The sequence below is a fragment of the Coregonus clupeaformis genome, unplaced genomic scaffold, assembly GCF_020615455.1.
Source record: "Coregonus clupeaformis isolate EN_2021a unplaced genomic scaffold, ASM2061545v1 scaf1820, whole genome shotgun sequence".
Lineage (NCBI taxonomy): Eukaryota > Metazoa > Chordata > Actinopteri > Salmoniformes > Salmonidae > Coregonus > Coregonus clupeaformis.
This window is the reverse complement of record NW_025535274.1, coordinates 18,374-90,462: the sequence shown is the minus strand read 5'-3', so window position 1 is coordinate 90,462 and position 72,089 is coordinate 18,374. Positions and strand designations below refer to the sequence as shown.

At 44.9% G+C, this 72,089-nt stretch overlaps 1 long non-coding RNA gene and 1 pseudogene across 1 annotated transcript; both read left to right on the top strand.

The window, feature by feature from the left end:
- The first annotated feature begins 19,901 nt into the window (after positions 1-19,901).
- Positions 19,902-46,395, top strand: LOC123487734 (annotated as a pseudogene).
- On the top strand, positions 34,183-36,401 carry LOC121564180. Its single transcript, XR_006000062.1, has 3 exons — positions 34,183-34,263; positions 35,477-35,583; positions 36,361-36,401. It is a non-coding gene; the product is annotated as an uncharacterized LOC121564180 (long non-coding RNA).
- Positions 46,396-72,089: the final 25,694 nt, after the last annotated feature.

Below are 72,089 nucleotides of genomic sequence, written 5' to 3'. Positions count from 1 at the left end.
CTATATTCAGTAGCCTCCAACTGCTCTTGAACACTAGTAAAACTAAATGCATGCTCTTCAACCCAACGCTGCTTGCACCCGCCCACCCGACTAGAATCACTACTCTCGACGGGTCTGACCTAGAGTATGTGGACAACTACAAATATCTAGGTGTCTGGTTAGACTGTAAACTCTCCTTCCAGACTCACATTAAGAATCTCCAATCCAAAGTTAAATCTAGAATCGGTTTCCTATTTCGCAACAAAGCCTCCTTCACTCATGCTGCCAAACATGCCCTCGTAAAACTGACTATCCTACCGATCCTTGACTTCGGCGATGTCATTTACAAAATAGCCTCCAACACTCTACTCAGCAAATTGGATGTAGTCTATCACAGTGCCATCCGTTTTGTCTCCAAAGCCCCATATACTACCCACCACTGTGACCTGTACGCTCTTGTTGGCTGGTCCTCACTACATATTCGTCGCCAAACCCACTGGCTCCAGGCCATCTATAAATCACTGCTAGGCAAATCCCCGCCTTATCTTAGCTCATTGGTCACCATAGCAACACCCACCCGTAGTCTGCGCTCCAGCAGGTATATCTCACTGGTCATCCCCAAAGCCAACACCTCCTTTGGCCGCCATTTCTTCCAGTTCTCTGCTGCCAATGACTGGAACAAATTGCAAAAATCTCTGAAGCTGGAGACACTTATCTCCCTCACTAACTTTAAGCATCAGTTGTCAGAGCAGCTTACCGATCACTGCACCTGTACACAGCCCATCTGTAATTACCCCACCCAACTACCTCATCCCCATATTGTGATTTATTTTGCTCATTTGTACCCCAGTATCTCTATTTGCACATCATCTCTTGAACATCTATCATTCCAGTGTTAATACTAATTGTAATTATTTTGCACTATAGCCTATTTATTGCCTTACCTCCATAACTTGCTACATTTGCACACACTGTATATATATGTATTTCTGTTGTATTTTTGACTTTGTTTGGTTTTACCCCATATGTAACTCTGTGTTGTTGTTTTTATCGCACTACTTTGCTTTATCTTGGCCAGGTAGCAGTTGTAAATGAGAACTTGTTCTCAACTGGTTTACCTGGTTAAATAAAGGTGAAATAAATAAAAAAATAAAAATATATCGAAAGAACATGTCATAACATGCTAGTTAACAAATCCGTCAAGGTATTATCACGCTTGGTGAAGGTTTTATGTGTTATGTTTGTGTCAAACCGAGTAAAGAACGTGATAAGTCACATCGCTGGAGACTGGGTTTCTGAGGGAATGAAACATTATTTAGTCAAGATAAATTCATAAAGAATCCATCTATTTGAGATTTCTGAATTGGTTTTACATGTTATTGGTTTTTTGGGTACATTGTTTTTAACGATAAAATGGCGGCGCCTCTCGGTCAGCGTCAACGGACTTCAGTGAGAACAGTGTCGGTGCAGAGAGAAAATGTCACGGTCGACCTACTGTTTTGAAGCTGAATGTAATGATTAGCAGTTTTCTACATGTGTACTAATATTCAGACACATTCAGTTGTTTCTATCTTATCTACATTTGATACTATGGTGTGAATGGGAAATAATATTGTTTTTTGCGAGCGAAATCACATTTTATTGGTCATACGCGACAAATACAACGTGTAGACTTTACAGTGAAATGCCTACTTACGAGCCCATTACCAATAATGCATAGTTAAAAAATCAAAGACAAATATTTGATACATTCAAAAGTAAATAGTAGCACGTAAAAAACAACGAGGCTATATACAAGGAGTACCAGTACCGAGTCAATGTTCAGGGGTAATTAAGGTAATACAGTATGAATCTGCAGGGTTAATTGAGGTAATACAGTATGTACATGTAGGTAGGGTGAAAAGTTACTAGGTAATCAGGATATATAATAAACAGAGTAGCAGCAGCGTAAGTGTGTTTGTGGCGTCAATATGCGTGTGTGTGTTGTGTCAGTGTAGTTTGTGTGGAGCAGGAAGTGTGCATAGAGTCAGTGCAAAGCATTTGAGATAAATAATAAAGGGGGTCAATGTAAATAGTCCAGGTAGCCATTTTATTAACTGTTCAGCAGTCTTATGGCTTGGGTTACAAATTGTTCAGGAGCCTTTTGGTCCCAGACTTGTCGCTCCGGTACCGCTTGCCTTGTTGTAGTAGAGACAACAGTCTATGATTTGGTTGGCTGGATTATTTGACAATTTTTAGGGCCATCCTCTAACACCGCCTGGTATAGAGGTCCTGGATGGCAGGGAGTTCGGCTCCAGTGAATTACTTATGGCTTGGGGGTAAAAGCTGTTTAGGAGCCTTTTGGTCCCAGAGAGAGCAGTCTATGACTTGGTTGGCTGGAGTATTACTGGGCCGTACGCACTACCCTCTGTAGCGCCTTGCACTCGAATGCAGAGCAGTTGCCATACCAAGCGGTGATGCAGCCAGTCAAGATGCTCTCAATGGTGCAGCTTTTTGAGGATCTGAGTGCCCATGCCAAAACTTGTCAGCCTCCTGAGGGGGAAGAGGCGTTGTCATGCCCTCTTCACGACTGTTGGTGTGTTTGGACCATGATAGGTCCTTAGTGACGTGGACACTGAGGAACTTGAAGCTCTCGACCCGCTCCACTATACCCCCGTCAATGTGAATGGGGGGGGCGTGTTCTGCCCTCCGTTTCCTGTAGTCCTCCATAAGCTCCTGAGTCTTGCCCATGTTGAGGGAGAGGTTGCTGTCCTGGCACCACACTGCCATGTCTCTGACCTCTCATCGTCGTCGGTGATTAGGCCTACCACTGTCAGCAAACTTAATGATGGTGTTGAAGTCGTGGGTGAACAGGAAGTACAGGAGCACGCGCCCTTGAGAGGCCCCCGTGTTAAAGGTCAGCGTGGAGGATGTGTTGTTGCCTAACCTCACCACCTGGGGGCGGCTCGTCAGGAAGTCCAGGAGCCAGTTGCAGAGGGAGGTGTTCAGTCCCAGGGTCCTTAACTTAGTGATGAGCTTGGAGGGCACTATGGTGTTGAACGCTGAGCTGTAGTCAATGAACAACATTCTTACGTGGGTGTGCCTTTTGTCCAGATAGTGCAATAGAGATTACGTCATCTGTGGGGCTGTTGGGGCTGTAGACTAATTGGAGTGGGTTTCTGGGATGATGGTGTTGATGTGAGCCATGACCAACCTTTCAAAGCATTTCATGGCTGCAGATGTGAGTTCTATGGGGCAGTAGTCATTTAGACAGGTTACCTTGGTGTTCATGGGCACAGGGACTATGGTGGTCTGCTTGAAACATGCAGGTATACAGGCTGGGTCAGGGAGAGGTTGAAAATGTCACTGAAGACACTTGCCAGCTGGACAGCACATGCTCCGAGTACGCATCATGATAATCCGTCTGGCCCGGCGGCCTTGTGAATGTTAACCTGTTTAAAGGTCTGACTGTTTAAAGGCTATGGAGAGCGTGATCATACAGTCGTCCGGAACAGCTGGTGCTTTCACTCATGGTTCAGTGTTGGCTGCCTCGAAGCGAGCATATATAAGGTATTTAGCTTGTCTGGTAGGCTCGCGTCACTGGGCAGCTCTCGGCTGGGTTTCCCTTTGTAATCCATAAAACTAGTGCTGAGCGATTAGTGCGATTTTTAGGTCAGTTTGGTTTCTGTTCGATTATTAAAGAATCACAGATTTTGAGTTTCAATTATTTATTTTTTACATGAAATAAGTAATGAAATAATGACAATGATTCTAGAGCTTTTTAATGGAAATTCCAAAGGCCAAAATAGTGAACATTCAATTGCCAAAACATTGAACATATTCCTTTGTCTCTGTCAGGTCCACATTTGGTAGACATCAATAGAAAAGTAGAAAGTTACTATGAAAAAACTAAATATTTCAGTTGTGTATATTATACTGAACAAAAATATAAACCTAACATGTAAAGTGTTGCTCCCATGTTTCATGAACTGAAATAAAAGATCCCAGACATTTTCCATACGCACAAAATGTTTATGTAGCTCAAATTTGGTACAAATTTGTTTCCATCTCTGTTAGTGAGCATTTCTCTATAGCCAAGATAATCCATCCACCTGACAGGTGTGGCATATCAAGAAGCTGATTAAACAGCATGATCATTACACAGGTGCACCTTGTGCTGGGGACAATAAAAGAGCACTCTAAAATGTGCAGTTTTGTCACAACACAATGCCACAGATGTCTCAAGTTTTGAGGGAGCGTACAATTGGCATGCCGACTGCAGGAATGGTCCACCAGAGCTGTTGCCAGAGAATTTAATGTTTATTTCTCTACCATAAGCCAACCAATGTCGTTTTAGAGAATTTGTCAGTATGTCCAACCGGCCTCACAACCGCAGAGCAAGTTTAAACACACCAGCCAAGGACCTCCACATCCGGCTTCTTCACCTGCGGGATCGTCTGAGACCATCCACCTGGACAGCTGATTAAACTAAGGATTAGGTCTGCATGTACTAAAGCCCTTTTGTGGGAGAAAACTCATTCTGATTTCGCTGGGCCCCAGTGGGTGGTCCTCCCATGTTTTTAAAAATGTATAAACTGCCTTAATTTTGCTGGACCCCAGGACGAGTAGCTGCTTGCAGCAGCTAATGGGGATCCATAATAAATACAAATACAAAATGCACCCCTTCCCAGTCATGTGAAATCCATAGATTAGGGCCTAATGAATTCATTTCAATTGACTGATTTCCTTATATGAACAGTAACTCAGTAAAAACTTTGAAATTGTTGCATGTTGCGTTTATATTTTTGTTCAGTATACTTAGTTTCTATTTGATTACTTGATAGTTTTGTATTCCTTAAGGTCCTCTGCTCAGGCAGTAGCTGTCAGCCAGCCAGACCATCTATCATCATCTGCTTCCCATACTGTACTGTCTTTAATCATCCTAAAAACAGGCGCAATGGATTATGGTCAGTACAGTATGGCCTTTAATTAACCTATTTAGCTAGACTGCCTAAGAGCTGTCTGTCAATCATTTTACTAGTTCTTCAAAGAAAGATAAGGCATTCCTTCACGAACTCTCTCTCCCTCTCGTGATTGTGTTTACATTCCTCTCTCATGCCGTCTGTGTGTATCTAATCTAACGTAGCAGACGTAAAAGTACCCTTCTAGAGATCTGTATCTTTCCGAGTCGGGGGGGGGGGAAACAGGCGCAATGGATTATGGTTATTGTAGTGAATTACCACGTTTCTGCACTGAACTAGGTTGAATATTTGCTTACTGAAAACTACAACTCACTTTAGCCCAGCGTACCACATACTGTAGTTCCTGACTTGATTTCTCTCGTTAATGATTTGATTTCTCTCTAGAAAGACGGAGTGTTGGGCTCACACAAAAAAAACAACTAAATGGAATTCTAGTAATTGAACCGTCGTCAGTTGTTTAATAACACACAAAAAAATATAGAAACACTAAATAATACAATGAAGACAAGGTTATTCAGGAAAATAGTACATAGTGCTGCCTAAAACAAACTGCAACCTTGTACTAAATGGTTTTTGAGTCATTTATGTGAATTTAAGTGCACACACTTTATGTGAATAAATGAATGTTTTGTTGTCAATGATTAGTTACCTGATATATGGAAATTAGATAAATTAACAAAAATTGAATATCTTTTTTGAGAATACAGAAAGTGCCAGAACTGTCAAGACAATAACTTTAGTGTCTGTTTCTCATTATTACTACTGGACGACAAGAATTAGGTCTGACGCCGGTAACATCAACAGTGAGGACAAACCCAGCCTGCCTCTCTCCTTCCACACTGAGTCCAAACCTACAGTCACTGGGTCCTGATTGTGACAGTGGAGCCCAGTTTACACTGCAGGATCCAGAGATGGCATCAGTGAAGCTGGAAGACTGCAGTCAAACACTGGAGCTGAATGTCATCATTAAAGATGAAGAAGTGGAGGATAAGGTTGGGAAATCTGTTTCTCAGAGTAAGAGCAGGTTCTATCTAAGTTTGTTGTTCTATGAACTGAGTCTGTGTAGTTACTAACCCTCGTGATAGTGAGTAGAGGATGATATGGCTCATCATTTTCATGACCTTGTCCCCTTTTTAGTTTTTGACTCCTACCCAGTTTTAAAATAGTTTTATTCCCCTTTTGTAATTGTACAGCCTACTTATTATATGAATCCATATATCTTATGGTACAGCCAGAAGAGGACTTGCCACCCCTCAGAGCCTGGTTCCTCTTTAGGTTTGTTTCCGAGGTTGCTACCTTTCTAGGGAGTTTTTCGTGGCCACTGTGCTTCTACATCTGCATTGCTTGCTCTTTTGGGGTTTTAGGCTGGGTTTCTGTAAAGCACTTTGTGACAACTGCTGATGTAAAAATGGGCTTCGTAAAATAAATTGGATTGACATGTATATTACACCAACTGATTGGTTCTTCTGATGATGTTCACACAGGAGACCATGTTGAGACATTCTCTACACCCAGAGAACAACAGCAGGAAGATCACAGAGCTAAGAGGTCTCACCACTGCCCACATTGTGAGGAGATTTTCCCATTTCTATCAAAGCTAAAAAGACACCAAAAAATACACACAGGAGAGAAACCTTACTACTGCTCTGACAGTGGGGATAGTTTCTCTCAAAAGAGCAGCTTAAAAGCACAACAACAAATACATACAGGAGAGAAGCCTTACTCCTGCTCTGATTATGGGAAGAGTTTCTCCCGATCGGATACCTTAAAATCACATGAACGTATGCATACAGGAGAGAAGCCTTACTACTGCTCTGACTGTGTAAAATGCTTCAAAACATCTACTGAGCTAAAAGTGCATCAGAGAACACACACAGGAGAGAAGCCTTACTTCTGCTCTGACTGTGGGAGGAGTTTCTCCCGATTGGATACCTTAAAAACACATGAACGTATACATACAGGAGAAAACCCTTACTCCTGCTCTGACTGTGTAAAATGCTTCAAAACATCAACTGAGCTAAAAGTTCATCAGAGAACACACACAGGAGAGAAGCCTTACGTCTGCTCTGACTGTGTAAAATGCTTCAAAACATCAACTGAGCTAAAAGTTCATCAGAGATCACACACAGGAGAGAAGCCGTACTCCTGCTCTGACTGTGGGAGGAGTTTCTCCCGATTGGATACCTTAAAAACACACCAACGTATACATACAGGAGAAAACCCTTACTCCTGCTCTGACTGTGTAAAATGCTTCAAAACATCAACTGAGCTAAAAGTGCATCAGAGAACACACACAGGAGAGAAGCCTTACGTCTGCTCTGACTGTGGAAAATGCTTCAAAACATCAACTGAGCTAAAAGTTCATCAGAGAACACACACAGGAGAGAAGCCTTACGTCTGCTTTGACTGTGTAAAATGCTTCAAAACATCAACTGAGCTAAAAGTGCATCAGAGAACACACACAGGAGAGAAGCCTTACGTCTGCTCTGATTGTGTAAAATGCTTCAAAACATCAACTGAGCTAAAAGTGCATCAGAGAGCACACACAGGAGAGAAGTCTTACTTCTGCTCTGACTGTGGGAGGAGTTTCTCCCGATTGGATACCTTAAAATCACATGAACGTATACATACAGGAGAGAAGCCTTTCGTCTGCTCTGACTGTGTAAAATGCTTCACAACATCAACTCAGCTAAAAGTACATCAGAGAGCACACACAGGAGAGAAGCCTTACGTCTGCTCTGACTGTGGAAAAAGTTTCTCCCGATCTAATAACTTAAAATCACATGAACGTATACATACAGGAGAGAAGCCTTACGTCTGCTCTGACTGTGTAAAATGCTTCAAAACATCAACTGAGCTAAAAGTGCATCAGAGAACACACACAGGAGAGAAGCCTTACGTCTGCTCTGACTGTGGAAAAAGTTTATCCCGATCTAATAACTTAAAATCACATGAACGTATACATACAGGAGAAAACCCCTACTCCTGCTCTGACTGTGTAAAATGCTTCAAAACATCAACTCATCTAAAAGTACATCAGAGAGCACACTCAGGAGAGAAGCATTACAACTGTTCTGACTGTGGAAAATGTTTTAAAACATCAACTGAGCTAAAGCTTCATCAGAGAACACACACAGGAGAGAAGCCTTACTTCTGCTCTGACTGTGGGAGGAGTTGCTCCCGATTGGATACCTTAAAAACACATGAACGTATACATACAGGAGAAAACCCTTACTCCTGCTCTGACTGTGTAAAATGCTTCAAAACATCACCTGAGCTAAAAGTGCATCAGAGAACACACACAGGAGAGAAGCCTTACGTCTGCTCTGACTGTGTAAAATGCTTCAAAACTTCAACTGAGCTAAAAGTTCATCAGAGAACACACACAGGAGAGAAGCCTTACTTCTGCTCTGACTGTGGGAGGAGTTTCTCTCACCAGAGCAACTTAAAAACACACCAATGTCTACATCAAGGAGAAAAGCCACATCAGTTCTCTCAGACCTGCTAAGATTAGTCACTCCATCACTTAATTCTCATCTCATAAAATAAGTTGTAATGTTGAAAACAACAAAAATATAAACGCCACATGCAACAATTTCCAAGATTTTGCTGAGTTACAGTTCATATAAGGAAATCAGTCAATTGAAATAAATGAATTAGGCCCTAATCTATGGATTTCACATGACTGGGCAGGGGCGCAGCCATGGGTGGGCCTAGGAGGTCATAGGCCCACCCAATGGGGAGCCTGGCCCAGCCAATAAGAATGAGTTTTTCCCCACAAAAGGTCTTTATTACAGACAGAAATACTACTCAGCACCCCGCCCCCCTTCCCCTCAGACGATCCTGCAGGTGAAGAAGCCGGATGTGGAGGTCCTGGGCTGGCGTGGTTACATGTGGTCTGCGGTTGTGAGGCGGGTTGGACGTACTGCCAAATTCTCTAAAACGATATTGGAGGCGGCTTATGGTAGAGAAATAAACATTGAATTCTCTGGCAACAGCTCTGGTGGATATTCCTGCAGTCATCATGACAATTGCACGCGCCCTCAAAACTTGAGACATCTGTGTTGTGTGGCCTTTTATTGTCCCCAGCACAAGGTGCATCTGTGTAATGATCATGCTGTTTAATCAGCTTCTTGATATACCACACCTGTCAGGTGGATGGATTATCTCGGCAAATGAGAAATGCTCTCTAACAGGGATGGAAACAAACTTGTGCACAACATTTGAGAGAAATAAGCTTTTTGTGCGTATGGAACATTTCTGGAATTTTTTATTTCATTGATTCATGTATTTGGATAACTGTAATGAACTTAATTGATCTGCTAATAAAAAATAAATGTTCTACATGAATTTGTGCTGGTCAACCTTTGTTTTATCGTTTTCTATACAGTAAATATGCTTTTGTTAGATTCATGGAATTCAAAATGTATATGTCTATTTATCTACTAAAAACGTCACTACACCTCCACATCACCATGGGGACAAGCCAATGTGCCAGCCACCAGTATTCTCACTAATGCATATGTAATATTTTAAAAAACTTAGACCCCCAACATAAAGAAATAAAATAAAACTATGTTTCTTTTTTCTAGCTAATCCATTTCACTTTGGTATTCTACATGCAATATTTTACATGTAGGAGTTAGTCCGTAGCAGGTGTGTGGTTGTTGGGAGGAAAATATGGAGGAAGTGCTGTTTGATTCTGATGGCGCGCGGTGGAGGGAAGTTGGTAAGAATGAATGGAACATGGAGCTAAAAGACCAAAAGTTGTAAACGAACATTGTTTCTTGTTGGAGTGCGTCAACAATTATGTATTTTTGGGAGACCCATTTGAGGTCAGGAAGATGGTAAAGGAGGCAGTAGGAAAGGTCAATGGAGCCGACCAGGGAGGCAGCCGCTAGAAGCAGCCTAACGACGACTCAGACCGCAGCTCCAGTCCGTCTGTCTTGCGCTGTGTGACCAGCACGTGGAAGGAGGGAACAGAAAGAGGCCGCTGCTGCCCTCTTGCACGCCACAAAGTCAGGAGAGACTCTTCAACTCGAGCCTTCCTTCTCTAGGACTGCGCAATGTGATTTACATAAATGAGACACACACCAGACACCGGGGCTGGCTGGCCCGCAGGCTCAGCTACGTGCTGTTTTGTCCTGGACGTCCAGAAGGACATGTTCGCCAGCAACCCTTGTCTTCCTGCCCTCAAGTCTCACATCCACTACCTGCTCATCACCTTTATCCTCTTCTGACACAACATCAAGGCTCCCCGCATCGCCGCCGGCAACAACCTCAACATCCCCATATTCAGCACGTTGATACGTAAATTGGGAGGATTCTTCATTTGACGAAAACATCGACGAGACGCCAGACGGAAAGAAGGACGTCTTGTACAGATCTCTATTCTATGTATATTACACGGAGGAGTTGCTGAGGCAGCAGCAGTTCCTGGAGGTCTTCCTGGAGGGCACGCGCTCCCGGTAGCGGCAAGCCCTCCCCGGCACGCGCCGGCATGCTCTCCATCGTGGTGGACGCCCTGTGCAACGGCGTTATCCCCGAAGTGATGGTGGTGCCCGTGGGCATCTCCTATGGCAACTACAACAGTGAGCAGCTGGGGAAGCCCAAGAAGAATGGGAGTCTGTGGGGCGTCGCTCGCAGAGCGTTAACGGATGCTGCGGAAGAACTACGGCTGTGTGAGAGTGGACTTCACCCAGCCGTTCTCTCTGTGTCAATGTCAACTAGCCAACTCCCTCTTTTAACCTACAAATGTCAACTAACTCACATTGTAAGGGAACGATATAGAAAACGATAATTAGTTTTATTAATTTTATATTATTTATATTAGTTAATTACTGGACAAGTCCAGATAGACCTGTTTCAGTCCGTTGTCTTTCGTGTGGTGCCTAATGAACACGTCGCAGTCTTACCCGCTCACAAACAGAAAGGAGATGAAATTCATCTTAAATAAAGTTATTGTATAAGTGGGTCAGACTTGTGGAAATGTAAGATTGTTGAAACACTGTGGGTGAAATGTGTCACACACAAGAGTACTGGGCCTGGTTTCCAAAAGCATCTTAAGGCTAAATTCATTGTTAGAACTTTCATAGGAGCATTGATAAATCTCCAAGCTGTTTTTCAAAACCATTGCTACTTAAGTTGCACTGGAAAACGGGGGAGGCAGTATGAAAATGTATGCACTCACTAACTGTAAGTCGCTCTGGATAAGAGCGTCTGCTTAATGGCTAAAATTTAAAAATGTAAATGAAGTGCCCTGTCAGGGTGAAGGAGACTGAGGTGGCAAGAATAAGGGATGTCCAGCATGTCTCCTATCCGGAGGTGGTGAGAAGAGTTGGCCTTACATTGGCAGTAGAATGGCCTTACTGAAGAGCTCAGTGACTTTCAACGTCGCACCTTTCCAACAAGTCAGTTCATCAAATTTCTGCTTTGCTAGAGCTGCCCCGGTCAACTGTAAGTGCTGTTATTGTGAAGTGGAAACATCTAGGAGCAACAACGGCTCAGCCGCGAATTGGTCGGCCACACAAGCTCACAGAATGGGACTGCTGAAGAGCGTAGCTAAAAATTGTCTGTCATCGGTTGCAGCACTCACTAGCGACTTCCAAACTGCCTCTGGAAGCAACGTCAACACAATAACTGTTCGTCGGGAGCTTCATGAAAAGGGTTTCCATAGCCGAGCAGCCGCACCACACAAGCCTAAAATCCCCATGCGCAATGCCAAGTGTCGGCTGGAGTGGTGTAAAGCTCGCCGCCATTGGACTCTGGAGCAGTGGAAACGCGTTCTCTGGAGTGATGAATCAGACTTCATGCGAGGTCCATACAGAAATGGTTTGTCGACATCGGTGTGGAAGAACTTGACTGGTCTGCACAGAGCCCTGACCTCAACCCCATCAAACACCTCTGGGATGAATTGGAATGCCAACTGCGCGCCAGGCCTAATCACCCAACATCTGTGTCCGACCTCACCAATGCTCTTGTGGCTGAATGGAAACAAGTCCCCACAGCAATGTTCCAACATCTAGTGGAAAGCCTTCCCAGAAGAGTGGAGGCTGTTATAGCAGCAAAGGGGGGAACCAACTCCATATTAATGCCCATGATTTTGGAATGAGGTGTTCGATGAGCAGGTGTCCACATACTTTTGGTCATGTACAACAGAGGCATTACAAGGAATCTTGTCGAGTCGATGATTGTTCCGGCCACACAGGCACCTGAGCCTGTGTAGGGATGTGATTTGGATTATCACTGAAGGAGTGGGGTGGGGAATATATATATATATATATATATATTGTTGTATTGTATATGACATTGCTATTCCCCCCAATGGATATTTGTATTTATTGTTTACTACCAGTACAGTAGGTGGCGGGTGCCGAATACATTACGATGTTACAGGTGTCAAACTTATGGGCATGTGGCAGCAGTGTGTAGGAGGGAGGCTCCAAGGTGTGAGAAGTGTGCAGAAGGGCATGAGACAAAGGAATGTGTAGCGTTGGGAAAAGTAGTGGTATGTGCATGGGGCCGGGGATCAGAAATGTCCTGTGAGAGGCAGGTTGAGGTTTCCAGGGTAAGAGTGATGAAGAAGTTGTCATATGCTGAGGCAGTGAAGGAAGTAGAGGAAGATGGGTCAAGGGGGAGGAGTGGTGAACCAATGCAGGGGGATAGGACAGCAAGTGATATATGTTTCAGTAAGATTGGATTTTTAGCATTTATAGCAATTTACATTTTAGCCATTTAACCGACCCTCTTATCCAGAGCGACTTACAGTTAGTGAGTGAATACAATTTCGTACTGGCCCCCCGTGGGAATCGAACCCACAACCCTGGCGTTGCAAGCGCCATGCTCTACCAACTGAGCTACACGGGGCCCCTATGGTTATTAATTGTACCGCAGGGATGGAACGTAAGTCTAAGAAAATTGAGGTTGTGGTGGCAGCTGCAGAGAGGTATTTGGGTGTAGGAGACTTGACATCAGAAGAGTTACAGGGAGTGTTAAGTGGTGATGTTCCATCCTCTCAGGTTGAGGGCATGAGGTAGGAGTGAATATATTTCAATAGTGGAGTGGGGTGGTGTTAATTATCAGTAATAATTTTGAATTTGTGAGTGTAGTGTTAGATGGTAGGGTATTTCTTTATTTTATTTTTCAAGCAAAATATAAGGGAGTTGTCCACCAGTCTAGCAGGTGGCGGTAATGCAACAAATTGGATGCCAACCGCCGTTAAACCTCATCGAAGAAGAAGAAGAAGACGACAGTAGGTGTTATGGGTGGAAGATGGCACAATGCTGCCATCTGTTGGTAAATGTTAATTACTGCAACTCCAGTGTTTTACCGCAATACCTCGACAGAAGGCATGGATAGCAGCCCGGCCCAGCGCCTCATGGCACGGCGTTTAAAAGCAGCTCTGCCAGTAGCAAGCACTCTCCTTGAGCCATGTGTGGTGACAGATGTGCTGGTGAAGCTACGTCACAGAAGACAGGTCTCCAAGTTCATCTACGACAAATCAGCAAAAGACTTACCTGAGCTCAGGGTGGGTGAAACGGTGCGAATGAAGCCACTACCAGGGGACCGGACGGGCCTCTGGAGACTCGGATCCTGTGTACAGAAAGTGGCACCACGCTCCTACTTGGTCGAAGTGAATGGATCACTGTACCGTCGTAACAGGGTTGACCTTCGGATTGCTGAGCCAGCATCTACTCAGAACTCTGATGGTCATAGGGGTCGCATGACAAAAGACGGAACCCCAGCAAGTCACATGGGGCCTGAGGCACTGGGCGAAGAGCCAGGGGATCACCGGTCGGCCACTCCCTCGCCCATCAATACTCCCCTTAGACAGTCAGGTGACACGCCTGTGCGGGAGCCCGCAGTCCACGCAGACAAGCCCCCTGTCTTTTCACGCTGCGGGCGTCTGTCCCAGCCACCAAAAATACTTAATATGTAGGTTTCTCATTAGGGATTGTTGACAGACAGTGATAAAAGTGAAGAAAGTATCAAAATGTGTTGTGGTTAACTGAATTTTTTTAAATAAAAAATAATACTAAACAGTGGATGTTGGAAATTACTACTAGGTTTGTTTTGTTAGTGAATTGAAAGTTCCTGTCCTATTTTATAAAAGGGAAGATGTTATTGGTGGAAGATGGCACAATGATGCCATCTGTTGGTAAATGTTAATTACTGCAACTCCAGTGTTTTACCGGTGTACTTGAGATACCCGGATGTATTGTAATATACTGAACAAGACTGGTTAATCGCATCAATGCCTCTGTCTCGTCATTTAACATTCAAACAGTAGGTGGCGGCAATAGTCCAACTCGGCCATAAAACCTTGAAGAAGAAGAAGCAGTAGAACTGTGCTGTGAAGACGATCGCTTTTGTGTCCGTTTCAAATGGATTACTACAGGTATGTAATAGCGCGTTTAAACTTTCTAATATCGAAAGATCATGTCATAACATGCTAGTTAACAAATCCGTCAAGGTATTATCACGCTTGGTGAAGGTTTTATGTGTTATGTTTGTGTCAAACCGAGTAAAGAACGTGATAAGTCAAATCGCTGGAGACTGGGTATGTAGGAGTGAATTAATCTTCATTATTTCGTCAAGATAATTTAATAAAGAATCCATTTATTTGAGATTTCTGAATTCGTTTTACATGTTATTGTTTTTTTTGGATACATTGTTTTTAACGGTAAAATGGCGGCGCCTCTCGGTCAGCGTCAACGGACTTCAGCGCAGGCAGTGCGGGTGCATCAGATAGACAATTTCACGGTTGCGCTACTGTTTTCAAGCTGAATGTAATGATTATCAGTTTTCTACATGTGTAGTAATATTCAGACACATTCAGTTGCCTACCACCGTCAGCAAACGTAATAATAATATATCCAAAGCAACTTACAGTTATGCGTGCATACATTCTTATGTATGGGTGGTCGCGGGGATCGAACCCACTACACTGGCGTTAAAAGCACCATGCTCTACCAATTGAGCTACGGAGGACCACATTAATGATGGTGTTGAAGTCGTGGCTGAACAGGAAGTATAGGAGCACGCGCCCCTGAGAGGCCCCGTGTTAAAGGTCAGCATGGAGGATGTGTTGTTGCCTACCCTCACCACCTGGGGGCGGCTCGTCAGGAAGTCCAGGAGCCAGTTGCAGAGGGAGGTAATCAGTCCCAGGGTCCTTAACTTAGTGATGAGCTTGGAGGGCACTATGGTGTTGAACGCTGAGCTGTAGTCAATGAACAACATTCTTACGTAGGTGAACCTTTTGTCCAGATAGTGCAATAGAGCAGGCGCAATGGATTATGGTCATTGTAGTGAATTACCACGTTTCTGCACTGAACTAGGTTGAATATTTGCTTACTGAAAACTACAACTCACTTTAGCCCAGCGTACCACATACTGTAGTTCCTGACTTGATTTCTCTCGTTAATGATTTGATTTCTCTCTAGAAAGACGGCGCGTTGGGCTCACACAAAAAAAAAAAACTAAATGGAATTCTAGTAATTGAACCGTCGTCAGTTGTTTAATAACACAAAAAAATATAGAAACACTGCAACCTTGTACTAAATGGTTTTTGAGTCATTTATGCATTTATGTGAATTTAAGTGCACACACTTTATGTGAATAAATGAATGTTTTGTTGTCAATGATTAGTTACCTGATATATGGAAATTAGATTAACAATAAAAATTGATTATTATTGACAATTATTTTTTGAGAATACAGAAAGTGCCAGAACTGTCAAGACAATAACTTTAGTGTCTGTTTGTCATTATTACTACAGGACAACTATAATTAGGTCTGAGGCCGGTAACATCAACAGTTCAGGACAAACCCAGCCTGCCTCTCTCCTTCCACACTGAGTCCAAACCTACAGTCACTGGGTCCTGATTGTGACAGTGGAGCCCAGTTTGCACTGCAGGATCCAGAGATGGCATCAGTGAAGCTGGAAGAATGCAGTCAAACACTGGAGCTGAATGTCATCATTAAAGATGAAGAAGAGGAGGATAAGGTTGGGAAATCTGTTTCTCATGGTAAGAGCAGGTTCTATCTAAGTTTGTTGTTCTATGAACTGAGTCTGTGTAGTGACTAACCCTTGTGATAGTGAGTAGAGGATGATATGGCTCATCATTTTCATGACTTTTTCCCCTTTTTAGTTTTTGACTCCTACCCAGTTTTAGAATAGTTTTAATCCCCTTTTGTAATTGTACAGCCTACTTATTAAATGAATTCATATGTCTTATGGTACAGCCAGAAGAGGACTTGCCACCCCTCAGAGCCTGGTTCCTCTTTAGGTTTGTTTCCGAGGTTGCTACCTTTCTAGGGAGTTTTTCGTGGCCACTGTGCTTCTACATCTGCATTGCTTGCTCTTTTGGGGTTTTAGGCTGGGTGTCTGTAAAGCACTTTGTGACAACTGCTGATTGTAAAAATGGGCTTTGTAAAATACATTTGATTGACATGTATATCACACCAACTGACTGTTTCTTCTGATGATGTTCACACAGGAGACCACGTTGAGACATTCTCTACATCCAGAGAGCAACAGCAGGAAGATCACAGAGCTAAGAGGTCCCACCACTGCCCACATTGTGAGGAGATTTTCCCATGTCTATCAAAGCTAAAAAGACACCTAAAAATACACACAGGAGAGAAGCTTTACTCCTGCTCTGACTGTGGGAAGAGTTTCTCCCGATTGTATACCTTAAAAACACATGAGCGCATACATACAGGAGAGAAGCCTTTCTACTGCTCTGACTGTGGGGATAGTTTCTCTCAAAAGAGCAGCTTAAAAGCACACCAACAAATACATACAGGAGAGAAGCCTTACTCCTGCTCTGACTGTGGGAAGAGTTTCTCCCGATCGGATACCTTAAAATCACATGAACGTATGCATACAGGAGAGAAGCCTTACTACTGCTCTGACTGTGGAAAAAGTTTCTCCCGATCTGATAACTTAAAATCACATGAACGTATACATACAGGAGAGAAGCCTTTCGTCTGCTCTGACTGTGTAAAATGCTTCAAAACATCAACTGAGCTAAAACTACATCATAGAGCACACACAGGAGAGAATCATTACTACTGTTCTGACTGTGTAAAATGCTTCAAAACATCAACTGAGCTAAAGCTTCATCAGAGAACACACACAGGAGAGAAGCCTTACTCCTGCTCTGACTGTGGGAAGAGTTTCTCCCGATTGGATACCTTAAAAACACATGAACGTATACATACAGGAGAAAACCCTTACTCCTGCTCTGACTGTGTAAAATGCTTCAAAACATCAACTGAGCTAAAAGTACATCAGAGAGCACACACAGGAGAGAAGCCTTACTTCTGCTCTGACTGTGTAAAATGCTTCAAAACATCAACTGAGCTAAAAGTTCATCAGAGATCACACACAGGAGAGAAGCCGTACTCCTGCTCTGACTGTGGGAGGAGTTTCTCTTACAAGAGCAACTTAAAAACACACCAACGTATACATCAAGTAGAAAAGCCACATCAGTTCTCTAAGACCTGCTAAGATTAGTCACTCCATCACTTAATTCTCATCTCATAAAATAAGTTGTAACGTTGAATTGGATCAAATGAAGAAAGCGTAGAACACTATTGTAATCCTATTGTTTCTTACTGTGAGAGAACTGTGCAGAGGAAAGGGAACGTTATAGAATGTTAGCATCTCTTTACTGATCAGTGTGCACCTTGTCAGTTTTGATAGCTTCTACTGTAAAGATATTGAGATGACCTTGGATTTGCCCTTAGTGTTGAATACCCTCTGTGAGGCTTCTCATTTAGAAAACAAACACTATAGTCTGCCAGTTGACTGGGTGGTACTGCTTCCCTCTCAGCCTGGTCTGACTCTGTCTGTGGGGAGAGTTCTAAGTGGGCAGCTTAAAAACACACCAACGTATACACGCAGGAGAGAAGCCGTACTCCTGCTCTGTGGATGGGTGGGCGTGTTAACGCAAACGTCTAGCCAAAGGTTGCGTGTTTGAATCTCATCACGGAGGACTTTAGCATTTTAGCTAATTAGCAACTTTGCAACTACTTACTACTTTTTAGCTATTACTTAGCATGTTAGCTTAGCATGCAACTACTTAGCATGTTAGCTAACCCTTCCCCTAACCCCATTTAACCCTACCGTAAACCCCTAACCTAGCTAACGTTAGCAACAACACATTGGAATCCATAACATATCATACATATTACAAGTTCGTAACATATTGTATGAATAGCAATGCGTAACAGAACATACACATTTTAATTCGTAACATACGATATGTCCTACAAGTCGTATTATACTGAACAAAAATAGAAACGCAACAATTTCCAAGATTTTGCTGAGTTACAGTTCATATAAGGAAATCTGTCAATCGAAATAAATAAATTAGGCCCTGATCTATGGATTTCATATGACTGGCCAGGGGCGCAGCCATGGGTGGGCCTGGGAGGTCATAGGCCCACCCACTTGGCCCAGCCAATCAGAATGAGTTTTTCCCCACAAAAGGTCTTTATTACAGACAGAAATACTACTCAGCACCCCGCCCCCTGCCCTCAGACAATCCTACAGGTGAAGAAGCCGGATGTGGAGGTCCTGGGCTGACGTGGTTACATGTGGTCTGCGGTTGTGAGGCCGGTTGGACGTACTGCCAAATTCTCTAAAACGACGTTGGAGGTGGCTTATGGTAGAGAAATAAATATTGAATTCTCTGGCAACAGCTCTGGTGGACATTCCTGCAGTCATCATGACAATTGCGCAATCCCTCAAAACTTGAGACATCTGTGACATTGTGTTGTGTGGCCTTTTATTGTCCCCAGCACAAGGTGCACCTGTGTAATGATCATGCTGTTTAATCAGCTTCTTGATATACCACACCTGTCAGGTGGATGGATTATCTTGGCAAAGGAGAAATGCTCACTAACAGGGATGGAAACAAACTTGTGCACAACATTTGAGAGAAATAAGCTTTTTGTGTGCATATGGAACATTTCTGGATTTTTTTATTTCAGGGATTTTTTATTTCAGCTCATGAAACATGGGACCAACCCTTTCCATGTTGCGTTTATTTTCGTCATTGATTCATGTATTTGGAGAACTGTAATGAACTTAATTGATCTGCTAATAAAAAACAAATGTTCTACATGAATTTGTGCTGGTCAACCTTAGTTTTTTCGTTTTCTATACAGTAAATATGCTTTTGTTTGATTCATGGAATTCAAAATGTATATGTCTATTTATCTACTAAAAACGTCACTACACCTCTTCACTTTCTTTTCTCTAGCTAATCCATTTCACTTTGGTATTCTACATGCAATATTTTACATGTAGGAGTTAGTCCGTAGCAGGTGTGGGGTTGTTGGGAGGAAAATATGGAGGAAGTGCTGTTTTGATTCTGATGGCGCGCGGTGGAGTGAAGTTGGTAAGAATGAATGGAACATGGAGCTAAAAGGCCAAAAGTTGTAAACGAACATCGTTTCTTGTCGGAGTGTGTCAACAATTATGTATTTTTTGGGAGACCCATTTGAGGTCAGGAAGATGGTAAAGTTGGCAGTAGGAAAGGTATTCAGTCAGAGTGACCAGTAGTGGTTTTGTTTTGATTTCATGCGTCTCAGAAGAGCAGAAGGAGAGTTTTTTTGTGGCTTCGTAAAATGTCGACATCTGAAGTGGAGTGATTTGATTTTCAGAGCAGATTACCGATTAAAAGGTGTTATATCTGGAGTTTCATCGGACATTGAGGTTCATCATCTTAACCGGAAGATTCCTGGAGTGTTTGGAGCACTAAACCGTATAGTAGATGGAAAGAAGGAGGAAAGTCAGTCCGTTTTACTGATGTTTGAAGAACAGTATCTGCCTACTCATGTGAAGCTTGGATACATACGATACGCAGTGAGAGCTGTTGTGAATAAGCCGTTGCAGTGTCGAAATTGATAAAAGTATGGCCATGCATCAAGTGGGTGCCGATGGAATCGATGACTGTGCAGTGTAGCAATTTTGGTGAAAGTCACGTTGACGAATTCCAGGAGCGCCCTGCTAGGGTGAAGGAGTTTGAAGTAACAAGGATCTGGGCTGTACAGCAGTTTCTCCTACAGGGAGGCGTGGGAAGTAGTTGAAGGAGCGAGTGGAGCTGAGGAAGCTATGGTAGCGGATGACCCGCAGCCTGTTGAGATTCAGAATGTCGTTCACCAGTTGAGGGATACTGATACACTGATTGTAAAGAAGGTGAATTTTGTGGCGTTAATTGCGCAGGTGATAATTGTACTGCCCAAATGAACAAGAAGTCTTAAGAAACTGGACAGGTTTTTGACTCTTCAGGAATTAACAGTGGAAGCATTGCAGGGAATCCTGACTGAAGATGTTCCCCCTCTGAGACCCATGAGACTGTGTAGGGATGTGATTTGGATTGGACTGGGACTGAAGGAGTGGGATGGGTTTTTTGATAGATCTATTTTTGTATATTGTTTTTTCAGTCCAATAGATGTCGGTGTTGCACTGTGGTAGTGGGGGAACAGGAAGTTCCGGGCAGGCGTAAAGAAAGCACTATAACTGGACACGTTGATAGTGAATACATTTGACTCCATAGCTTTCATAGGTAAGGTTGTCAACACGACTCGGGTTGTGGAAAGCAGAAATGCCAGGTTGAAGGGATATCTGGGCGACCCGGTTGAAGTCTCCATGAAATAGATAATTAGATGAGGTTGCGTCAGTGAAAATAAGAAATGGGTTTGTTTTGGGGGGGTTTTGTATGTCAGAGGAGCAGAAGGAATGTGCTTTGCACCTGAAAAAAATATTGGTGTGTGTGGATCTGCGAAGCAGGCGCATATCATGGGGGTTATCTCTGGAGTGGCGCTAGAAGTGAGTGCAGAGGATGTAACTGAAGAAGTAGAGGCATTGGTTGGTGCACGCCGACTGACCCCTATGGTGGATGGAGTGAGGAAGCCCAGTGGTTGGTGCACGCCGACTGACCCCCTATGGTGGATGGAGTGAGGAAGCCCAGTGGTTGGTGCACGCCGACTGACCCCTATGGTGGATGGAGTGAGGAAGCCCAGTGGTTGGTGCACGCCGACTGACCCCTATGGTGGATGGAGTGAGGAAGCCCAGTGGTTGGTGCACGCCGACTGACCCCTATGGTGGATGGAGTGAGGAAGCCCAGTGGTTGGTGCACGCCGACTGACCCCCTATGGTGGATGGAGTGAGGAAGCCCAGTGGTTGGTGCACGCCGACTGACCCCTATGGTGGATGGAGTGAGGAAAGCCCAGTGGTTGGTGCACGCCGACTGACCCGTTTGGTGGATGGAGTGAGGAAGCCCAGTGGTTGGTGCACGCCGACTGACCCCCTATGGTGGATGGAGTGAGGAAGCCCAGTGGTTGGTGCACGCCGACTGACCCCCTATGGTGGATGGAGTGAGGAAGCCCAGTGGTTGGTGCACGCCGACTGACCCCTATGGTGGATGGAGTGAGGAAGCCCAGTGGTTGGTGCACGCCGACTGACCCCTATGGTGGATGGAGTGAGGAAGCCCAGTGGTTGGTGCACGCCGACTGACCCCTATGGTGGATGGAGTGAGGAAGCCCAGTGGTTGGTGCACGCCGACTGACCCCTATGGTGGATGGAGTGAGGAAGCCCAGTGGTTGGTGCACGCCGACTGACCCCTATGGTGGATGGAGTGAGGAAGCCCAGTGGTTGGTGCACGCCGACTGACCCCTATGGTGGATGGAGTGAGGAAAGCCCAGTGGTTGGTGCACGCCCGACTGACCCCGTATGGTGGATGGAGTGAGGAAAGCCCAGTGGTTGGTGCACGCCGACTGACCCCTATGGCAGATGGAGTGAGGAAGCCCAGTGGTTGGTGCACGCCGACTGACCCCTATGGTGGATGGAGTGAGGAAAGCCCAGTGGTTGGTGCACGCCGACTGACCCGTTTGGTGGATGGAGTGAGGAAGCCCAGTGGTTGGTGCACGCCGACTGACCCCTATGGTGGATGGAGTGAGGAAGCCCAGTGGTTGGTGCACGCCGACTGACCCCTATGGTGGATGGAGTGAGGAAGCCCAGTGGTTGGTGCACGCCGACTGACCCCCTATGGTGGATGGAGTGAGGAAGCCTAGTGGTTGGTGCACGCCGACTGACCCGTATGGTGGATGGAGTGAGGAAGCCCAGTGGTTGGTGCACGCCGACTGACCCGTTTGGTGGATGGAGTGAGGAAGCCCACACCATATTTTTTTTCTTTGAAGAAGAGTATCTCCCTTCATAGGTATATTTGGGTCATGTGAGATATCCTGTAAGAGCCTTGGTGCCCAAACACTTAGAGTGTGAGAAATGTAAACGATTTCGACATGTGTCAAGTCTATATAGAGGGGAGGAGTATCATGAATTGGGCCAGACAGCCTGCTCCAGGTCAATGGAGCCGACCAGGGAGGCAGCCGCTGGAAGCAGCCTAACGACGACTCAGACCGCAGCTCCAGTCCGTCTGTCTTGCGCTGTGTGACCAGCACGTGGAAGGAGGGAACAGAAAGAGGCCGCTGTAGGTGTTATGGGTGGAAGATGGCACAATGTTGCCATCTGTTGGTAAATGTTAATTACTGCAACTCCAGTGTTTTACCTGTGTACTTGAGATACCCGGATGTATTGCAATATACTGAACAAGACTGGTTACTCGCATCAATGCCTCTGTCTCGTCATTTAACATTCAAACATGGTGTCAGAGTCGGATAACTAACCATGCTTTCCGCAAATTAGAGTCACCTGTTCTGGTTACAAAAAAAAAAAAAAGAAGCTTAGTTGAGTAAAGCTTCGCCGGAATTGTCCTTAGCTAGATTGAGTTTGCTAGTTAGCTTCAGTGTTGTTAGCACCGTTTAGACATGGCAGCGAACATTTCCCCTCCCGCCGTTATGAAGCTCAGCGGAGATTGGAGCACAAACTGGGATACGTTTAGAGGTGAATGGGAGGACTATGCACTAGCAACGGGACTTCGGGAAAAGGACGATGAGGTAGTGGCTGCCACTTTTTGAGGACTATAATGGGAGCTGAATGCCGACACGTATACAAACACAACCTGAACCTAACAGCAGCTCAGCAAGGGAACGCTACAGCTATTCTTGATGCTCTCCAACTTTACTTTAAGCCAGCAAAGAACGTTATCTGGGTCAATATCACCATAAGGTGCCTTTTGAGACTTCCCCATTTCCCCCCCAAAAAGCTGAGATTTTCCATTGAACTTCATATTCATTGTATTAAGTATATGTTATGCTGTTAGAAATGCATATTGGTCAAGCTCCCACACTTTTTATAAATTAACTGCAAGCAGACAATTTACATGCAAACAGCAAAATATGTCCACCCTGTCATGGACAATTTCAAAGCAGAATAAATACATTGTAATTACATAGTGATTATAAAACGTACATTTTCAGAAAACTATTTAGTCACTTTCTCAACAATATATTTTAGTTTATGGGAAAAGTATTTGGATAATAATGAAATTATGGCAAACTATTTGTTTCTCTATAAAATCTGCGAGAGTTGCACTTTCTTTTCTAAATAAAATCTAACAAAAAAGATATCTGGTCAAACTTTCAAACAATACTATTTGGCCCTCATTTGTTTATAAAGGAATCACACAAAAGATTTTGCTAACTTGTGAAAATAATTTGTTTATTTTCATAGAACATGAAAATAACAGGGTGGACAGTGACATGACAGGGTGGACCCTGGGCATGACAGAGTGGACACGTTGTGAAATGTCATTGAATGGCCTCATAAATGCAAGGAACAATGCAAGAAAATGATGTAAAAAAAAATTCCCATGTAGGGGGAAATTACAAGTTGAACTGACTGTTTTTGATCCACTCTACCTGCATGCAGCCACTGAATAAAGATGCCCAAAATGAGACATTAATGTGGCCTTCTAGCGTTAAACTCTGTACATCATTCTGCACAGTGAAAGTCAAACATTCAACTGTAGAACAAGAAGAAAAATGTTTTTTAAGTGGAGAACAGTTGATTTGAAAAAACAGAATATTACAGAAAGATCACTTGGACGCATCTCCAAATAGTCTCTCCCTTTCTGCAGAGACATGGCTCAGTTCTGCAGTTGCTGTTCCACATACTTCCATGCAGACACTTCAATCTGTACAGAGCGCTTGTTCAGAGCCTGTGGTTCTGGTATTCGGCAAAGTACCTGCCAGTCATGGTACCAACAGATGTCGTCCCGAAGACTTGGCCATTTGAACTTGTTTATGCCATGGCGTTGCATACACTTAACTTTCACACTGTGCCCTTCTGCATCCATGATGATACCTGGGTATGCTTCATTGTCATAATTAACGACGCACCACTCTCCAATGTGCTTTACCTCAATCATTTCTGGTCTCCTAGGATTATCTGGTGTCTTTCCACATGCTGGGGACTTGTCAGATGAAACAGGAACATTAGCTAGAGTGACCTCTTGAAGGTTAAAGCAGGGGCAGTCCAAAACACCTTCCTCCCTTTTACACAGACATGAAATGTCTCTGTATTTCATTTGGCCGGGTGTCAGACTGATAGCTTGGTGGATTCTCATAGTGGCTTTTATGGCAGCTATTGCAGGTACCTCAGGCTTTGATTCAATATCCCTCTCTGGGATGAAGAACAGCTCGACAGATGAGTTGGGTGGTGTCTCTGACTGTAGCAAAGCACTGGCCCTGTTTCTGGCTCTGGCTTGACTTTTTGCCTCTCTCCATTTCTTTCTTTTTGCCCTCTTCTCTCTCACTGAGCTCATTGACACCCTTCTTCTTTCCAGTCTCTCTGTCTTTTTTCCATTTGACCCTTTCTTTCTCAAGGTACATTTTTACATTTTACATTTTAGTCATTTAGCAGACGCTCTTATCCAGAGCGACTTACAGGAGCAATTAGGGTTAAGTGCCTTGCTCAAGGGCACATTAACGTCATTTAGCAGACGCTCTTAGCCAGAGCGACTCACAAATTGGTGCGTTCACCCTATAGCCAGTGGGATAACCACTTTACAATTTGGGGGGGGGGGTTAGAAGGAATACTTTATCCTATCCCAGGTATTCCTTAAAGAGGTGGGGTTTCAAATGTCTCCGGAAGGTGGTGAGTGACTCCGCTGTCCTGGCGTCGTGAGGGAGCTTGTTCCACCATTGGGGTGCCAGAGCAGCGAACAGTTTTGACTGGGCTGAGCGGGAGCTATGCTTCCGCAGAGGAAGGGAGCCAGCAGGCCAGAGGTGGATGAACGCAATGCCCTCGTTTGGGTGTAGGGACTGATCAGAGCCTGAAGGTACAGAGGTGCCGTTCCCCTCACTGCTCCATAGGCAAGCACCATGGTCTTGTAGCGGATGCGAGCTTCAACTGGAAGCCAGTGGAGTGTGCGGAGGAGGGGGGTGACGTGAGAGAACTTGGGAAGGTTGAACACCAGACGGGCTGCGGCATTCTGGATGAGTTGAAGGGGTTTAATGGCACAGGCAGGGAGGCCAGCCAACAGCGAGTTGCAGTAGTCCAGACGGGAGATGACAAGTGCCTGGACCAGGACCTGCGCCGCTTCCTGTGTAAGGCAGGGTCGCACTCTCCGAATGTTGTAGAGCATGAACCTGCAGGAGCGGGTCACCGCCTTGATGTTGGCGGAGAACGACAGGGTGTTGTCCAGGGTCACGCCTAGGCTCTTCGCACTCTGGGAGGAGGACACAGCGGAGTTGTCAACCGTGATGGCGAGATCATGGAACGGGCAGTCCTTCCCCGGGAGGAAGAGCAGCTCCGTCTTGCCAGGGTTCAGCTTGAGGTGGTGATCCGTCATCCATACTGATATGTCTGCCAGACATGCAGAGATGCGATTCGCCACCTGGTTATCAGAAGGGGGAAAGGAGAAGATTAGTTGTGTATCGTCAGCGTAGCAATGATAGGAAAGGCCATGTGAGGATATGACAGAGCCAAGTGACTTGGTGTATAGGGAGAAAAGGAGAGGGCCTAGAACCGAGCCCTGGGGGACACCAGTGGTGAGAGCACGTGGTGCGGAGACAGCTTCCCGCCACGCCACTTGGTAGGAGCGACCGGTCAGGTAGGACGCAATCCAGGAGTGAGCCGCGCCGGAGATGCCCAGCTCGGAGAGGGTGGAGAGGAGGATCTGATGGTTCACAGTATCAAAGGCAGCAGACAGGTCTAGAAGGACAAGAGCAGAGGAGAGAGAGTTAGCTTTAGCAGTGCGGAGAGTCTCCGTGACACAGAGAAGAGCAGTCTCAGTTGAATGACCAGTCCTGAAACCTGATTGGTTTGGATCAAGAAGGTCATTCTGAGAGAGATAGCAAGAGAGTTGGCTAAAGACGGCACGCTCAATAGTTTTGGAAAGAAAAGAAAGAAGGGATACTGGTCTGTAGTTGTTGACATCAGTGGGGTCGAGTGTTGGTTTTTTGAGAAGGGGAGCAACTCTCGCTCTCTTGAAGACGGAAGGGACATGGCCAGCGGTCAAGGATGAGTTGATCAGCGAGGTGAGGTAGGGGAGAAGGTCACCGGAGATGGTCTGGAGAAGGGAGGAGGGGATGGGGTCAAGCGGGCAGGTTGTTGGGCGGCCTGCAGTCACAAGTCGCAGGATTTTATCTGGAGAGAGAGGGGAGAAAGAAGTCAAAGCATAGGGTAGGGCAGTGTGAGCAGGACCAGCAGTGTCATTAGACTTAACAAACGAGGATCGGATGTCGTCAACCTTCTTTTCAAAGTGGTTGACGAAGTCATCCACAGAGAGAGAGGAGGGGGGGGTACTTTCTTCTTCTGTCTGGGTCAGCATCACGACGTTCCCGATATCTCCTTGCTATCTCAGCTCCTTTTGATCTCATTCCTTGAAAAAGACGATTCAAAATGTTCCCTTACACACTTTAATTGGCAGTCCCGGTAAACTAGGCTTGCATTATCAAACTAGGTTTGCTGATACCGATATCGCCAAAAAAATTGTCCATATTGTCCATTCTTACTATGTATAGCATGTACTCAGTGGCGGCTCCTGAAAAAATTCTCAGGGGGGGCAATTTTTCTGATGATTTAGGTGACCTACACACATTTTAAAAAAGATATGTCCAGCAACAACATGAAGACAGGGGCAGCATATAAGTCAATACCAGAAGCATTTATTGACTGATCTCAAAAGTGTTGGCTTACAAAAGAAAAATAAGTTATCACAGTAAAAATAATCAAGGGTGTTCTTTCACATTCCTCAACACTGCATGAACAATATGCATTTCCATAAAACACCTCATCTAATTGTGCCACAAAGTTGACAAGTCCAAGAAAAATACCAGGGTTGGTGGAGCCCTCAGTTTCATCTTTGCCTCGCAAAGCTAACTCAAACACTCCGCAAAACTTCACACACTGGATTAGCCGGCTGAGGATGTGGCGGTTCTTGCTAACCTCATCGTTGTGGCGGCGGACAGCTAGCCTGTATCCCTCATACAGTTGAGTGGCAATTTTCAATCTCCCCAAAGCAGACAATCTCAAACAGCTATCCATGTGGGTCTTTGACACCTCATGTTTCTTAATCTTTTCTGAAAGATGGTGCATGTCCGTTACACCAGTCGCTGTCCAAGCGGTGCTGTCTGCCGTGCCGCCTTCAGGGTGAAAGAGTAAGCAGGGGTAGCAGAAGACTGCATTAGCTACATCGCAGCCTGCTAGCCAGGTTTTTCGTTCGTACCAATTTTTGGAAAATCCTCGGGTGTAGGACTTTCCCCCTTTAGTAGAAACCTGTTGAATTATTAAATTTGGTCTGGGAGGTCCTAATTGTTTCATTGCCAATTTATCTTGATTTGTTCGCCGACAAAAAGGAACTTCTTTCAAAGAGACAATCGAGTTGCACTGAACGCTAGCCATCTTGACAGTAGTACGTGAATTGATTGACGCTGCTACCCGCTCTTTTCTTAGTTACGTTCATGGTTATGTTACGTATGACGAAAGCGCGTAAGTGCAAGCCCTCCCGGAACCCATAGAGATTGTATTGAAAGCTCTGATATTTGAAAAAAAAAGATTTTACATGAGAGTCTATGAGAGACTTCTGGGGCGATTTTCAACCTGACTGAAATCGCCCCAAAAGGGGCGGGGCCATTTGAAGCACGACTTTAGCCTGATTGGACATTTAGTGGAAGATCAGACGTCTACATTAGAACACTGATAACTACTGTTGCCGTGATATAATTGATTAGAAAAAAAATCCCTTCCTTTTCCCGTTTGGCAGTGCGTCGCCCATATCGCCCTAATGAACACACCGCCCCTGCATGTACTGTTATAAAATGTGTGTAATAGCTGTTGTAATATGTGTAACATTATCCGTATGTGGCCTAAACTATGCACATGTCCTTCCTGTCATGAACCATGTCCACCCTGTCATGGAAGGCTTGCTGACAGAGTGGACAATGACAGGGTGGACATTTTTGGCTAATGTTAGCATTTAATGAGCACATGGTGGACCTTCACTTAGCAACATACTACAGTTAGCAAGCTGACTGTGTACTGTTTTACAAATATATTTCAAAGTTCTGATAGGTTTTTCTATCAATTGATATTTCACTATGACAGAGTGGACATGTTAAGCTTGACAACATCCAACTACACACATAATATGATGAAAATTATGAAACATAAGTGTAAATACTTACTCTGCAACTAGACACTGCTTCAGCCTTCATTGAAGAAAGACAAAATGCTCGTAGTGATGTCACTGAAAACATCAGTGGGTTTCTTAAAGGGGCAGTTACCCCATAATGACAGGGTGGACAGCAATTTCAGGGACACATGCAAAATGTTCAATATGATTATGAAAATACAATATACATGATCAAAATTACTTGTTTTATCAAATAACTTATTGTGGACAGTAAAACCATGTAATTTTTTTTTTGATTTAGTATCATTTAACCACTTATTACACACACTGTAGTTAGCAGAGCAGTGTGTGGGACATGCCAAAATCACCTACATCCAATGAAAAAAAATTAATAAAATGAAGGAAACACTTTTTTAGAGACTTATCATTCTACTGATATGTGTGCAAATGTTTGGCCACTTATAATAAGACCTCAGACTTTCATTATTCTGCTCCATTTTCATGATGACTGAGTGAGTCTGATGAGGACACCAAAGGCACCTCATAGTGATACTGACTCATCTACGAGCGTTATGTTTTCTGTTGTTGCAAACAGGAGGACGGGGGAGTCCATTGACAGCTTTGTCACTAGGCTAAGGGAAAAGGCAGCTACATGTGACTATGGTGCTTTAAGATATGAACTGATCAGAGACAAGATAGTGCTTGGCATAACTGATGAGGACACCCGCAGACGTTTGCTGAGAGAACGTGACCTGACACTGGTCTTGGCAGTGGAGACATGCCGTGCAGCAGAGCTTACTGATATACAGATAAGGTCCATGGAGCTAGAAAGGCAACATATGGACAATGTCAATGCTACATTCAGGCAGCCAGTAAAGAAATTCCCTTTTGCCACAGCTAATGCTAATACTACAGCCAACTCTGCAGTAGACAACCCCAATGCATGCCGATATTGTGGCATTTCTCATGGACGAGGAAAAGAACACTGCCCAGCCTATGGAAAAATATGCAAATCCTGTGGTACAGCTAATCACTTCGCAAGGGCCTGCATGAAAAGCAAGAGAAAGGAGGGTAAAGTGCACTCCATTGAAATAAACACAGACGAAGGGAACAACAGCACAGAGGATGTATATGCTAGCGAGTGCATAAGGGCAAAAGGAAAAAAATGGCTTGTCACTCTGCTACTTAATAATAAACCACAGCAATGCCAGCTAGATTCAGGGGCCACATGTAACGTTATGAGCCTTAAAGATAAAAGGAGGCTCGCGCCCAGAGACAAACTCACACAGAGTAGCACCAAGCTGAAACTGTATTCAGGCCAGTTCATGACCTCTTTAGGCCTGTTTGTGACAGAGTGTGTTTTACGTGGCCAGAAACACACTCTTGAGTTTGAAATAGTTGAGGCTAGTCAACAGCCATTACTGTCAGGTTCTACATGCGAGCGCCTTGGGCTTATTAACTTCACCATCCCAGCTGATCTTAACATTATAGACAAAGTCCAGGCTGGGCCCCTGAGCAAGGAGACTCTCCTAAGCAAGTACCATGATGTCTTCAACGCACCGGTCGAGTCAGTTCCCGGCGAAGTCCACTTTGAGTTGGATGCAGCAATCCAGCCTGTCCAGTGTGCACCTTGCAATGTACCAGTGGCCATGAAAGCAGCTACGAAGGCTCAGCTTGACAAATACGAAGCAGATGGCCACATCATATCCGTCACCGAGCCTACAGACTGGATAAGTAATATGGTTATCGTCAAGAAACCAGACAAGCTACGGATATGCATTGATCCTAAACACCTCAACCGGCCTCTGAGACGTTCACATTACATTATGCCCACGTTGGAGGATGTTCTTTACAAGCTCCCAAAGGCCAGAGTCTTCACGCTCGTGGACGCCAGAGATGCCTTCCTGCAGTGCAAGCTTGACGAGCCCAGCAGCTACATGACCACCTTTTGGACACCCTGGGGCAGGAAGAGGTGGTTGAAGCTCCCGTTTGGTGTCTCCGTGGCTCCAGAGGTGTATCAGCGGAAACAGCACGAGCTGTTGATGGGACTCAGAGCTCTGCCAGTAGTCACATGGGGCCTGAGGCACTGGGCGAAGGGCCAGGGGATCACCGGTCGGCCACTCCCTAACCCATCAATACTCCCCTTAGACAGTCAGGTGACACGCCTGTGCGGGAGCTCGCAGTCCACGCAGACAAGCCCCCTGTCTTTTCACGCTGCGGACGTCTGTCCCAGCCACCAAAAATACTTAATCTGTAGGTTTCTCATTAGGGATTGTTGACAGACAGTGATAAAAGTGAAGAAAGTATCAAAATGTGTTAAGTGGTTAACTGAATTTTTTTAAATACAAAATAATAAAAAATAATACTAAACAGCTGATGTTGGAAATTACTACTAGGTTTGTTTTGTTAGTGAATTGACAGTTCCTGTCCTATTTTATAAAAGGGAAGATGTTATGGGTGGAAGATGGCACAATGTTGCCATCTGTTGGTAAATGTTAATTACTGCAACTCCAGTGTTTTACCGGTGTACTTGAGATACCCGGATGTGTTGTAATTTAAAAAATATATATATTTAACCAGGTAAGCCAGTTGAGAACAGGTTCTCATTTACAACTGCGACCTGGCCAAGATAAAGCAAAGTAGTGCAATAAAAACAACACAGAGTTACATATGGGGTAAAAAACATAAAGTCAGAAATACAACAGAAAATATATATACAGTGTGTGCAAATGTAGCAAGTTATGGAGGTAAGGCAATAAATAGGCTATAGTGCAGAATAATTACAATAGTATTAACACTGGAATGCTAGATGTGCAAGAGATTATGTGCAAATAGAGATACTGGGGTGCAAAAGAGCAAAATAAATAACAATATAGGGATGAGGTAGTTGGGTGGGCTAATTTCAGATGGGCTGTGTACAGGTGCAGTGATCGGTAAGGTGCTCTGACAACTGATGCTTAAAGTTATTGAGGGAGATAAGAGTCTCCAGCTTCAGAGATTTTTGCAATTCGTTCCAGTCATTGGCAGCAGAGAACTGGAAGGAATGGCGGCCAAAGGAGGTGTTGGCTTTGGGAATGACCAGTGAGATATACCTGCTGGAGCGCAGACTACGGGTGGGTGCTGCTATGGTGACCAATGAGCTAAGATAAGGCGGGGATTTGCCTAGCAGTGATTTATAGATGGCCTGGAGCCAGTGGGTTTGACGACGAACATGTAGTGAGGACCAGCCAACAAGAGCGTACAGGTCACAGTGGTGGGTAGTGTATGGGGCTTTGGAGACAAAACGGATGGCACTGTGATAGACTACATCCAATTTGCTGAGTAGAGTGTTGGAGGCTATTTTGTAAATGACATCGCCGAAGTCAAGGATCGGTAGGATAGTCAGTTTTACGAGGGCATGTTTGGCAGCATGATTGAAGGAGGCTTTGTTGCGAAATAGGAAGCCGATTCTAGATTTAACTTTGGATTGGAGATTCTTTATGTGAGTCTGGAAGTTGAGTTTACAGTCTAACCAGACACCTAGGTATTTGTAGTTGTCCACATACTCTAGGTCAGACCCGTCGAGAGTGGTGATTCTAGTCGGGTGGGCGGGTGCCAGCAGCGTTCGATTGAAAAGCATGCATTTAGTTTTACTAGTGTTTAAGAGCAGTTGGAAGCTACTGAAGGATTGTTGTATGGCATTGAAGCTCGTTTGGAGGTTTGTTAACACAGTGTCCAATGAAGGGCCAGATGTATACAAAATGGTGTCGTCTGCGTAGAGGTGGATCTGAGAGTCACCAGCAGCAAGAGCGACATCATTGATATACACGGAGAAAAGTGTCGGCCCAAGAATTGAACCCTGTGGCACCCCCATAGAGACTGACATAGGTCCAGACAACAGGCCCTCCGATTTGACACACTGAACTCTATCTGAGAAGTAGTTGGTGAACCAGGCGAGGCAGTCGTTTGAGAAACCAAGGCTATTTAGTCTGCCAATAAGAATGCGGTGGTTGACAGAGTCGAAAGCCTTGGCCAGGTCGATGAAGACGGCTGCACAGTACTGTCTATTATCAATCGCGGTTATAATATCGTTTAGGACCTTGAGCGTGGCTGAAGTGCACCCGTGACCAGCTCGGAAACCGGATTGCATAGCGGAGAAGGTACGGTGGTATTCGAAATGGTCGATGATCTGTTTGTTAACTTGGCTTTCGAATACTTTCGAAAGGCAGGGCAGGATGGATATAGGTCTGTAGCAGTTTGGATCTAGAGTGTCACCCCCTTTGAAGAGGGGGATGACCGCGGCAGCTTTCCAATCTCTGGGGATCTCAGACGTTATGAAAGAGAGGTTGAACAGACTAGTAATAGGGGTTGCGACAATTTCGGCGGCTAGTTTTAGAAAGAAAGGGTCCAGATTGTCTAGCCCAGATGATTTGTAGGGGTCCAGATTTTGCAGCTCTTTCAGAACATCAGCTGTCTGAATTTGTGTGAAGGAGAAGCGGGGGGGGGGGGCATGGGCAAGTTGCAGCAGAGGGTGCAGAGTTGGTGGCCGGGTTAGTGGTAGCCAGATGGAAAGCATGGCCAGCCGTAGCAAAATGCTTGTTGAAATTCTCGATTATTGTAGATTTATCGGTGGTGATAGTGTTTCCTAGCCTCAGTGCAGTGGGCAGCTGGGAGGAAATGCTCTTATTCTCCATGGACTTTACAGTGTCCCAAAACTTTTTGGAGTTAGTGCTACAGGATGCAAATTTCAGTTTGAAAAAGTTAGCCTTTGCTTTTCTGACTGCTTGTGTATATTGGTTCCTAACTTCCCTGAAAAGTTGCATATCGCGGGGGCTATTTGATGCTAATGCTGTACGCCACAGGATGTTTTTGTGCTGGTCAAGGGCAGTCAAGTCTGAGGAGAACCAGGGGCTATATCGGTTCTTAGTTCTGTATTTTTTGAATGGGGCATGTTTATTTAAGATTGAGAGGAAATTACTTTTAAGGAACAACCAGGCATCCTCTACTGACGGAATGAGATCTATATCCATCCAGGATACCTGGGCCAGGTCAATTAGGAAGGCCTCCTCGCTAAAGTGTTTTAGGGAGCGTTTGACAGTGATGAGGGGTGGTCGTTTGACCGCGGACCCGTTACGGACGCAGGCAATAAGGCAGTGATCGCTGAGATCCTGGTTGAAGACAGCTGAGGTGTATTTAGAGGGTATGTTAGTCAGGATGATATCTATGAGGGTACCCATGTTTACGGATTTAGGGTTGTACCTGGTAGGTTCGTTGATAATTTGCGTGAGGTTGAGGGCATCTAGCTTGGATTGTAGGATGGCTGGGGTATTAAGCATATCCCAATTTAGGTCACCAAGCAGTACAAACTCTGAGGATAAATGGGGGGCAATCAATTCACATATGGTGTCTAGGGCACAGCTGGGGGCTGAGGGGGGTCTGTACCAAGCGGCAACAGTGAGAGACTTATTTCTGGAAAGGTGGATTTTTAGAAGTAGAAGCTCAAACTGTTTGGGCACAGACCTGGATAGTATGATAGAGCTCTGCAGGCTATCTCTACAGTAGATTGCAACTCCACCCCCTTTGGCAGTTCTATCTAGAAATATACTGAATATACTGAATATACTGAACAAGACTGGTTACTCGCATCAATGCCTCTGCCTCGTCATTTAACATTCAAACAGTAGGTGGCGGCAATAGTCCAACTCGGCCATAAAACCTTGAAGAAGAAGAAGCAGTAGAACTGTGCTGTGAAGACGGTCGCTTTTGTGTCCGTTTCAAATGTATTACTACAGGTATGTAATAGCGCGTTTAAACTTTCTAATATCGAAAGAACATGTCATAACATACTAGTTAACAAATCCGTCAAGGTATTATCACGCTTGGTGAAGGTTTTATGTGTTATGTTTTTGTCAAACCGAGTAAAGAACGTGATAAGTCACATCGCTGGAGACTGGGTTTATGAGGGAATGAAACATTATTTAGTCAAGATAAATTCATAAAGAATCAATTTATTTGAGATTTCTGAATTGGTTTTACATGTTATTGTTTTTTTTTGGATACATTGTTTTTAACGGTAAAATGGCGGCGCCTCTCGGTCAGCGTCAACGGACTTCAGCGCGGGTGCATCAGATAGACAATTTCACGGTTGCACTACTGTTTTCAAGCTGAATGTAATGATTATCAGTTTTCTACATGTGTAGTAATATTCAGACACATTCAGTTGCCTACCACCGTCAGCAAACGTAATAATAATATAATAATATATCCAAAGCAACTTAAAGTAATGCGTGCATACATTCTTATGTATGGGTGGTCGCGGGGATCGAACCCACTACACTGGCGTTAAAAGCACCATGCTCTACCAATTGAGCTACAGAGGACCACATTAATGATGGTGTTGAAGTCGTGGGTGAACAGGAAGTATAGGAGCACGCGCCCCTGAGAGGCCCCTGTGTTAAAGGTCAGCGTGGAGGATGTGTTGTTGCCTACCCTCACCACCTGGGGGCGGCACGTCAGGAAGTCCAGGAGCCAGTTGCAGAGGGAGGTGTTCAGTCCCAGGGTCCTTAACTTACTGATGAGCTTGGAGGGCACTATGGTGTTGAACGCTGAGCTGTAGTCAATGAACAACATTCTTACGTGGGTGTGCCTTTTGTCCAGATAGTGCAATAGAGATTACGTCATCTGTGCGTCTTTTTGGGCTGTAGACTAATTGGAGTGGGTGGTCCTCCCATGTTTTTAAAATTGTATAAACTGCCTTAATTTTGCTGGACCCCAGGAAGAGTAGCTGCTTGCAGCAGCTAATGGGGATCCATAATAAATACAAATACAAAATGCACCCCTTCCCAGTCATGTGAAATCCATAAATTAATTCATTTCAATTGACTGATTTCCTTATATGAACAGTAACTCAGTAAAAACATTGAAATTGTTGCATGTTGCGTTTTATATTTTTGTTCAGTATACTTCGTTTCTATTTGATAACTTGATAGTTTTTTATTCCTTAAGGTCCTCTGCTCAGGCAGTAGCTGTCAGCCAGCCAGACCATCTATCATCATCTGCTTCCCATACTGGACTGTCTTTAATCATCCTAAAAACAGGCGCAATGGATTATGGTCAGTACATTATGGCCTTTAATTAACCTATTTAGCTAGACTGCCTAAGAGCTGTCTGTCAATCATTTTACTAGTTCTTCAAAGAAAGATAAGGCATTCCTTCACGAACTCTCTCTCCCTCTCGTGATTGTGTTTACATTCCTCTCTCATGCCATCTGTGTGTATCTAATCTAACGTAGCAGACGTAAAAGTACCCTTCTAGAGATCTGTATCTTTCCGAGTCGGGGGGCGGGGAAACAGGCGCAATGGATTATGGTCATTGTAGTGAATTACCACGTTTCTGCACTGAACTAGGTTGAATATTTGCTTACTGAAAACTACAACTCACTTTAGCCCAGCGTACCACATACTGTAGTTCCTGACTTGATTTCTCTCGTTAATGATTTGATTTCTCTCTAGAAAGACGGAGTGTTGGGCTCACACAACAAAAAAAACTACATGGAATTCTAGTAATTGAACCGACGTCAGTTGTTTAATAACACAAAAAATATATAGAAACACAAATAATACAATGAAGACAAGGTTATTCAGGAAAATAGAACATAGTGCTGCCTAGAACAAACTGCAACCTTGTACTAAATGGTTTTTGAGTCATTTATGTGAATTTAAGTGCACACACTTTATGTGAATAAATGAATGTTTTGTTGTCAATGATTAGTTACCTGATATATGGAAATTAGATTAACAATAAAAATATAATATATTTTTTGAGAATACAGAAAGTGCCAGAACTGTCAAGACAATAACTTTAGTGTCTGTTTCTCATTATTACTACAGGACGACTATAATTAGGTCTGAGGCCGGTAACATCAACAGTGAGGACAAACCCAGCCTGCCTCTCTCCTTCCACACTGAGTCCAAACCTACAGTCACTGGTTCCTGATTGTGACAGTGGAGCCCAGTTTGCACTGCAGGATCCAGAGATGGCATCAGTGAAGCTGGAAGAATGCAGTCAAACACTGGAGCTGAATGTCATCAACATTAAAGATGAAGAAGAGGAGGATAAGGTTGGGGAATCTGTTTCTCAGAGTAAGAGCAGGTTCTATCTAAGTTTGTTATTCTATGAACTGAGTCTGTGTAGTGACTAACCCTCGTGATAGTGAGTAGAGGATGATATGGCTCATCATTTTCATGACCTTGTCCCCTTTTTAGTTTTTGACTCCTACCCAGTTTTAGAATAGTTTTATTCCCCTTTTGTAATTGTACAGCCTACTTATATGAATTCATATGTCTTATGGTACAGCCAGAAGAGGACTTGCCACCCCTCAGAGCCTGGTTCCTCTTTAGGTTTGTTTCCGAGGTTGCTGCCTTTCTAGGGAGTTTTTCGTGGCCACTGTGCTTCTACATCTGCATTGCTTGCTCTTTTGGGGTTTTAGGCTGGGTTTCTGTAAAGCACTTTGTGACAACTGCTGATGTAAAAATGGGCTTCGTAAAATACATTTGATTGACATGTATATTACACCAACTGACTGGTTCTTCTGATGTTGTTCACACAGGAGACCACGTTGAGACATTCTCTACATCCAGAGAGCAACAGCAGGAAGATCACAGAGCTAAGAGGTCTCACCACTGCCCACATTGTGAGGAGATTTTCCCATTTCTATCAAAGCTAAAAAGACACCTAAAAATACACACAGGAGAGAAGCCTTTACTCCTGCTCTGACTGTGGGGAAGTTTCTCTCAAAGAGCAACTTAAAAAGCACACAGCAAATACATACAGGAGAGAAGCCTACTCCTCTCTGACTGTGGGAAGAGTTTCTCCCGATCAGCTTAAAATCACATGAACGAATACATACAGGAGAGAAGCCTTACTCCTGCTCTGACTGTGTAAAATGCTTCCATCAACAGCTTAAAAATCACATCAGAGAACACATACAGGAGAGAAGCCTTACTACTGCTCTGACTGTGGGAGGAGTTTCTCCCGATTGGATACCTTAAAAACACATGAACGTATACATACAGGAGAGAAGCCTTACTCCTGCTCTGACTGTGTAAAATGCTGTAAAACATCAACTGAGCTAAAAGTTCATCAGAGATCACACACAGGAGAGAAGCCTTACGTCTGCTCTGACTGTGTAAAATGCTTCAAAACATCAACTGAGCTAAAAGTTCATCAGAGATCACACACAGGAGAGAAGCCTTACGTCTGCTCTGACTGTGTAAAATGCTTCAAAACATCAACTGAGCTAAAGCTTCATCAGAGAACACACACAGGAGAGAAGCCTTACTTCTGCTCTGACTGTGGGAGGAGTTTCTCCCGATTGGATACCTTAAAAACACATGAACGTATACATACAGGAGAGAAGCCTTACGCCTGCTCTGACTGTGTAAAATGCTTCACAACATCAACTGAGCTAAAAGTACATCAGAGAGCACACACAGGAGAGAAGCCTTACTTCTGCTCTGACTGTGGGAAGAAGTTTCTCCCGATCTAATAACTTAAAAATCACATGAACGTATACATACAGGAGAGAAGCCTTACGTCTGCTCTGACTGTGTAAAATGCTTCAAAACATCAACTGAGCTAAAAGTGCATCAGAGAACACACACAGGAGAGAAGCCTTACGTCTGCTCTGACTGTGTAAAATGCTTCAAAACATCAACTGAGCTAAAAGTACATCAGAGAGCACACACAGGAGAGAAGTCTTACTTCTGCTCTGACTGTGGGAGGATTCTCATTCCTTAAAATCACAAACTTATGAAGCCTTTCGTCTGCTCTGACTGTGTAAAATGCTTCACAACATCAACTGAGCTAAAAGTACATCAGAGAGCACACACAGGAGAGAAGCCTTACTTCTGCTCTGACTGTGGAAAAAGTTTCTCCCGATCTAATAGCTTAAAATCACATGAACTACATACAGGAGAGAACCCTTACGTCTGCTCTGACTGTGTAAAATGCTTCAAAACATCACCTGAGCTAAAAGTGCATCAGAGAGCACACACAGGAGAGAAGCCTTACGTCTGCTCTGACTGTGTAAAATGCTTCAAAACTTCAACTGAGCTAAAAGTTCATCAGAGAACACACACAGGAGAGAAGCCTTACTTCTGCTCTGACTGTGGGAGGAGTTTCTCTCACCAGAGCAACTTAAAAACACACCAACGTCTACATCAAGGAGAAAAGCCACATCAGTTCTCTCAGACCTGCTAAGATTAGTCACTCCATCACTTAATTCTCATCTCATAAAAGCAGTTGTAACGTTGAAAACAACAAAAATATAAACGCCACATGCAACAATTTCCAAGATTTTGCTGAGTTACAGTTCATATAAGGAAATCAGTCAATTGAAATAAATGAATTAGGCCCTAATCTATGGATTTCACATGACTGGGCAGGGGCGCAGCCATGGGTGGCCTAGGAGGTCATAGCCCACCCTGGGGAGCCTGGCCCAGCCAATCAGAATGAGTTTTTCCCCACAAAAGGTCTTTATTCCAGACAGAAATACTACTCAGCACCCCGCCCCCCTTCCCCTCAGACAATCCTGCAGGTGAAGTAGCCGGATGTGGAGGTCCTGGGCTGGCGTGGTTACATGTGGTCTGCGGTTGTGAGGCGGGTTGGACGTACTGCCAAATTCTCTAAAACGATATTGGAGGCGGCTTATGGTAGAGAAATAAACATTGAATTCTCTGGCAACAGCTCTGGTGGATATTCCTGCAGTCATCATGACAATTGCACGCGCCCTCAAAACTTGAGACATCTGTGACATTGTGTTGTGTGGCCTTTTATTGTCCCCAGCACAAGGTGCATCTGTGTAATGATCATGCTGTTTAATCAGCTTCTTGATATACCACACCTGTCAGGTGGATGGATTATCTTGGCAAAGGAGAAATGCTCTCTAACAGGGATGGAAACAAACTTGTGCACAGCATTTGAGAGAAATATGCTTTTTGTGCGTATGGAACATTTCTGGAATTTTTATTTCATTGATTCATGTATTTGGATAACTGTAATGAACTTAATTGATCTGCTAATAAAAAATAAATGTTCTACATGAATTTGTGCTGGTCAACCTTTGTTTTTTCGTTTTCTATACAGTAAATATGCTTTTGTTAGATTCATGGAATTCAAAATGTATATGTCTATTTATCTACTAAAAACGTCACTACACCTCCACATCACCATGGGGACAAGCCAATGTGCCAGCCACCAGTATTCTCACTAATGCATATGTAATATTTTAAAAAACTTAGACCCCCAACATAAAGAAATAAAATAAAACTATGTTTCTTTTTTCTAGCTAATCCATTTCACTTTGGTATTCTACATGCAATATTTTACATGTAGGAGTTAGTCCGTAGCAGGTGTGTGGTTGTTGGGAGGAAAATATGGAGGAAGTGCTGTTTGATTCTGATGGCGCGCGGTGGAGGGAAGTTGGTAAGAATGAATGGAACATGGAGCTAAAAGACCAAAAGTTGTAAACGAACATTGTTTCTTGTTGGAGTGCGTCAACAATTATGTATTTTTGGGAGACCCATTTGAGGTCAGGAAGATGGTAAAGGAGGCAGTAGGAAAGGTCAATGGAGCCGATCAGGGAGGCAGCCGCTAGAAGCAGCCTAACGACGACTCAGACCGCAGCTCCAGTCCGTCTGTCTTGCGCTGTGGACCAGCACGTGGAAGGAGGGAACAGAAAGAGGCCGCTGCTGCCCTCTTGCACGCCACAAAGTCAGGAGAGACTCTTCAACTCGAGCCTTCCTTCTCTAGGACTGCGCAATGTGATTTACATAAATGAGACACACACCAGACACCGGGGCTGGCTGGCCCTGTCACGGTTTCGGCCGAGGCTGCCTCTCTCCCTTGTTCGGGCAGGCTTCGGCGTTCGTCGTCTCCGAATTCTAGCTGCCACCGATTGATGTTTCATGTTCGTTTGCTTTTGTCTGTTTGTTTCTACACCTGTTTCTGTTTTGTAGTAATTAGTGTCCTATAAGTTTCTCGTTGTGTTTGTCTTGTGTTGTGTGTGATTGTTACCGTCAGTCTGTGTATTGCTCGGTTGAGCGTTATTTTCTCCACTGTTTGCTGGAGCGTTCGTTGCACTTGTGTGTGCACTTATTTCATCCTGACGCACCTGTTTGTGCGCATTGTCTTTTCGCCTTCGTGCGTATTTTGCTGTCAGGCTTATTTCGTCCTGTTGCCTGTGTTTAGGCAGGAATACAGCTTTTTGAATTCAGTCTGCTTCCTGCGTTTGATTCCTACACCACACCTACAACACGACCTGACAGAATCACACACCCTACAGTATGGAATCAGCAGGAGCCGAAGCAGCACATTCAAGACTGGAAACCCAGGTTCGGGAACAGCAAGAGCAGCTCCTGCAGATGGGGGCCGCCCTGCAGGAGGTGATGACCACCCTCCGAGGCTGGGGTCCGCCTCCACCGCCAGCCGCCCTGCCAGCACCATCGGCCAGCCCACCCAGTCCAGCGCCGGAACCTCGCGGAGTCCGACTATCTCTCCCGAGGTCCTACGACGGGACCGCAGCTGGGTGTCAGGGATTCCTGCTCCAGGTAGAGCTGTACCTGGCCACAGTACATCCGGCACCTTCAGGGCATGAGAGCGTGTCCGCCCTGATCTCCTGCCTGGCCGGTAAAGCGTTGGAGTGGGCCAACGGGAGTGGAGGAAGATCGACGCCACGACTATTACATACACCGAGTTCTCCCGCCGCTTTAGGGCGGTGTTCGACTCATCCCCGGAGGGAAAGCGGCGGGGAGCGTCTGGTCTTCCTCAGGCAGGGGAGGAGGAGTGCCCAGGAATTCGCACTCGAATTCCGTACTCTAGCGGCAGATGCAGGGTGGAATGAGCGGGCCCTCATCGATCTATACCGATGTAGCCTCAGAGAGGACGTCCGTCGGGAGCTGGCCTGTAGGGACACCAGTCTCACTTTCGACCAGCTGGTCGACATGTCAATCAGGTTAGATAACCTATTGGCTACCCGCGGGACGTCCTGAGGGGGGTCCGTCCATTCCATCCTCCAGCGCATCCGAGCCGTGTCCTATGGAGCTCGGGGCGCTGGCGCTAGAGATAGGAGGAGTCGGCAGACTAGGGGGTCCATCCACTGCACCAACTGTGGTCGGGGAGGACACACCGCGGCTAGGTGCTGGGGATGGCCTCCTAGGGGAGATGACGACAGGTCCCGCACTGGGGATTCCTTCCAGGTGAGTAGGCGCCCCACTCACCCAGAGCTCTCTGTTGCCCATTTCTGTATGCCTGTATGTTTTCCACAGGTAGCACCTCATGCCCAGCATAAGGCGCTGGTAGATTCAGGCGCAGCTGGGAATTTTATTGATAAAAGTTTTGTTTAGCGTTAGGGATTCCCCTCATTCCTGTTGATGTTCCTTTTCCCGTTCACGCCCTAGATAGTCGTCCGTTGGGTACGGGCTTGATCAGGGAGGTCACGGCGCCACTTAGGATGTGTGCGCAGGGGGATCATCAGGAGATGATTCAGCTGTTCCTGATTGACTCTCCTGCGTATCCGGTGGTGCTGGGCATGCCCTGGTTGAGTACCCATAACCCAGTGATTTCATGGCAGGAGAGGGCTCTGATGGAGTGGTCTGCTCAGTGTGTGGGTAGATGTTTGGGCGTTTCCGTAGGGGGCTACCTCGGTGGAGAGTCCAAACCAGGTGCCCGCATTGCACATTCCACCTGAGTATGGGGATTTGGCTATCGCGTTTAGTAAGGCGAGGGCGACGCGGTTGCCACCCCATAGGCAGGGGGATTGTGCGATAAACCTTCAGGCAGGAGCTGCGCTCCCACGGAGTCATGTGTATCCTCTGTCTCAGGAGGAGAAGAAAGCTATGGAGATTTACATAGACGAATCGCTGAGACAAGGATACATACGGCCGTCCACTTCCCCGCGTCCTCGAGTTTCTTTTTCGTGAAGAAGAAGGATGGTGGTTTGCGTCCGTGCATCGATTACCGTGGTCTCAATCAGATTACGGTGAAGTATAGTTATCCACTCCCGCTGATTGCGACCATGACTGAGTCGTTGCATGGGGCGCGTTTCTTCACGAAATTAGATCTCAGGAGCGCGTACAACTTGGTGCGCATCAAGAAGGATGATGAATGGAAAACAGCCTTTAGTACCACCTCGGGCCATTACGAGTATCTAGTCATGCCATACAGGTTGATGAATGCTACGTCGGTTTTCCAATCATTTGTGGATGAGATCTTCAGGGACATGCAGGGACAGGGAGTCGTTGTGTACATAGATGACATTCTCGTGTACTCACCTACCCGTGTCGAGCATGTGGCCCTGGTGCGCAGAGTGTTGCGGAGGCTGGTGGAGCACGACCTGTATGTGAAGGCAGAGAAGTGTCTGTTTTTCCAGGAGTCTATCTCCTTTTTGGGGTATCAGTTGTCCGCGTCAGGGGTGAAGATGGAGGTAGACCGAGCGTCGGCCGTGCGTAATTGGCAAACACCAACCACTGTGAAAGAGGTGCAGCAGTTTTTGGGGTTTGCGAATTACTACCGGAGGTTTATCCGGGGTTTTGGGCAAGTGGCAGCTCCCATCACGTCTCTCTTGAAGGGGGTTCCGGTGCGTCTGCAGTGGTCAGTCGAGGCGGACAGGGCGTTTGGGAGGCTGAAGGACCTGTTTACCTCGGCTCCGGTGCTGGCGCATCCGGATCCCTCTTTACCATTTCAGGTAGAGGTGGACGCGTCTGAGGCCGGTATTGGCGCCGTGCTTTCACAACGGTCAGGCGCGCCACCTAAACTCCGCCCCTGTGCCTTCTATTCCAAGAAGCTCAGCCCGGCGGAGCGAAATTATGACATAGGGGACAGGGAGCTGTTAGCTGTGGTACAGGCCCTTAAGGTGTGGAGGCACTGGCTTGAGGGGGCTCAACACCCTTTCCTCATTTTGACGGACCACCGTAACCTGGAGTACATCCGGGCAGCGAGGAGGCTGAACCCTCGGCAGGCTAGATGGAGTATGTTTTTGACCCGTTTCTCTTTTAAGATCACCTACATCCCTGGGTCACAAAACGGGAAGGCAGATGCGCTGTCTCGGCTGTATGACGGGGAGGAGAGGTTCGTGGAGCCCACTCCCATACTGCCGGAGTCGTGTCTAGTGGCACCGGTGGTGTGGGAGCTCGATTCTGAGCTCGAGCGGGCATTACGCACCGACCCTAGTCCACCACAATGCCCGGAGGGTCGGAAGTATGTTCCGCTCGAGTGTCGGGATCGATTGATCTATTGGGCTCACACGTCACCCTCCTCTGGACACCCGGGTATCGGCCGGACAGTGCACTGTCTTAGTGCCAAATATTGGTGGCCCACGTTGGCCAGGGATGTGAGGGTTTATGTTTCCTCCTGCTCGGTGTGCGCCCAGTGTAAGGCGCCTAGACATCTGCCTAGGGGTAAGTTACTGCCCCTGCCCGTTCCACAACGACCATGGTCCCACCTCTCGGTGGATTTTATAACTGACCTTCCCCTCTCTCAAGGGAATACTACCATCCTGGTCGTTGTGGACCGGTTCTCTAAGGCCTGTCGTTTGCTCCCCATGCCGGGTCTTCCTACTGCCCTGCAGACCGCCGAAGCTATATTCACCCATGTGTTCCGGCACTACGGGGTGCCCGAGGACATTGTGGCTGACTGAGGTCCCCAATTCACCTCCAGAGTCTGGAGAGCTTTTATGGAGCGGTTGGGGGTCTCGGTGAGCCTCACCTCGGGTTACCACCCGAGAGTAATGGGCAGGTGGAGCAGCGTTAACCAGGATGTGGGTAGGTTTCTCAGAACGTACTGCCGGGATCGGCCGGAGGAGTGGGCGAGATATGTGCCCTGGGCCGAGATGGCACAGAACTCTCTCCGCCACTCCTCCACCCAACTAACCCCTTTTCAGTGTGTTTTGGGGTACCAGCCGGTTCTGGCACCATGGCATGAGAGCCAGATCGAGGCCCCCGCTGTGGATGAGTGGGTGCGGCGCTCGGAGGAGACGTGGGACGCTGCACACGTCCATCTGCAGCGTGCCATACGTCGACAGAAGACGAGCGCCGACCTACACCGCAGTGAGGGGCCAGTGTACGCACCTGGAGATCGAGTCTGGCTCTCTGCCAGAAACCTGCCCCTCCGCCTGCCCTGTCGGAAGCTGGGTCGGCGGTTTGTAGGGCCATTTAAAGTCCTGAGAAGGTTGAACGAGGTATGTTATAGATTACAGTTACCAGTTGAGTATAAGTGTATTAACCCCTCGTTCCATGTGTCCCTTCTCAGGCCGGTGGTAACAGGCCCACTCCAAGAACATGAGATCTTGGAGACCCCCCGGCCCGTTGGACATCGAGGGGTACCGGCGTACACCGTGAGATCCATCTTGGATTCTAGACGTCGGAGAGGGGGTCTTCAGTATCTAGTGGAGTGGGAGGGTACGGTCCGGAGGAGCGGTGCTGGGTGCCGAGGAGAGACATCTTGGACCCGTCGCTCCTGACGGAATTCCATCGGGGGTATCCGACGCGCCCTGCGCCGCGGCCTCCGGGTCGTCCCCAAGGCCGGAGTCGGCGCGCGTCTGGAGCCGCGCGTCAAGGGGGGTACTGTCACGGTTTCGGCCGAGGCTGCCTCTCTCCCTTGTTCGGGCAGGCTTCGGCGTTCGTCGTCTCCGAATTCTAGCTGCCACCGATTGATGTTTCATGTTCGTTTGCTTTTGTCTGTTTGTTTCTACACCTGTTTCTGTTTTGTAGTAATTAGTGTCCTATAAGTTTCTCGTTGTGTTTGTCTTGTGTTGTGTGTGATTGTTACCGTCAGTCTGTGTATTGCTCGGTTGAGCGTTATTTTCTCCACTGTTTGCTGGAGCGTTCGTTGCACTTGTGTGTGCACTTATTTCATCCTGACGCACCTGTTTGTGCGCATTGTCTTTTCGCCTTCGTGCGTATTTTGCTGTCAGGCTTATTTCGTCCTGTTGCCTGTGTTTAGGCAGGAATACAGCTTTTTGGAATTCAGTCTGCTTCCTGCGTTTGATTCCTACACCACACCTACAACACGACCTGACAGGCCCGCAGGCTCAGCTACGTGCTGTTTTGTCCTGGACGTCCAGAAGGACATGTTCGCCAGCAACGTGGTGGACAATATACTCAACAACAGCAGGGTGGAGAGAGCCATTGTGGAGGTGGCCACTGAGTGTGACCCTGTGGCCACCGAGGCCGGGGTTGAACATAAAGCGGTCAGCAAGGTGAGGCGGAAAGCCTTTATTAGGTGGACAGGATGATGCTCTTCAATGGCTTCTTCTGGAGCATCCAGATCCACAAAGGCCAGCTAGAGATGGTGAAGAAAGCTGCTACAGAGAACAACGCTCCCCTTGTCTTCCTGCCCTCAAGTCTCACATCCACTACCTGCTCATCACCTTTATCCTCTTCTGACACAACATCAAGGCTCCCCGCATCGCCGCCGGCAACAACCTCAACATCCCCATATTCAGCACGTTGATACGTAAATTGGGAGGATTCTTCATTTGGCGAAAACATCGACGAGACGCCAGACGGAAAGAAGGACGTCTTGTACAGATCTCTATTCTATGTATATTACACGGAGGAGTTGCTGAGGCAGCAGCAGTTCCTGGAGGTCTTCCTGGAGGGCACGCGCTCCCGGTAGCGGCAAGCCCTCCCCGGCACGCGCCGGCATGCTCTCCATCGTGGTGGACGCCCTGTGCAACGGCGTCATCCCCGAAGTGATGGTGGTGCCCGTGGGCATCTCCTATGGCAACTACAACAGTGAGCAGCTGGGGAAGCCCAAGAAGAATGGGAGTCTGTGGGGCGTCGCTCGCGGAGCGTTAACGGATGCTGCGGAAGAACTACGGCTGTGTGAGAGTGGACTTCACCCAGCCGTTCTCTCTGTGTCAATAGCAACTAGCCAACTCCCTCTTTTAACCTACAAATGTCAACTAACTCACATTGTAAGGGTACGATATAGAAAACCATAATTCGTTTTATTAATTTTATATTATTTATATTAGTTAATTACTGGACAAGTCCAGATAGACCTGTTTCAGTCCGTTGTCTTTCGTGTGGTGCCTAATGAACACGTCCCAGTCTTACCCGCTCACAAACAGAAAGGAGATGAAATTCATCTTAAATAAAGTTATTGTATAAGTGGGTCAGACTTGTGGAAATGTAAGATTGTTGAAACACTGTGGGTGAAATGTGTCACACACAAGAGTACTGGGCCCGGTTTCCAAAAGCATCTTAAGGCTACATTTATTGTTAGAACTTTCATAGGAGCATTGATAAATCTCCAAGCTGTTTCTCAAAACCATTGCTACTTAAGTTGCACTGGAAAACGGGGGGCCAGTATGAAAATGTATGCACTCACTAACTGTAAGTCGCTCTGGATAAGAGCGTCTGCTTAATGGCTAAAATGTAAAAAATTTAAATGAAGTTCCCTGTCAGGGTGAAGGAGACTGAGGTGGCAAGAATAAGGGATGTCCAGCATGTCTCCTATCCGGAGGTGGTGAGAAGAGTTGGCCTTACATTGGCAGTAGAATGGCCTTACTGAAGAGCTCAGTGACTTTCAACGTCGCACCTTTCCAACAAGTCAGTTCATCAAATTTCTGCTTTGCTAGAGCTGCCCCGGTCAACTGTAAGTGCTGTTATTGTGAAGTGGAAACATCTAGGAGCAACAACGGCTCAGCCGCGAATTGGTCGGCCACACAAGCTCACAGAATGGGACTGCTGAAGAGCGTAGCTAAAAATCGTCTGTCATCGGTTGCAGCACTCACTAGCGACTTCCAAACTGCCTCTGGAAGCAACGTCAACACAATAACTGTTCGTCGGGAGCTTCATGAAAAGGGTTTCCATAGCCGAGCAGCCGCACTGCACAAGCCTAAAATCCCCATGCGCAATGCCAAGCGTCGGCTGGAGTGGTGTAAAGCTCGCCGCCATTGGACTCTGGAGCAGTGGAAACGCATTCTCTGGAGTGATGAATCAGACTTCATGCGAGGTCCATACAGAAATGGTTTGTCGACATCGGTGTGGAAGAACTTGACTGGTCTGCACAGAGCCCTGACCTCAACCCCATCAAACACCTCTGGGATGAATTGGAATGCCAACTGCGCGCCAGGCCTAATCACCCAACATCTGTGTCCGACCTCACTAATGCTCTTGTGGCTGAATGGAAACAAGTCCCCACAGCAATGTTCCAACATCTAGTGGAAAGCCTTCCCAGAAGAGTGGAGGCTGTTATAGCAGCAAAGGGGGGACCAACTCCATATTAATGCCCATGATTTTGGAATGAGATGTTCGATGAGCAGGTGTCCACATACTTTTGGTCATGTACAACAGAGGCATTACAAGGAATCTTGTCGAATCGATGATTGTTCTGGCCACACAGGCACCTGAGCCTGTGTAGGGATGTGATTTGGATTATCACTGAAGGAGTGGGGTGGGGAATATATATATATATATTGTTGTATTGTATATGACATTGGTATTCCCCCCAATGGATATTTGTATTTATTGTTTACTACCAGTACAGTAGGTGGCGGGTGCCGAATACATTACGATGTTACAGGTGTCAAACTTATGGGCATGTGGCAGCAGTGTGTAGGAGGGAGGCTCCAAGGTGTGAGAAGTGTGCAGAAGGGCATGAGACAAAGGAATGTGTAGCGTTGGGAAAAGTAGTGGTATGTGCATGGGGCCGGGGATCAGAAATGTCCTGAGAGAGGCAGGTTGAGGTTTCCAGGGTAAGAGTAATGAAGAAGTTGTCATATGCTGAGGCAGTGAAGGAAGTAGAGGAAGATGGGTGGGGAGGAGTGGTGAACCAATGCAGGGGGATAGGACAGCAAGTGATATATGTTTCAGTAAGATTGGATTTTTAGCATTTATAGCAATTTACATTTTAGTCATTTAACCGACCCTCTTATCCAGAGCGACTTACAGTTAGTGAGTGAATACATTTTCATACTGGCCCCCCGTGGGAATCGAACCCACAACCCTGGCGTTGCAAGCGCCATGCTCTACCAACTGAGCTCCACGGGGGCCCTATGGTTATTAATTGTACCGCAGGGATGGAACGTAAGTCTAAGAAAATGGAGGTTGTGGTGGCAGCTGCAGAGAGGTATTTGGGTGTAGGAGACTTGACATCAGAAGAGTTACAGGGAGTGTTAAGTGGTGATGTTCCATCCTCTCAGGTTGAGGGCATGAGGTAGGAGTGAATATATTTAAATAGTGGAGTGGGGTGGTGTTAATTATCAATAATAATTTTGAATTTGTGAGTGTAGTGTTAGATGGTAGGGTATTTTATTTTATTTTTCAAGCAAAATATAAGGGAGTTGTACACTACTCTAGTAGGTGGCGGTAATGCAACAAATTGGATGCCAACCGCCGTTAAACCTCATCGAAGAAGAAGAAGAAGAAGACGACAGTAGGTGTTATGGGTGGAAGATGGCACAATGATCCCATCTGTTGGTAAATGTTAATTACTGCAACTCCAGTGTTTTACCGCAATACCCCGACAGAAGGCATGGATAGCAGCCCGGCCCAGCGCCTCATGGCACGGCGTTTAAAAGCAGCTCTGCCAGTAGCAAGCACTCTCCTGGAGCCATGTGTGGTGACAGACGTGCTGGTGAAGCTACGTCACAGAAGACAGGTGTCCAAGTTCATCTACGACAAATCAGCAAAATACTTACCTGAGCTCAGGGTGGGTGAAACGGTGCGAATGAAGCAACTACCAGGGGACCGGACGGGCCTCTGGAGACTCGGATCCTGTGTACAGAAAGTGGCACCACGCTCCTACTTGGTCGAAGTGAATCGATCACTGTACCGTCGTAACAGGGTTGACCTTCGGATTGCTGAGCCAGCATCTACTCAGAACTCTGATGGTCATAGGGGTCGCATGACAAAAGACGGAACCCCAGCAAGTCACATGGGGCCTGAGGCACTGGGCGAAGAGCCAGGGGATCACCGGTCGGCCACTCCCTCGCCCATCAATACTCTCCTTAGACAGTCAGGTGACACGCCTGTGCGGGAGCCCGCAGTCCACGCCGACAAGCCCCCTGTCTTTTCACGCTGCGGGCGTCTGTCCCAGCCACCAAAAATACTTAATATGTATGTTTGTCATTAGGGATTGTTGACAGACAGTGATAAAAGTGAAGAAAGTATCAAAATGTGTTGTGGTTAACTGAATTTTTTTAAATAAAAAATAATACTAAACAATGGATGTTGGAAATTACTACTAGGTTTGTTTTGTTAGTGAATTGACAGTTCCTGTCCTATAATATAAAAGTGAAGATGTTATTGGTGGAAGATGGCACAATGATGCCATCTGTTGGTAAATGTTAATTACTGCAACTCCAGTGTTTTACCGGTGTACTTGAGATAGCCGGATGGATTGCAATATACTGAACAAGACTGGTTACTCGCATCAATGCCTCTGTCTCGTCATTTAACATTCAAACAGTAGGTGGCGGCAATAGTCCAACTCGGCCATAAAACCTTGAAGAAGAAGAAGCAGTAGAACTGTGCTGTGAAGACGATCGCTTTTGTGTCCGTTTCAAATGGATTACTACAGGTATGTAATAGCGCGTTTAAACTTTCTAATATCGAAAGATCATGTCATAACATAGGTAGCAAATCCGTCAAGGTATTATCACGCTTGGTGAAGGTTTTATGTGTTATGTTTGTGTCAAACCGAGTAAAGAACGTGATAAGTCAAATCGCTGGAGACTGGGTATGTAGGAGTGAATTAATCTTCATTATTTCGTCAAGATAATTTAATAAAGAATCCATTTATTTGAGATTTCTGAATTCGTTTTACATGTTATAGTTTTTTTTGGATACATTGTTTTTAACGGTAAAATGGCGGCGCCTCTCGGTCTGCGTCAACGGACTTCAGCGCAGGCAGTGCGGGTGCATCAGATAGACAATTTCACGGTTGCACTACTGTTTTCAAGCTGAATGTAATGATTATCAGTTTTCTACATGTGTAGTAATATTCAGACACATTCAGTTGCCTACCACCGTCAGCAAACGTAATAATAATATAATAATATATCCAAAGCAATTTACAGTTACGCGTGCATACATTTTTATGTATGGGTGGTCGCGGGGATCGAACCCACTACACTGGCGTTAAAAGCACCATGCTCTACCAATTGAGCTACAGAGGACCACATTAATGATGGTGTTGAAGTCGTGGGTGAACAGGAACAGGAAGTATAGGAGCATGCGCCCCTGAGAGGCCCCGTGTTAAAGGTCAGCGTGGAGGATGTGTTGTTGCCTACCCTCACCACCTGGGGGCGGCTCGTCAGGAAGTCCAGGAGCCAGTTGCAGAGGGAGGTGTTCAGTCCCAGGGTCCTTAACTTAGTGATGAGCTTGGAGGGCACTATGGTGTTGAACGCTGAGCTGTAGTCAATGAACAACATTCTTACGTAGGTGTACCTTTTGTCCAGATAGTGCAATAGAGATAACATCATCTGTGCGTCTTTTTGGGCAGTTGACTAATTGGAGTGGGTGGTCCTCCCATGTTTTTAAAATTGTATAAACTGCCTTAATTTTGCTGGACCCCAGGAAGAGTAGCTGCTTGCAGCGGCTAATGGGGATCCATAATAAATACAAATACAAAATGCACCCCTTCCCAGTCATGTGAAATCCATAGATTAGGGCCTAATGAATTAATTTCAATTGACTGATTTCCTTATATGAACAGTAACTCAGTAAAAACGTTGAAATTGTTGCATGTTGCGTTTATATTTTTGTTCAGTATACTTAGTTTCTATTTGATTACTTGATAGTTTTTTATATTCCTTAAGGTCCTCTGCTCAGGCAGTAGCTGTCAGCCAGCCAGACCATCTATCATCATCTGCTTCCCATACTGTACTGTCTTTAATCATCCTAAAAACAGGCGCAATGGATTATGGTCAGTACAGTATGGCCTTTAATTAACCTATTTAGCTAGACTGCCTAAGAGCTGTCTGTCAATCATTTTACTAGTTCTTCGAAGAAAGATAAGGCATTCCTTCACGAACTGTCTCTCCCTCTCGTGATTGTGTTTACATTCCTCTCTCATGCCGTCTGTGTGTATCTAATCTAACGTAGCAGACGTAAAAGTACCCTTCTAGAGATCTGTATCTTTCCGAGTCGGGGGAAAACAGGCGCAATGGATTATGGTCGTTGTAGTGAATTACCACGTTTCTGCACTGAACTAGGTTGAATATTTGCTTACTGAAAACTACAACTCACTTTAGCCCAGCGTACCACATACTGTAGTTCCTGACTTGATTTCTCTCGTTAATGATTTGATTTCTCTCTATAAAGACGGAGTGTTGGGCTCACACAAAAAAAACGAAATGGAATTCAAGTAATTGAACCGACGTCAGTTGTTTAATAACACAAACAAATACAGAAACACTAAATAATACAATGAAGACAAGGTTATTCAGGAAAATAGAACATAGTGCTGCCTAAAACAAACTGCTACCTTGTACTAAATGGTTTTTGAGTCATTTATGCATTTATGTGAATTTAAGTACACACACTTTATGTGAATAAATGAATGTTTTGTTGTCAATGATTAGTTACCTGATATATGGAAATTAGATTAACAATAAAAATTGAATATCTTTTTTGAGAATACAGAAAGTGCCAGAACTGTCAAGACAATAACTTTAGTGTCTGTTTCTCATTATTACTACAGGACGACTATAATTAGGTCTGACGCCGGTAACATCAACAGTGAGGACAAACCCAGCCTGCCTCTCTCCTTCCACACTGAGTCCAAACCTACAGTCACTGGGTCCTGATTGTGACAGTGGAGCCCAGTTTGCACTGCATGATCCAGAGATGGCATCAGTGAAGCTGGAAGACTGCATTCAAACACTGGAGCTGAATGTCATCATTAAAGATGAAGAAGAGGAGGAGAAGATTGGGAAATCTGTTTCTCAGAGTAAGAGCAGGTTCTATCTAAGTTCGTTGTTCTATGAACTGAGTCTGTGTAGTTACTAACCCTTGTGATAGTGAGTAGAGGATGATATGGCTCATCATTTTCATTACCTTTTAGTTTTTGACTCCTACCCAGTTTTAGAATAGTTTTATTCCCCTTTTGTAATTGTACAGCCTACTTATTATATGAATTCATATGTCTTACGGTACAGCCAGAAGAGGACTTGCCACCCCTCAGAGCCTGGTTCCTCTTTAGGTTTGTTTCTGAGGTTGCTACCTTTCTAGGGAGTTTTTCGTGGCCACTGTGCTTCTACATCTGCATTGCTTGCTCTTTTGGGGTTTTAGGCTGGGTTTCTGTAAAGCCCTTTGTGACAACTGCTGATGTAAACATGGGCTTCGTAAAATACATTTGATTGACATATATAGCGCACCAACTGACTGGTTCTTCTGATGATGTTCACACAGGAGACCATGTTGAGACATTCTCTACATCCAGAGAACAACAGCAGGAAGATCACAGAGCTCAGAGGTCTCACCACTGCCCACATTGTGAGGAGATTTTCCCATGTCTATCAAAGCTAAAAATACACCTAAAAATACACACAGGAGAGAAGCTTTACTACTGCTCTGATTGTGGGAAGAGTTTCTCCCGATTGGATAACTTAAAAACACATGAGCGCATACACACAGGAGAGAAGCCTTACTCCTGCTCTGACTGTGGGGATAGTTTCTCTCAAAAGAGCAGCTTAAAAGCACACCAACAAATACATACAGGAGAGAAGCCTTACTCCTGCTCTGATTGTGGGAAGAGTTTCTCCCGATCGAATACCTTAAAATCACATGAACGTATACATACAGGAGAGAAGCCTTTCGTCTGCTCTGACTGTGTAAAATGCTTCACAACATCAACCCAGCTAAAAGTACATCAGAGAGCACACACAGGAGAGAAGCATTACAACTGTTCTGACTGTGGAAAATGTTTTAAAACATCAAAAGAGCTAAAGCTTCATCAGAGAACACACACAGGAGAGAAGCCTTACTTCTGCTCTGACTGTGGGAGGAGTTTCTCCCGATTGGATACCTTAAAAACACATGAACGTATACATACAGGAGAAAACCCTTACTCCTGCTCTGACTGTGTAAAATGCTTCAAAACATCAACTGAGCTAAAAGTACATCAGAGAGCACACACAGGAGAGAAGCCTTACTCCTGCTCTGACTGTGTAAAATGCTTCAAAACATCAACTGAGCTAAAAGTTCATCAGAGATCACACACAGGAGAGAAGCCGTACTCCTGCTCTGACTGCGGCAAGAGTTTCAATCACCAGAGCAACTTAAAAACACACCAACGTTTACATCAAGCAGAAAAGCCACATCAGTTCTCTCAGACCTGCTAAGATTAGTCACTCCATCACTTAATTCTCATCTCATAAAAGAAGTTGTAACGTTGAATTGGATTAAGAAAGCGTAGAACACTATTGTAATCCTATTGTTTCTCACTGTGAGAGAACTGTGCAGAGGAACGTACCTTTTCTTCATGTTCACCTGTCATTTTATTCTACTGTATGATATTAATACCTTTTTGCCCTTATTTACCCCTGACCCATTTTGAAAACAAACACTATAGTCTGCCAGTTGACTGGGTGGTACTGTTTCCCTCTCAGCCTGGTCTGACTCTGTCTGTGGGGAGAGTTCTAAGTGGGCAGCCCGCGGAAGAGCCGTACTCTGCTCTGTGGATGGGTGGGCTACGCAGGTTGCGTGTTTGATCTCATCACGGAGGGCTTTAGCATTTTAGCTAATTAGCAACTTTGCAACTACTACTTTTTAGCTATTACTTAGCATGTTAGCTTAGCATGCAACTACTTAGCATGTTAGCTAACCCCTAACCTAGCTAACGTTAGCAACAACACATTGGAATCCATAACATATCATACATATTACAAGTTCGTAACATATTGTATGAATAGCAATGCGTAACAGAACATACACATTTTAATTCGTAACATACGATACGTCCTACAAGTCGTATTATACTGAACAAAAATAGAAACGCAACATGCAAAGATTTTGCTGAGTTAGTTCATAAAATGAAATCTGTCAATTGAAATACATTCATTAGGCCCTAATCTATGGATTTCACATGACTGGCCAGGGGCGCAGCCTGGTGGGCCTGGAGTCGCCACCCAAAGGGGAGCCTGGCCCAGCCAATCGGAATGAGTTTTTCCCCACAAAAGGTCTTTATTACCGACAGAAATACTACTCAGCACCCCGCCCCCCTTCCCCTCAGACGATCCTGCAGGTGAAGTAGCCGGATGTGGAGGTCCTGGGCTGGCGTGGTTACATGTGGTCTGCGGTTGTAAGGCGGGTTGGACGTACTGCCAAATTCTCTAAAACGACATTGGAGGTGGCTTATGGTAGAGAAATAAACATTGAATTCTCTGGCAACAGCTCTGGTGGACATTCCTGCAGTCATCATGACAATTGCACGCGCCCTCAAAACTTGAGACATCTGTGACATTGTGTTGTGTGGCCTTTTATTGTCCCCAGCACAAGGTGCATCTGTGTAATGATCATGCTGTTTAATCAGCTTCTTGATATACCACACCTGTCAGGTGGATGGATTATCTTGGCAAAGGAGAAATGCTCACAAACAGGGATGGAAACAAACTTGTGCACAACATTTGAGAGAAATAAGCTTTTTGTGCGTATGGAACATTTCTGGAATTTTTATTTCAGGGATTTTTTTCCTTTCTGTTCTTCTTGATTCATGTATTTGGATAACTGTAATGAACTTAATTGATCTGCTAATAAAAAATAAATGTTCTACATGAATTTGTGCTGGTCAACCTTTGTTTTTTCGTTTTCTATACAGTAAATATGCTTTTGTTTGATTCATGGAATTCAAAATGTATATGTCTATTTATCTACTAAAAACGTCACTACACCTCTGTTATGTGAATTATTTAACAAACTATTTTAGTGTCTCTGTGCGTCTCCCAAAAGGTTGTAAGTCTTTTGGGATTTAAGTAACGGCCAGAGTCCCGGTCTGCATAGTCAGAGATATTTATTCATTGAGAATTCTGCCATCACAATTTCAGAGTCCATCTTTTATACTCATACGTCATACAAAAATAAATCCCTCCCCCTCTGTAGGCGGGCTGTAGTTTTCCACTCTAAAACTGCTCTACTGACCTTCAGTTCACACACACACACATATACACACATGCATACACACATACATACACACACACACACACACATATCCTACTCCCTGCATTACTCAGGTATTGCCGTTCTCACAATATTCTGCACCATGTTTTCATAACAGTTTCTCCCCTCCCTAAATTGGGAGGCCTCTTTATCTTAGTTTCTCAGTTGTCTTTGTTGTCTGGCCTAACTCTTACTCAAATTGCTAAATAGTGGCTCAATGCCATAGCCTTTACTGGTCCTACACTCACACATTTCTAACACATTATACACAGTTTCAGGGTGTAATAATTAGTCATTAATAATTAATCTATCAATTCCACCCTTTGACTAAATATTACACACATACAAAATATATGTTGTTATAGAAATGAATCACACTCATTTAAGTATATAAGTTGGTTTGCATATAAAAACATTACAGGTTCATCAGGGTTACCCCATGATTAAAAGCATAACGTTACTTTTTAGCAATGGTAACTAGTACATCATACTTAAAATGAGACTTTAATACACAAAAGATCATTACAATAACTTTTAACTAGAGATTTATAGTTCTAGGAAAACATCCAGTCTCAAATTATCTGGATCGTCGTCGTCCTCCACCAAGCCTGGTTTCATTCCTTAGGTCGGAGTCCGGGATTGGGCCGTATCTCACCATCTGTTGGGAAACCACCTTCTCCATCTCCTTTTCTCACCAACCCTCAGACACAGGAAATAAGACAACATCCACAAAGAACAAGTATACCCATAGAAGCTATAACTTCACCCAGAATAGTTACAACAATAGTTTTCCATTTACCAAATATGTTATCAAACCAACCATTTATGGAGCTATCAATACCAGAGTTCTCAGCCAGTTCGTTCGCCAGCGTGGTGAGTCCCTCAAGCGCTTTGGTCACGGACCCGTCCGGTGCTGTGTTGTTGGAGATGAAAGTACAGCACATATATCCAAACAGAACACAAACCCCGTCCCTCTCAGCCAAAAGCATGTCTAAAGCTATTCTATTCTGCCATGTCATTAAGCTAGTTGCCGCTGTCTGCTCAGCTAATCCCTTTATTGCATCACGAGTGTGGTTTATAAATCTCTGCTGGTTATAGTACATATAATTTATCCAACCTACGCTTTTCATTAATTGTTGACCACCAGAAAATACTTGATTCAAACCCAGCTGCGATTTGATTCCTAGCTTTGAATTCTTCTGGAACCCCTCGAGGTACTCCTATCCCATCAATATATATCCTTTCATCAAAGGATCCCAGGAGGAGGTCCCACTTTCTACGTGACAGCTCACCAGTCTCTGACACGTTTGATTGTTTGCGTATGTAGGTGAGTTCACAATCTGTTATCACCACACAACCATCAGATGTCAGCACAGGCCTGGTTTTGGTTCCTAAAATCCTCTGGCTGCAACAAAGAGGAGAGATTAGTCATGGTCTCTTTAGTTGTGACATTCTCTGTGTGGGAGCAGGAGCTAAGATGCCCAACCCTGTATCCTATCTTACTAGTCCTAGAAAAACAATAAGAATCCCCTGAGACTTCAAACGGAGGCAACCTAGGTCGGGGTGACTTTGTTATCGGGGGATACAGATAGTGCAAGTTACTACAAGACTCCTTCCCCACAGCCCCGGTCTGACTACCTCCCTCAGAGAGGTTTACAATAGAGGGTGCCCCAGTTGAAGAGGATATCTCACTTGTTCAGGTCTGTAACCTGTTTTAGCGTAATTCAGACTTTCAGACAGTACCTACCCTTATATGGGTTGCACTGCCATTTCTGGTAATTCCCTACTTTCACAATACTACACCTGTCCTTAAACTGTGTATGGAGATTGACATATCCCCCCCGCTTGGTATGAGCAACTACATTGTCCCAGGATATACATGGTGACATACATATGGTGATGTCCTTCCCTACAGTCCCTAGTACTTCCCCTTTCCCTACGTCTAGCTGTCTCCTATGCCTTCATAGACTGTGTTAAGGTATTATTTTATCAACTTGTTGTTAGGTTAACTACTACTGCTGGCGGATCAGGAGGGTTTGAGTGTGTTAGGAATATGGCCCCCACAATCAGACAGCTACCTACCGTCAGGAGACCTGTGAATCCCCACCCTCGCCCTGAGAACATGTCAGACGCCAGAGGCCAACCCATTGCTTTACCTTCTATCGAACTCACACAGGGATGATCAGACAGGGTAAGGGAATCTTCGTTAAGGAGCCAACCCCCGAGCCCTAGTGGTGATCGGTTCTTTCTCCTAACTCTGTGTTTGTTTGTCAGGTGTAACTGGGTTTACCTTTTTGCAGTGAGTGACATGCACCAAGGTGGATCTTTCGGCGATTCTTACAGCGAAGGCCGTCACCAACAGGACCTGATATAGACCTTCCCAACGGGGCTGCTTCCAGTTTTTCTTCTTTAGGGACTGGATCCACACCCAGTCTCCTGGTTAGATAGAGTGGGTCACCTTCTCCTTTAGTTCACCTGTGGGGCACAAAACCTCTGACATACAGGTGTGGTTAATAAACTACCTTCTCACGTGTTCTGCTAGGGTGCTCTCTAGTTCTATGTCTGCCTGTCTGGTCCTGCCAACTGTGGCATTCTGTAAGGTCTTCCAAACACTTTCTCAAAGGGGGATAACCCATCTTTATCTGGGGTTACTCTAAATTTCTTCCCTTCACTCCGTGATAACTCTATAAAATCAATTTCCAATTGCTGGAAAGGGTACTTAGCCGGAGGATACTCACCCTGAGGTGCCCTTTGTCTGCCCTGGTGATTATTTTGAGCACAGATAACACATCTTGAACAAAGGTTTTTTTGTTATTATTTTTTTTATTTTTATAATTAGTAATCCCATGTGCAACAAAGTGTTGTCTAATCTGTTCTACCATCCAACCCTCCTTTTGACACATGTCACTGCCCATGTGTCAATATTATCACCTACCTAACAATCACTTAGGTAATATTGGTAATTTATCATCCAATTGCCATCCCTTATTTTTATTTATTGGTAAAATAAACTATCTTAAAGTCCTCCTCTCATGCCTTTAGAATTTACCAGTGTGGATGATTAATTAACACCAGAAAGTTAAAACAGAGTTCAGAGGCAATTGAAATTCCATCCCATAGTATACCAAACATTACCATTATTCTAAATATTTAATAAATGTTACTTATCCCAAGTGTTCATTAATCCTCATGACATTCATTCTCATAAGAAATCATATATACCCCAAACTCAGCCAAAACCTAAAAAACTCCATAAAATTCACTGTGTGCTCCTCTAAGACCTATCACCCTTGACCTCTTCACTTAACTGGTGCCCTTTCCTTGCACAGTAACTACACAGTTCCTCACATTCTCTAGCAAAATGTCCCGTTTTGTCACAATTGTAACACTTCCACTCACTCCTGTCTCCACTATTACCATTTCCTTCTTGTCTGTCTTTGCTACCGTAACCTCTCTTCTCTCCTAGGTATTGACTAATAGTCTCACTGTCTCTAATTCAACACAAAACCCCATCATCCAATGTACTCCCAGCAGAACTGAAAAAAACAAAACAGACTGTGATTTCCAGGACACTGCACCTTTGTTTCTGGCCTCACTATCTCCCCCGAGAATTGGCCCTCCCTCAAGGTCCCTCCCAATCTGCTCTTGGTAAACTGCAAACCTTTTATTGCTTCTAGTTTCATAGGGTATTGCTTCTGATATGGCCTATGATTAGATTTGGGTATCACCTGTACTGGAATTACCCCTTTTATTAATCCTACGTCTGCTGGACCCCGGGACCACAAATGCTCTGGAACTTCTTTTAAGTCTGACTCCTGTTGTTCTGTCAACAGGTATTCCTCTCCTCAGCATCTGCTATTCTCATCTAAATGTACTATCTGTGGATGGGCTGTGTTGATCGCCACTCACAATATTGACCCAATCAGTGATCCTCTTACCCTTGGATACCCACTGGCCCATGTCTTTCCAGTCCTCTGCTGGCTCCTTTGCTAGGGACACATGTGGGCTCCATATTTCCCTGAACAGTCTCTGACTTTGGGGCCCTAGTTCCACCTCCACTACTGCATGGGTGTTGTCATAGTGAAACCATTTCAAGGCTATAGTCCTTTCTGTGGTTTTAAATAATGCTTTCTCATAGATTGCATCTGGACCTGGGTGTTTGTTATACCAGAGAGTACAGTTTAGGTCATCGGGGGACATTTTAGTGGGGCCTGGTACTACATCATCAGCAAGTTCCATCAAGGTTCGGGGAATATCAGTTATTCCCCCCCCTAAACAAATCTTGCCTATACCAATAACATGGCTCCCCTTCCCCACAGACCACCATATTGTCTCTGACTACAGTGGGGAAAAAAAGTATTTAGTCAGCCACCAATTGTGCAAGTTCTCCCACTTAAAAAGATGAGAGAGGCCTGTAATTTTCATCATAGGTACACGTCAACTATGACAGACAAAATGAGAAAGATTTTTCTCCAGAAAATCACATTGTAGGATTTTTAATGAATTTATTTGCAAATTATGGTGGAAAATAAGTATTTGGTCAATAACTAAAGTTTCTCAATACTTTGTTATATACCCTTTGTTGGCAATGACACAGGTCAAACGTTTTCTGTAAGTCTTCACAAGGTTTTCACACACTGTTGCTGGTATTTTGGCCCATTCCTCCATGCAGATCTCCTCTAGAGCAGTGATGTTTTGGGGCTGTCGTTGGGCAACACGGACTTTCAACTCCCTCCAAAGATTTTCAATGGGGTTGAGATCTGGAGACTGGCTAGGCCACTCCAGGACCTTGAAATGCTTCTTACGAAGCCACTCCTTCGTTGCCCGGGCGGTGTGTTTGGGATCATTGTCATGCTGAAAGACCCAGCCACGTTTCATCTTCAATGCCCTTGCTGATGGAAGGAGGTTTTCACTCAAAATCTCACGATACATGGCCCCATTCATTCTTTCCTTTACACGGATCAGTCGTCCTGGTCCCTTTGCAGAAAAACAGCCCCAAAGCATGATGTTTCCACCCCCATGCTTCACAGTAGGTATGGTGTTCTTTGGATGCAACTCAGCAGTCTTTGTCCTCCAAACACGACGAGTTGAGTTTTTACCAAAAAGTTATATTTTGGTTTCATCTGACCATATGACATTCTCCCAATCCTCTTCTGGATCATCCAAATGCACTCTAGCAAACTTCAGACGGGCCTGGACATGTACTGGCTTAAGCAGGGGGACACGTCTGGCACTGCAGGATTTGAGTCCCTGGCGGCGCAGTGTGTTACTGATGGTAGGCTTTGTTACTTTGGTCCCAGCTCTCTGCAGGTCATTCACTAGGTCCCCCCATGTGGTTCTGGGATTTTTGCTCACCGTTCTTGTGATCATTTTGACCCCACGGGGTGAGATCTTGCGTGGAGCCCCAGATCGAGGGAGATTATCAGTGGTCGTGTATGTCTTCCATTTCCTAATAATTGCTCCCACAGTTGATTTCTTCAAACCAAGCTGCTTACCTATTGCAGATTCAGTCTTCCCAGCCTGGTGCAGGTCTACAATTTTGTTTCTGGTGTCCTTTGACAGCTCTTTGGTCTTGGCCATAGTGGAGTTTGGAGTGTGACTGTTTGAGGTGGTGGACAGGTGTCTTTTATACTGATAACAAGTTCAAACAGGTGCCATTAATACAGGTAACGAGTGGAGGACAGAGGAGCCTCTTAAAGAAGAAGTTACAGGTCTGTGAGAGCCAGAAATCTTGCTTGTTTGTAGGTGACCAAATACTTATTTTCCACCATAATTTGCAAATAAATTCATTACAAATCCTACAATGTGATTTTCTGGAAATAAAATTCTAAATTTGTCTGTCATAGTTGACGTGTACCTATGATGAAAATTACAGGCCTCTCTCATCTTTTTAAGTGGGAGAACTTGCACAATTGGTGGCTGACTAAATACTTTTTTCCCCCACTGTATATTGTTGTATTGTATATGACGTTGGTATTTCCCCCAATGGATATTTGTATTTATTGTTTACTACCAGTACAGTAGGTGGCGGGTGCCGAATACATTACGATGTTACAGGTGTCAAACTTATGGGCATGTGGCAGCAGTGTGTAGGAGGGAGGCTCCAAGGTGTGAGAAGTGTGCAGAAGGGCATGAGACAAAGGAATGTGTAGCGTTGGGAAAAGTAGTGGTATGTGCATGGGGCCGGGGATCAGAAATGTCCTGAGAGAGGCAGGTTGAGGTTTCCAGGGTAAGAGTGATGAAGAAGTTGTCATATGCTGAGGCAGTGAAGGAAGTAGAGGAAGATGGGTCAAGGGGGAGGAGTGGTGAACCAATGCAGAGGGATAGGACAGCAAGTGATATATGTTTCAGTAAGATTGGATTTTTAGCATTTATAGCAATTTACATTTTAGTCATTTAACCGACCCTCTTATCCAGAGCGACTTACAGTTAGTGAGTGAATACATTTTCATACTGGCCCCCCGTGGGAATCGAACCCACAACCCTGGCGTTGCAAGCGCCATGCTCTACCAACTGAGCTACACGGGGGCCCTATGGTTATTAATTGTACCGCAGGGATGGAACGTAAGTCTAAGAAAATGGAGGTTGTGGTGGCAGCTGCAGAGAGGTATTTGGGTGTAGGAGACTTGACATCAGAAGAGTTACAGGGAGTGTTAAGTGGTGATGTTCCATCCTCTCAGGTTGAGGGCATGAGGTAGGAGTGAATATATTTAAATAGTGGAGTGGGGTGGTGTTAATTATCAATAATAATTTTGAATTTGTGAGTGTATGTTAGATGGTAGGGTATTTTATTTTATTTTTCAAGCAAAATATAAGGGAGTTGTACACTACTCTAGTAGGTGGCGGTAATGCAACAAATTGGATGCCAACCGCCGTTAAACCTCATCGAAGAAGAAGAAGAAGAAGACGACAGTAGGTGTTATGGGTGGAAGATGGCACAATGATGCCATCTGTTGGTAAATGTTAATTACTGCAACTCCAGTGTTTTACCGCAATACCCCGACAGAAGGCATGGATAGCAGCCCGGCCCAGCGCCTCATGGCACGGCGTTTAAAAGCAGCTCTGCCAGTAGCAAGCACTCTCCTGGAGCCATGTGTGGTGACAGACGTGCTGGTGAAGCTACGTCACAGAAGACAGGTGTCCAAGTTCATCTACGACAAATCAGCAAAATACTTACCTGAGCTCAGGGTGGGTGAAACGGTGCGAATGAAGCAACTACCAGGGGACCGGACGGGCCTCTGGAGACTCGGATCCTGTGTACAGAAAGTGGCACCACGCTCCTACTTGGTCGAAGTGAATCGATCACTGTACCGTCGTAACAGGGTTGACCTTCGGATTGCTGAGCCAGCATCTACTCAGAACTCTGATGGTCATAGGGGTCGCATGACAAAAGACGGAACCCCAGCAAGTCACATGGGGCCTGAGGCACTGGGCGAAGAGCCAGGGGATCACCGGTCGGCCACTCCCTCGCCCATCAATACTCTCCTTAGACAGTCAGGTGACACGCCTGTGCGGGAGCCCGCAGTCCACGCCCGACAAGCCCCCTGTCTTTTCACGCTGCGGGCGTCTGTCCCAGCCACCAAAAATACTTAATATGTATGTTTGTCATTAGGGATTGTTGACAGACAGTGATAAAAGTGAAGAAAGTATCAAAATGTGTTGTGGTTAACTGAATTTTTTTAAATAAAAAATAATACTAAACAGTGGATGTTGGAAATTACTACTAGGTTTGTTTTGTTAGTGAATTGACAGTTCCTGTCCTCTATTTTATAAAAGTGAAGATGTTATTGGTGGAAGATGGCACAATGATGCCATCAGTTGGTAAATGTTAATTACTGCAACTCCAGTGTTTTACCGGTGTACTTGAGATAGCCGGATGGATTGCAATATACTGAACAAGACTGGTTACTCGCATCAATGCCTCTGTCTCGTCATTTAACATTCAAACAGTAGGTGGCGGCAATAGTCCAACTCGGCCATAAAACCTTGAAGAAGAAGAAGCAGTAGAACTGTGCTGTGAAGACGATCGCTTTTGTGTCCGTTTCAAATGGATTACTACAGGTATGTAATAGCGCGTTTAAACTTGCTAATATCGAAAGAACATGTCATAACATAGGTAGCAAATCCGTCAAGGTATTATCACGCTTGGTGAAGGTTTTATGTGTTATGTTTGTGTCAAACCGAGTAAAGAACGTGATAAGTCAAATCGCTGGAGACTGGGTATGTAGGAGTGAATTAATCTACATTATTTCGTCAAGATAATTTCATAAAGAATGCATTTATTTGAGATTTCTGAATTGGTTTTACATGTTATAGTTTTTTTTGTATACATTGTTTTTAACGGTAAAATGGCGGCGCCTCTCGGTCTGCGTCAACGGACTTCAGCGCAGGCAGTGCGGGTGCATCAGATAGACAATTTCACGGTTGCACTACTGTTTTCAAGCTGAATGTAATGATTATCAGTTTTCTACATGTGTAGTAATATTCAGACACATTCAGTTGCCTACCACCGTCAGCAAACGTAATAATAATATAATAATATATCCAAAGCAATTTACAGTTACGCGTGCATACATTTTTATGTATGGGTGGTCGCGAGGGATCGAACCCACTACACTGGCGTTAAAAGCACCATGCTCTACCAATTGAGCTACAGAGGACCACATTAATGATGGTGTTGAAGTCGTGGGTGAACAGGAAGTATAGGAGCACGCGCCCCTGAGAGGCCCCTGTGTTAAAGGTCAGCATGGAGGATGTGTTGTTGCCTACCCTCACCACCTGGGGGCGGCTCGTCAGGAAGTCCAGGAGCCAGTTGCAGAGGGAGGTGTTCAGTCCCAGGGTCCTTAACTTAGTGATGAGCTTGGAGGGCACTATGGTGTTGAACGCTGAGCTGTAGTCAATGAACAACATTCTTACGTAGGTGTACCTTTTGTCCAGATAGTGCAATAGAGATAACATCATCTGTGCGTCTTTTTGGGCAGTTGACTAATTGGAGTGGGTGGTCCTCCCATGTTTTTAAAATTGTATAAACTGCCTTAATTTTGCTGGACCCCAGGAAGAGTAGCTGCTTGCAGCGGCTAATGGGGATCCATAATAAATACAAATACAAAATGCACCCCTTCCCAGTCATGTGAAATCCATAGATTAGGGCCTAATGAATTAATTTCAATTGACTGATTTCCTTATATGAACAGTAACTCAGTAAAAACGTTGAAATTGTTGCATGTTGCGTTTATATTTTTGTTCAGTATACTTAGTTTCTATTTGATTACTTGATAGTTTTTTATATTCCTTAAGGTCCTCTGCTCAGGCAGTAGCTGTCAGCCAGCCAGACCATCTATCATCATCTGCTTCCCATACTGTACTGTCTTTAATCATCCTAAAAACAGGCGCAATGGATTATGGTCAGTACAGTATGGCCTTTAATTAACCTATTTAGCTAGACTGCCTAAGAGCTGTCTGTCAATCATTTTACTAGTTCTTCGAAGAAAGATAAGGCATTCCTTCACGAACTGTCTCTCCCTCTCGTGATTGTGTTTACATTCCTCTCTCATGCTGTCTGTGTGTATCTAATCTAACGTAGCAGACGTAAAAGTACCCTTCTAGAGATCTGTATCTTTCCGAGTCGGGGGAAAACAGGCGCAATGGATTATGGTCGTTGTAGTGAATTACCACGTTTCTGCACTGAACTAGGTTGAATATTTGCTTACTGAAAACTACAACTCACTTTAGCCCAGCGTACCACATACTGTAGTTCCTGACTTGATTTCTCTCGTTAATGATTTGATTTCTCTCTATAAAGACGGAGTGTTGGGCTCACACAAAAAAAACGAAATGGAATTCAAGTAATTGAACCGACGTCAGTTGTTTAATAACACAAACAAATACAGAAACACTAAATAATACAATGAAGACAAGGTTATTCAGGAAAATAGAACATAGTGCTGCCTAAAACAAACTGCAACCTTGTACTAAATGGTTTTTGAGTCATTTATGCATTTATGTGAATTTAAGTACACACACTTTATGTGAATAAATGAATGTTTTGTTGTCAATGATTAGTTACCTGATATATGGAAATTAGATAAATTAACAAAAATTGAATATCTTTTTTGAGAATACAGAAAGTGCCAGAACTGTCAAGACAATAACTTTAGTGTCTGTTTCTCATTATTACTACAGGACGACTATAATTAGGTCTGACGCCGGTAACATCAACAGTGAGGACAAACCCAGCCTGCCTCTCTCCTTCCACACTGAGTCCAAACCTACAGTCACTGGGTCCTGATTGTGACAGTGGAGCCCAGTTTGCACTGCATGATCCAGAGATGGCATCAGTGAAGCTGGAAGACTGCATTCAAACACTGGAGCTGAATGTCATCATTAAAGATGAAGAAGAGGAGGAGAAGATTGGGAAATCTGTTTCTCAGAGTAAGAGCAGGTTCTATCTAAGTTCGTTGTTCTATGAACTGAGTCTGTGTAGTTACTAACCCTTGTGATAGTGAGTAGAGGATGATATGGCTCATCATTTTCATTACCTTTTAGTTTTTGACTCCTACCCAGTTTTAGAATAGTTTTATTCCCCTTTTGTAATTGTATAGCCTACTTATTATATGAATTCATATGTCTTACGGTACAGCCAGAAGAGGACTTGCCACCCCTCAGAGCCTGGTTCCTCTTTAGGTTTGTTTCCGAGGTTGCTACCTTTCTAGGGAGTTTTTCGTGGCTACTGTGCTTCTACATCTGCATTGCTTGCTCTTTTGGGGTTTTAGGCTGGGTTTCTGTAAAGCCCTTTGTGACAACTGCTGATGTAAAAATGGGCTTCGTAAAATACATTTGATTGACATGTATATCACACCAACTGACTGGTTCTTCTGATGTTGTTCCAACAGGAGACCACGTTGAGACATTCTCTACATTCAGAGAACAACAGCAGGAAGATCACAGAGCTAAGAGGTCTCACCACTGCCCACATTGTGAGGAGATTTTCCCATTTCTATCAAAGCTAAAAAGACACCTAAAAATACACACAGGAGAGAAGCTTTACTACTGCTCTGATTGTGGGAAGAGTTTCTCCCGATTGGATACCTTAAAAACACATGAGCGCATACACACAGGAGAGAAGCCTTACTCCTGCTCTGACTGTGGGGATAGTTTCTCTCAAAAGAGCAGCTTAAAAGCACACCAACAAATACATACAGGAGAGAAGCCTTACTCCTGCTCTGATTGTGGGAAGAGTTTCTCCCGATCGGATACCTTAAAATCACATGAACGTATGCATACAGGAGAGAAGCCTTACTACTGCTCTGACTGTGGAAAAAGTTTCTCCCGATCTGATAACTTAAAATCACATGAACGTATACATACAGGAGAGAAGCCTTTCGTCTGCTCTGACTGTGTAAAATGCTTCAAAACATCTACTGAGCTAAAAGTACATCAGAGAGCACACACAGGAGAGAAGCATTACAACTGTTCTGACTGTGGAAAATGTTTTAAAACATCAACTGAGCTAAAGCTTCATCAGAGAACACACACAGGAGAGAAGCCTTACTTCTGCTCTGACTGTGGGAGGAGTTTCTCCCGATTGGATACCTTAAAAACACATGAACGTATACATACAGGAGAAAACCCTTACTCCTGCTCTGACTGTGTAAAATGCTTCAAAACATCAACTGAGCTAAAAGTTCATCAGAGAACACACACAGGAGAGAAGCCTTACATCTGCTCTGACTGTGTAAAATGCTTCAAAACATCAACTGAGCTAAAAGTTCATCAGAGAGCACACACAGGAGAGAAGCCGTACTCCTGCTCTGACTGCGGCAAGAGTTTCTCTCACCAGAGCAACTTAAAAACACACCAACGTTTACATCAAGCAGAAAAGCCACATCAGTTCTCTCAGACCTGCTAAGATTAGTCACTCCATCACTTAATTCTCATCTCATAAAATAAGTTGTAACGTTGAATTGGATCAAATGAAGAAAGCGTAGAACACTATTGTAATCCTATTGTTTCTCACTGTGAGAGAACTGTGCAGAGGAAAGGGAACGTTATAGAATGTTTACCTCTCTTTACTGATCAGTGTTGCACCTTGTCAGTTTTGATAGTTTCTACTGTAATGATATTGAGATGACCTTGGATTTGCCCTTAGTGTTGAATACCCTCTGTGAGGCTTCTCATTTAGAAAACAAACACTATAGTCTGCCAGTTGACTGGGTGGTACTGCTTCCCTCTCAGCCTGGTCTGACTCTGTCTGTGGGGAGAGTTCTAAGTGGGCAGCTTAAAAACACACCAACGTATACACGCAGGAGAGAAGCCGTACTCCTGCTCTGTGGATGGGTGGGCGTGTAACGCAAACGTCTAGCCAAAGGTTGCGTGTTTGAATTTCATCACGGAGGACTTTAGCATTTTAGCTAATTAGCAACTTTGCAACTATTTACTACTTTTTAGCTATTACTTAGCATGTTAGCTTAGCATGCAACTACTTAGCATGTTAGCTAACCCTTCCCCTATCCCCATTTAACCCTACCTTAAACCCCTAACCTAGCTAACGTTAGCAACAACACATTGGAATCCATAACATATCATACATATTACAAGTTCGTAACATATTGTATGAATAGCAATGCGTAACAGAACATACACATTTTAATTCAGAACATACGATACGTCCTACAAGTCGTATTATACTGAACAAAAATAGAAACGCAACATGCAACAATTTCCAAGATTTTGCTGAGTTAGTTCATAAAATGAAATCTGTCAATTGAAATAAATAAATTAGGCCCTAATTTATGGATTTCATATGACTGGCCAGGGGCGCAGCCATGGGTGACCCACTTGGGAGCAAGGCCCAGCCAATCAGAATGAGTTTTTCCCCACAAAAGGTCTTTATTACAGACAGAAATACTACTCAGCACCCCGCCCCCCTTACCCTCAGACAATCCTACAGGTGAAGAAGCCGGATGTGGAGGTCCTGGGCTGACGTGGTTACATGTGGTCTGTGGTTGTGAGGCGGGTTGGACGTACTGCCAAATTCTCTAAAACGATATTGGAGGTGGCTTATGGTAGAGAAATAAACATTGAATTTTCTGGCAACAGCTCTGGTGGATATTCCTGCAGTCATCATGACAATTGCACGCGCCCTCAAAACTTGAGACATCTGTGACATTGTGTTGTGTGGCCTTTTATTGTCCCCAGCACAAGGTGCATCTGTGTAATGATCACGCTGTTTAATCAGCTTCTTGATATGACACACATGTCAGGTGGATGGATTATCTTGGCAAAGGAGAAATGCTCACTAACAGGGATGGAAACAAACTTGTGCACAACATTTGAGAGAAATAAGCTTTTTGTGCGTATGGAACATTTCTGGAATTTTTTTTTCAGGGATTTTTTATTTCAGCTCATGAAACATGGGACCAACCCTTTCCATGTTGCGTTTATTTTCGTCATTGATTCATGTATTTGGATAACTGTAATGAACTTAATTGATCTGCTAATAAAAAATAAATGTTCTACATGAATTTGTGCTGGTCAACCTTTGTTTTTTGTTTTCTATACAGTAAATATGCTTTTGTTTGATTAATGGCATTCAAAATGTATATATCTATTTATCTACTAAAAACGTCACTACACCTCTTCACTTTCTTTTTTCTAGCTAATCCATTTCACTTTGGTATTCTACATGCAATATTTTACATGTAGGAGTTAGTCCGTAGCAGGTGTGTGGTTGTTGGGAGGAAAATATGGAGGAAGTGCTGTTTTGATTCTGATGGCGCGCGGTGGAGTGAAGTTGGTAAGAATGAATGGAACATGGAGCTAAAAGGCCAAAAGTTGTAAACGAACATCGTTTCTTGTTGGAGTGCGTCAACAATTATGTATTTTTGGGGGAGACCCATTTGAGGTCAGGAAGATGGTAAAGGAGGCAGTAGGAAAGGTCTTCAGTCAGAGTGACCAGTAGTTGTTTTGTTTTGATTTCATGCGTCTCAGAAGAGCAGAAGGAGAGAGTTTTTTGTGGCTTCGTAAAATGTCGACATCTGAAGTGGAGTGCTTTGATTTTCAGAGCAGAGTACCGATTTAAAAGGTGTTATATCTGGAGTTTCCTCTGACATTGAGGTTCATCATCTTAACCGGAAGATTCCTGGAGTGTTTGGAGCACTAAACCGTATAGTAGATGGAAAGAAGGAGGAAAGTCAGTCCGTTTTACTGATGTTTGAAGAACAGTATCTGCCTACTCATGTGAAGCTGGGATACATACGATACGCAGTGAGAGCTGTTGTGAATAAGCCGTTGCAGCAACGAAATTGATAAAAGTATGGCCATGCATCAAGTGGGTGCCGATGGAATCGATGACTGTGCAGTGTAGCAATTTTGCAATTTTGCTGAAAGTCACGTTGACAAATTCCCAGAGTGCCCTGCTAGGGTGAAGGAGTTTGAAGTAACAAGGATCTGGGCTGTACAGCAGTTCTTCTACAGGGAGGCGTGGGAAGTAGTTGAAGGAGCGAGGGGAGCTGAGGAAGCTATGGTAGTGGATGACCCGCAGCCTGTTGAGATTCAGAATGTCGTTCACCAGTTGAGGGATACTGATACACTGATTGTAAAGAAGGTGAATTTTGTGGCGTTAATTGCGCAGGTGGTAATTGTACTGCCCAAATGAACAAGAACTCTTAAGAAACTGGACAGGTTTTTGACTCTTCAGGAATTAACAGTGGAAGCATTGCAGGGAATCCTGACTGAAGATGTTCCCCCTCTGAGACCCATGAGACTGTGTAGGGATGTGATTTGGATTGGACTGGGACTGAAGGAGTGGGATGGTTCTTTGATTGACCTATTTTTGTATTTCGTCTGACGTCGTTTTTCCCCTTTTCCACAATGGACATTTTATTTTTTCTCCAGTTTACTAACCGTACAGTAGGTGGCAGCAGACACATTACGTTGGTGTGAACGTCATTATACCAGAGAAGAAGAAGTAGTCAGTCCAATAGATGTCGGTGTTGCACTGTGGTAGTGGGGGAACAGGAAGTTCCGGGCAGGCGTAAAGAAAGCACTATAACTGGACACGTTGATAGTGAATACATTTGACTCCATAGCTTTCATTGGTAAGGTTGTCAACATGACTCGGGTTGTGGAAAGCAGAAATGCCAGGTTGAAGGGATATCTGGGCGACCCGGTTGAAGTCTCCATGAAAATCATATATAATTAGATGAGGTGGCGTCAGGGAAAATAACAAGAAATGGGTTTGTTTTGGGGGGTTTTGTATGTCAGAGGAGCAGAAGGAATGTGCTTTGCACCTGAAAAAAATATCGGATTGGAATGTGTCATGTGTGGATCTGCGACGCAGGGCGCATATCATGGGGGTTATCTCTGGAGTGGCGCTAGAACTGAGTGCAGAGGATGTAACTGAAGAAGTAGAGGCATTGGTTGGTGCACGCCGACTGACCCGTATGGTGGATGGCGTGAGGAAGCCCAGTGGTTGGTGCACGCCGACCGACCCCTATGGTGGATGGAGTGAGGAAGCCCAGTGGTTGGTGCACGCCGACTGACCCGTTTGGTGGATGGAGTGAGGAAGCCCAGTGGTTGGTGCACGCCGACTGACCCCTATGGTGGATGGAGTGAGGAAGCCCAGTGGTTGGTGCACGCCGACTGACCCCTATGGTGGATGGAGTGAGGAAGCCCAGTGGTTGGTGCACGCCGACTGACCCCCTATGGTGGATGGAGTGAGGAAGCCCAGTGGTTGGTGCACGCCGACTGACCCCTATGGTGGATGGAGTGAGGAAGCCCAGTGGTTGGTGCACGCCGACTGACCCGTATGGTGGATGGAGTGAGGAAGCCCAGTGGTTGGTGCACGCCGACTGACCCGTTTGGTGGATGGAGTGAGGAAGCCCAGTAGTTGGTGCATGCCGACTGACCCCTATGGTGGATGGAGTGAGGAAGCCCAGTGGTTGGTGCACGCCGACTGAACCCTATGGTGGATGGAGTATGGAAGCCCAGTGGTTGGTGCACGCCGACTGACCCATATGGTGGATGGAGTGAGGAAGCCCAGTGGTTGGTGCACGCCGACTGACCCCTATGGTGGATGGAGTGAGGAAGCCCAGTGGTTGGTGCACGCCGACTGACCCCTATGGTGGATGGAGTGAGGAAGCCCAGTGGTTGGTGCACGCCGACTGACCCTTATGGTGGATGGAGTGAGGAAGCCCAGTGGTTGGTGCACACCGACTGACCCCTATGGTGGATGGAGTGAGGAAGCCCAGTGATTGGTGCACGCCTACTGACCCCTATGGTGGATGGAGTGAGGAAGCCCAGTGGTTGGTGCACGCCGACTGACCCCCTATGGTGGATAGAGTGAGGAAGCCCACACCATATATTGTGTTCTTTGAAGAAGAGTCTCTCCCTTCATACGTGTATATATTTGGGTCATATGAGATATCCTGTAAGAGCCTTGGTGCCCAAACACT